This window comes from Typha latifolia, chromosome 6 (genome assembly GCF_019914945.1).
Source record: "Typha latifolia isolate L0001 chromosome 6, TyphaL0001v2, whole genome shotgun sequence".
NCBI lineage: Eukaryota > Viridiplantae > Streptophyta > Magnoliopsida > Poales > Typhaceae > Typha > Typha latifolia.
Genome location: NC_133091.1, coordinates 7,599,446 through 7,671,534, shown reverse-complemented (window position 1 = coordinate 7,671,534; position 72,089 = coordinate 7,599,446). Strand labels below are relative to the sequence as shown.

The window sequence follows — 72,089 nt, the reverse complement described above, 5'->3', positions numbered from 1 at the left end:
CGACCCCTCCAGCAGCTACAAACGATATGCAACCGGACTGATATGCTCTAACACCCGAAAAGGACCAAAGTAGTGATGTGCTAACTTTTGGTTATGCATCGGACACAATGTCACCTGTCGATATAGTTTTGTACCCTCACAATGTCGAACTCCTGCTCCCAATGGCTACTGCAATCATAAACTTCTTCATGCATTTTTGAGCAAGTTTAAGATCGGCACACAACCTCCTCAATGTGGCGTCTCTATCCATCAAAGCTAAATCCATCTCTATCCGATCGGCAGATGCCACTGGGTTATAGGCGCATAATGTCACAGTCGTGCACCCATATACCACCTCAAATGGAGTCATGCCAATGCTGTTGTGGTGGGCAGTATTGTAAGACCACTCCACCCATGGTAAGAACTCCAACGATTCTCTCGACATCTCTCCAACAAAGCACTGCAGGTACTGCTCAATGGCTCGATTGACCACCTCAGTTTGGCCATCCGTTTGTGGATGGTAGGCCAAACTGAAGTTCAATCGAGTCCTCTTCAATCTTAAAAACTCCATCCAAAAGTTGCTCATAAAATATACAATCACGATTGAAGGCAATCGTGCGTGGCATGCCATGCAACCGAGCAACATCTCTAACAAAAATTTCATGCCGTCGGATCATCGCCTTGGAATTTTGGAAAGTCCAAGCGTACAGTTCTTTAACACTCCCGCCCGGCATAGGCACAAGCACGCCCACGTGCCCACACGGCACGTGCAACTCACACGATAGGATAGGCGGGGCCCGTCACGCACAGATACACTCCTGTGCACATATAATCATGATATCATCAAATACTACCTACTAACATATCCATGATCATATAATCTAACATGAAATAAATCATATTATCACATAAATAAACCTGTTAATATATGAATATCCAAGTCCACAATAATATATACTAGACCACTTCATAATCTATCAGGACCCACACAGGCCATGACAAACCATCAAGATACAACTAAATAACTGATACACAAGTACACTATAATCAGACATATATTATACAAATCATCGTCTGTTGTAATAAAGTATAAATATAACAAACAACGATACAACTCAATTTCTATACAAATTACTATCTATACCGCCTCGCATCTATAGCTCACCTCATCAATCTAAAATATCTTCTCGGGATATGTCAAGTCACTATCACATACCATATATTTGAGGGGGTTAGAAAATAAGTAAAGAGAGTCATGAGCAAAAGGCTGAGTGAATAGATCTTACCCCGAATCAATGATGCCAAATAGAGAGTAAATCATGTACTGGATAATATGAATCAAAAAGAGCATCATGTCATGAATGAGTATATATTCATATTCAATAATATATAAATAAAAAGTAGATTACATATCATAACTGATAAAAGTATATAATCCTCGACAATGAATAAACAGATTACAATATCATACTATCATCATAACTCTCTCTCAAATATAACACATGATGCATGCCGACCATGACCATGCAATTATACCAAATGCAGCCATATATGATGTATATTGACCACTCGATAATTAGATAATCAGATAATAATGAAATCATATGCATTTCTCAACATCTCAGTCATCAATATCACCTTTATATGTCATTATCATACTAGACTACTATGCATAGTCAACACTCGGTACCTGATCTCAACATCATGTTCAAAGGATCAGAGCATACTCTGCCACCCGCAAAGAGTATCACAAATATAACCATACCCTACCACCCGCTAGGGTATCAACATCCATCCAAACCGAGCACCCTCATAGCTGATAGAAACCTCGTGAGGATAACTCACCACATATGCCCTGGCAAATGACATGTGTCCGAATGTCTACTGTGCATACGAACTAACGATCTCAGACGTAAGGCCAATAGGATCGTGACTATATCGAGGAATCAATCATCCACCAAGCGCGTCCTAACCCTCATGCCCACTGAGGTATCTTCACGCTTTCTATCAACTATTCTAAATGACAGATCACATGCATATATTCAGTATGATAACAAGTCAATGTATAAGAAAAATTTAGGTGGAACGAGAATCAAGAGAAAAATGATGCAATATAGTTTCCAACCATGTAGTCAACACATGCATACCCCGTGCTAATCTATTACATGCATACTCATGCTATAGATCAACTGGACATAAAATTATAACAGTATAATCAGCTCTCATCATCTATTTATCATTATCATACTTATATCCAAAATTAGGCTAATTATATGCATGATAAAAATACACCCGACCCTAATCATCTCTAGATAAAGTCATATAATCATGCTAGAGGTCAAAATATGCATATACATAATTATATAATATATCATAATTTGATAAAGGCACCGAGTGACAACTCATCACTAGCAAGGTCCATAGGGTCTCAAATAAGGGGGTTCCGGATCTAAAAATATTTAAGTAGCATAAAGTTAATAGTTTATCTAATTAGAATTAATTCAAGTAAAATATAAATGTTTATTAGGTTTAGAATCACTTCTTTTTATTTTTGATTACATAACTAGATCTATATTATAGATAAGATTCTGATACTATATTTATAATATTATCATAAAATGCTAATTATAGAATAAGGAGAAGAGGTCTGTTTCCTTTTATATAAGAATATTTCTAAATATATAATTATAAAATAAATGGCTAAATAACTATAAGTATAGACAAGATCTAGTTATAATTAATTTATAATTCATACTCTATCTTGATTAATAAGGGACTATGTAGTCTTTACTCGATAAAATAATAAATAAATAACTAAATAAGCCTTGTATTTTATTTGTTATAGAATAATAATATATGATAAATTAATAGAATACTTAAAATGTATATCATAAGAATATTAGAATGTAAATCTAAAAATTATAATTTACAAATCTATCTATTAATCTAATAGACATATAAGTTAATAAATAAATAAATATAAGTATTACCTATATTTATGTGTAATAGTTTATAAACTAATTAATCATTAATTAATTATAATTAATAATAATCATATTGATGAATATATATTATTATTAAAATAATTAATGTCTAAATCTATTTGTACTAATTAAGAAAGAAATACCTAAATAAATAATAAAATAAAAATAAGGAGTATTGGCACTAGTGCTAGGCTTGGCCCAGCACTAGCCTGCTATAGTGCTGGGCCGAGCCTAGCACTATTGTAGGTAAGAAAAAAAAGGAGAAGCAGCTGACGAAGAAGAAGAAGAAGAAGAAAGGAAGAAGAAAGAAGAAAGAAGAAGAGGAAGAGAAGAGAAGAAGAAACGAGAGAGAGGAGGGGAGGGAAGGGAGGGGACTAGGCCGGCTCGGAAGGGCTTGACCGCTGCTGCCCAGCCAGCGGCCAGCCTCTCACCGGCGACTCTATTCTGACGAACCCGAGAGAGAAAGAGTGAGGAGGAGAAAAGAGACTCACCGGCGTTAGTGGAGGTGGCGGTGGCGACGGCGACGGCGAGCTGCGGAGTGGCGGTGATAGTATAGAGAGAGAGAAAGAGTGTTTGAGAGAGAGAGCGGAGAGTGAGAGAGAGACTAAGAGAGAGAGAGAGAGAGAGAGAGAGAGAGAGATAGACAGAGAGAAGTAAAAGAGAGAGAGGCGGTGCGGAGGAGAGGTCATGGCGGTGGTGGGGCCCACTGCGCTAGCTGCCACGGCTAGGTTGGTAGGCCGACAGTTGGGGCACGTGGCGTCCTCCCCTCCTGCCACTACATGGCACAAGGTCGGCCACGCTGTGGCCGGCCATGTCGTGCTATGCAATAATTTTTATTTTATTTTTTTTAACGTTGGGTTGTTACAGTTCTCCCCTGATAGCATTGTCGGGTTCACAAAAGATCTTTAGTTTCGGTCTGAACCTTTGTGCTTGTTGATCTATTTCTCTGAATCCTCGAGCACCTCCATCACCATCTCCGAAGGGATCAACTTCATCCTCATAGTGCCAATCCTCTTCATCGACGAAGCGCACCAATGCCGCACGCCTCTCGGGTTCCACCACTATCGGTTTTAGGTTTTGTATTGGAGGTGGGGAATGATGTGTAGCCATAGGTAAAAGACGATCATTGACATTAACATGTCGTACTACGACCTGTGGGGTATCAGTTCGGTGTGTCCCATTGTTGTTCCTTCTCGAGGCACCGATCTTCGTCGAGGAGATAATGAAGCCGATCGGTTTATGACATATTTCTTTAAAGCATTATGATCATTTTGCATTGTGTCAGCCCTATGCAGCAATGTTTGGAATATTCCGCCAAGCCCATGTTCACACCCATAAATGTTGCTTGACTCAGTCCTACCGTGGCCGCCTCAAAGGAATCGGCCTCACGGTTAGGGTTATCCTGGATTGAGTCTTCCCTTGTCGGTGTGATCTCCATTAATCTCCTTGTTGATACCATCTTCCTTGTTTCCACCATTAATGAAGGTCTGAGGTTCGCTTGACTCTAATACTATATGATAGGGTCTATAGTACCAAAAGATAGGCTCTAATGCCAAATGATAGCTATAAAATGACCCCTTTAAGATTTGGATTAATTGTAGGAGCAGTCTGCACAATTGAGGGAAAATATTTGTCAAATATTATATCTTAGTTAGAAAATTAAAAAACAAAGTTGGTCGATTCATAACTTCCTAATCTACGTTTTGCATATTTATGCCCTTCATAGATTCAAATTACAACTAGGACGAAAATATGATAGAGTGCAGATGATAGTGGTGGTGACAGGTAGAGTGGATGTCAGAGTTATGGATGATAATGGAGATGAGGGTGGACGGTTGATGTAGTTTAAGGGATAAAGACGAAGGGGAAGAAGTGGTTAAGATCCCAATGAAGAGGGAGATTAGAAGTTATGAGAGACCTTGCCAACGGTAGAAGTGGTAGGTTGGTGAAGAGGGAGGAGGGGGATTAGGGTAGAGAGACTAGAGAGAAGATAGAGAGGCAAGAAACTAATATTCTAATAGCATAATGATTTTGACTGCTATCCACACCTTTATAGAGGCTAGCCAACAAGCCAAAATAATAATTTTTAGGTTTTTAATTCTTGGCAATTGTGTACAAAATATTCTAAGCGTATTTTTACATGTATATGAGCTTTATACAAGTCTAGAATATCTCTGGTTTGAAGAATTGCAAAATTATTCGAGAAAAGCTGTTGAGTTCACACTGCGTTCACAAACGCGTTCAAACGCCGGTACTGTGTTCACATAGACCGAGAGTTGCGTTCACAAACGCGTTCGAACGCGGGTACTGCGTTCACACAGACCAAGAGCTGCGTTCACAAACGCGTTCAAACGCAACATGAAGAATTCAAGTTGTCGCGTTCAAATTCACTCGGGCCCGTTCGAACGCACCTGAGATCAAGTCATGCCGTTCGAACACACCCGGGCCACGTTCGAACGCACCAATGAAGTTTGATAAAATTGGACTTTCGTGAGTACGGATAAGACTTGGATTTGGCTCTATCTTGGAGATTATATATAAGGATTGTGATGCCCTATCTCTAGGGTGGTTGAAGAAGCATTATTGAAGGAGACTTCTTGAGGCTATATTGGTTCTTCAACTAAAAAGGTTCCACTCATCATTAAAAGTTTTCGTCTTAAGGGCTATCTAGACGAAAGATCAATCTCGAGCGTTACGGAGGTTGGACTTCAATCACGAGAAGCAGTGAATCATGGGTTCTAGCGAGCAAGACTGAGAGGAACAAAGTCGTTTGGATCGACGGGTTGTTTTGTGAGTCAGTCTTGTAACTGCTACTATTCTAGTGATTGGTTTTGATCCGAGTTTGGATTCGTGATTTTTTCTCGTTTGGGTTTTTCCACGTTAAAATCTTGACGTTCATCTCTACTTTCGTTCTTAATATTTTTACGGACTTTTACTTAAGCGAACGAGTGATATCATTGCCTAGTATTTAGATACATACTTGTGTCTAGAGGTTTTTTAATTGGTATCAAAGCAGGTTCTCTCACCCCTTGAGAGAGATCAAATAGGCATTTAAAAATTACGGCATTTAAAAAGATACTATAGTGCTTTATTGTGACAACATGAGTGCTATTAATATATCGAAAAATCCTGTTCAACACTCGCGTACAAAACATATTGATATCCGACATCATTTTATACGCGAGTTAGTTGAAGACAAAACAATATCACTAGAACGTGTTGAGACGGAGAAATAGTTGGGTGATCTATTTACAAAACCTTTAGATTTACAGAGATTTGAGTATCTTTGTACTTCTTTAGGGATTTGTGCTTTGGATTGATTTTTTTTGTTTGGTTTGCGTGTTTTTTATTATTATTTCTTTTTGTTTCTTTTTAGGTTTTCTTTACTCTGAACTTTTCTTTGGTGTTAGTTTCATATTTGTCAAGAGTTTTTGTCATAAAAGAAAATTCATGCACTCCTAGATTCAATAATATACTCTTGACATATTGATTATGAGTTATTATAGTCGATTTTGTCATCGCAATATATTGTATCATTTCTGATTTGTTCACTCTCTCAACTTCTATGATAATTAAACTAAATTTAATACACTCATAACGTGTGTATATTCTTGAGTGAGCATGACATCATGAATTTTTTTTTAAATAGCTCACTATTGACGTTGATTTGCACAGTTTGACCTCATGCTTAGTCATCACAAATGTGTTCATAAAAGATCAATGAAAAGGGTTACAATGAGTTGGTGTGAAAGCTATCTTGTTTAAAGTCCAGTTTGACTCAGTACATTGCTTGCAAATTAAATAAAATTTTTTTTGATGTTTGTGAATATCTTCTTACACATTGTTTGATATGTACTACAGGAAAATGGCTACCTACTCATGTGTGAAAGCTATCATTGCACATATATGATTTCAGTATAAAAAATTACAAAAAAAATTCCTATTCTGTTATGGAGAATAAGTCGAAAAGTGCAAATTTAAATTAAGTCGGTTTGACTACTGTGTTGTATCATTGTTTAAATAGGAAAGTTTATTTAAGAAGAATGTTTCATGTTATCTATGCTCACCTTGCATATGCATATTGTTATGATCAATCAAGATTAATTTAATTTTGAGTGATGTATTAGAATTGATTATAATATGCTTTTGATGATTTGATTGATCTATGTATGACTTATTTCATTCGATTGTCATATTCTATGTCTTGAATCTATTTTGAATTTCTAGAGGTGCATCTCCAAAAAGATTTTTTGATTTTTTCTTAGATTTTTTACTTAAAAAAAGGGGGCGTTCGAACGCAAATTTTTGAGTTCGAACGCGGTGACTGGCGCGTTCGAATGCCCAGACTGGTGCGTTCGAACGCAGTCGAGGATTCTTTATATATTGCGTCCAAACCCAAGGGTTTTCATCTTCCATCTTTCAAACCCTAGAAACACTTCATTTTCTCCCTCTCAAATCTTCAAGATCTTGGTATTTTTCATCAACTTTCTCACTACAAACCCTTTTAAATGTCGTTCTCCTACTAAATTTTTTTATTTCTTGCTATCTTTTTGTTTGCTTTGGACATGTATTGAATCTTGCATCTTGTTTCTTTCTCAAGAATGCCTAGAAAAGCTGTAGTTTCCAAAAAACCTAGGCTGCCTTCCTCACCTATTTCAGCTCCCAAGTTTTCGACATCTACAGCTGCGGGGCTTTGGCACTCGACCTGTTATTTGTGAAAGGCCCATGGTCAATTCTGATTTTTCTGCCTTGGGGATCGAACAGATCTTTATTGAGCGAGGGTGGTTATCCGTGTGTCAGATGAGCGGGACTGCATATGTGGAAGTGGTTAGGGAATTCTTCAGTAATGCCACGGTTTTAGAACGTTGTATACGTTCTACTGTCTGTGGGGTTTCAATCTACTTGGTATCCGATGTTATTCGTGCAGAACTCCAACTTCCTGATGGTGAGTTCCAGTATCCGTCGTCTGCTCCACTCCCTGATGTCAATGAATTTGCTGGTACTGTGTTAATTAAAAGGGAATGTTGGAAGGGCAATATGATGCCTCATGCGAAACTGACATCAGTGGCTCGCATGCTTTACCAGCTTTGTCTGTACAATGTCACCCCCAAGACTCGCCATTCCAGTATTAGTCCTGATCGTGCCTTCCTCCTTCATGTGATGTTGTCGGGAGTTTCTGTTGATTTGGCTGCGGTGATCTACGATTCCATTCTAACAGCTGCACAGAAAGAAGCGCCCCGTGAAGGGTTGCCGTTTGGCATATTTATTACAAATTTGTGCACTTAGAGTTGGGTGCGTGTGGATGCCATGGAACCTTCTCTTACTTCGCAGGGGACCGTTCTCGACTCTGTCTTGTCGATTCTTCATCGTCAGCTCCCTCCGAGTTCCTAGGCTTTGGCATTTGTCCCAAAAAGGGGGAGAGTGTGTGTGAGTTTAGACGTGGGAGTTTAGGAGTTTACTAGTGTAGGGGGAGTTTACTAGATTCTGTTTACTGCTTAAATACCTTTGCGTGGATACCTGTGAACTTTGTTTGCTTGAGTACTTGGGAACTGCTTATTTGATAATTTGTTTTTGGATTGTTATTCATTTCAAGTTATTTTCACTTGATCTTGGTTTGGTATATTTTTATTTGCAGGGATTGATGTGCTAAAAGTACTAGACTTGTTGAATGCTCATTTTTGAATTCTTTGTAATATCTTGTAAACTAGATGTTTTGTCACAAATTGCCAAAGGGGGAGATTGTTAGGTTTTTAATTATTGACAATTATGTACAAAATATTCTAAGTGTATTTTTACATGTATATGAGCTTTATACAAGTCTAGAATATCTCTGGTTTGAAGAATTGCAAAATTATTCCAGAAAAGCTATTGAGTTCACACCGCGTTCACAAACGCGTTCGAACGCAATCTGAAGAATTCGAGTTGTCGCATTCGAACGCACTCGGGCCCGTTCAAACGCACCCGGGCCGCGTTCAAATGCACCAACGAAGTTTGATAAAATTGGAATTTTGTGAGTACGGATAAGACTTGGATTTGGCTCTATCTTGGAGATTATATATAAGGATTGTGATGCCATATCTCTAGGGTGGTTGAAGAAGCATTATTGAAGGAGACTTTTGAGGCTACATTGGTTCTTCAACTAACAAGGTTCCACTCATCATTAAAAGTTAATCTTTCGTCCTAAGGGCTATATAGAAGAAAGATCAATCTCGAGGGTTACTGAGGATGGATTTCAATCACGAGAAGCAGTGAATCGTGGGTTCTAGCGAGCAAGACTGAGAGGAACAAAGTCCTTTGGATCGACGAGTTATTTTGTGAGTCAGTCTTGTAACTGCTACTATTCTAGTGATTGGTTTTGACCCGAGTTTGGATCCGTGGCTTTTTCCCGTTTGGGTTTTTCCACGTTAAAATTTTGGCATTCATCTCTGCTTTCGTTCTTAATATTTCTACGGACTTTTACTTAAGCAAACGAGTGATATCATTGCCTAGTATTTAGATACATACTTGTGTCTAGGGATTTTTCAATTATTATTAATCCTAATTCTATTAGACTCTCACCGATCACGTTCGAACACGCCCGACCGCATTTGAATGCACAAAAGGCGTTCATTATCGATGCAAACCTGATGTAGACGTTCGAACGTGCTCGACCACGTTCGAACGCACATTCCGTGTTCTCTGTTTTTGTGAACCTTATGCAGGTATTTGCAAAGGCGTTCGAACGCGGCCCCCTTTCGCGTTCAAACGCGACCTACAAAAAATTTATTTTAATAAAAATAAATAACTAATGCAATAAGAAAAGACTCTAACAAAGTGTATCATGGTCCAAGCTTATCAAGAGAAGTTTGAGAGGATTAGTAACCGAGTCCACGAATGAACAAAGTTGACCCTCAAAAGCACCTTCTTCGACCTTCGATCAAATCATAGGGACATTAGGCTTAATAGGTTTGTTAGGTTTTTATTTGTTGGCAATTGTGTACAAAATATACTAAGTATATTTTTTCATGTATATGAGCTTTACACAAATCTAGAATATCACTGGTGTGAAGAATTTCAAGATCATTGGAGAAAAGCCGTCGCGTTCTCAGCCGCGTTCACAAACGCGTTCGAACGCGGGCACTGCGTTCACACAGACAGAGAGCCGCGTTCACAAACGCGTTCGAACGCGGTGCGTTCACAAACGAGTTCGAACGCGAAATCTGCGTTCACACAGACCGAGAGCTGCGTTCACAAACGCGTTCGAACGCAACCTGAAGAATTCAAGCTGTCGCGTTCGAACGCACTCGAGCCCGTTCGAACGCACAACAAAGTTTAAGAATATTGGACTTTCGTGAGTACGGATAAGACTCGGATTTGGCTCTATCTTGAAGATCGTGAGTACGGATAAGATTTGGATTTGGCTTTATCTTGAAGATCGTGAGTATAGATAAGATTTGGATTTGGCTATATCTTGAAGATCATGAGTGCGGATAAGATTTGGATTTGGCTCTATCTTGTACTTTCATGAGTACGGATAAGATTTGGATTTGGCTCTATCTTGGAGATGATATATAAGGATTGTGAAACCCTATCTCTAGGGTGGTTGAAGAAGCATTATTGAAAGAGACTTCTTGAGGCTACATCGGTTCTTCAACTAACAAGGCTCTTCTCATCTACAAATCTTAATATTTCGCCTTAAGGGCTATCTAGACAAAAGATCAATCTCGAGGGTTACTGAGATTGGACTTCAATCACGAGAAGTGGTGAATCGTGGGTTCTAGCGAGCAAGACTAAGAGGAACAAAGTCGTTTGGATCGACGGGTTGTTTTGAGAGTCAGTCTTGTAACTGCTACTATTCTAGTGATTGGTTTTGATCCGAGTTTGGATCTGTGGTTTTTTCCCATTTGGGTTTTTCCACGTTAAAATCTTGGCGTTCATCTCTACTTTCGTTTTTAATGTTTCTTCCGACTTTTACTTAAGCGAACGAGTGAGATCATTGCCTAGTGTTTAGATACATACTTGTGTCTAAAGGTTTTTTCAAGGTTGAGTCTATTTATCTTATCTACTTACATTGTTTAGTGAGCCCTGGTAGATTAGAAATTATTTAGTTTGATAAATTCAGGTTTGTACAGTTTTGGGAGAATATTCATAAGATATTCATTTGACATCCAAATATTACAAAACTAGCTGAAAAAAGATTGGTGACGTCATGATCTACAACTTTTATATTCAACATTCCTTCAAATTCAGACGCTAACTATGGCAGAACAATGAACACTTTAATATGGCTGGGCTAGCCTATAAATATGTATCTAGGCAATCCCTTTTGATTAAGCATTGAATATTTTGTTTAATCTTATCTCTTCAAATTTTATTTTCCTCCAACCCTCTAAAGACTCTTTCTCCCTCAATTATCTGGTCTCCTTTGTAGATCTCTCTTCTAGTTGTTCGCCTAAATCTTAAGGCCAACCCACTTCTCTCTCTTGGTCCTTTCACCCTCAACAACACCCGTAAGTATCCAACACATCCATTAACCCACTTTTACAATTTTGCCCTAAAGTACCACGTAACCTTTACCCAAGGTTTTCATCCATCAAACCATGTCCTTTACCCAAGTCACCACCACATAAAATGAGTTGGTTTAGATTGATCTTAACCTGATGATTTATGATTATGAATCGTTTCCATTCGATATCAAATCACAAAAAATTTGAATTATTATGGTTTGAAATAGATTTACACCAAATCCTCAGTATTTTAGTTTTCATCCACTACAAGATCAATAATGCCATGAGCTTAGGCTGCCTACTCACATATCCAAATCATATTTTTACGACTTCCATAGTTATCAACTCTAAATTTTAAAGTTGACATTTTCTTGATTCAAACCCTTAAAACAGTTTGTAACAACTTAGTTTTAGAGCTCGAGTACCCCTAAGCCTGATCGTATTAGGCACTACCTTGGGCAAAGATGTCGCAATGGTAGATGCCACCCCGATCGGTGGCTCCTCCCAAAGACCATTTACATGGTTCTCACTTTAGAGACAAAGTGAACGAAAATGTGGTGGATTGGTGTGAACCGAGTTAGGTCGGATCACATTAATGGGACATTGGACTCGGTGAAACTAGTATATTTATCTTTTAATTCAAATTTATATCTTATATAAGCCCTTAAAATAAGTATAATTAAGTCATGTAAGGATTTAATGTAAGTCCAATTAAGTTATATGAGTTTTTAAGACAAATCTTAGTTCAAGTTTTATAAGCTTATAAAATTAGTCATAGTAGGACTTATTGTACCCGACCTCTATATATAAGAGGGGTCGGTCTCCTTTGTTTTAATCATCCATCAAATTTAAGCATTGAGAATTATATTTCAGGCTTAGACTATCTTCTCTCGCTCTATCATGCTCCACCACCTTTCACCTTCATTACCACCATCGACCACCTCTATCCGACACCTAGACCTCTTTATTGCGAGCCAACTCTAACCAATCCATAACTTGTATAATATATTTTTAATATATTATAGTCACCCATATGGCATAAGAAATTTCAATCATAGATATCATTATAAAATACCTTAGAACTACCCTTATAATATCGTTTTGTTTTCTCATTCTATCCTTCTATTAATCTTCACTATAAGAAAATCAACAATAAAATAAAATTGGTTTTAACTAAATTATACCCAAGTCATCTTAGAACTTCTGACAGAACTAACGATATCTTATCTTTTTTCAAATTCTTGCACTCTATTTCCTCCATAACAAATCCAGGATAGATAATATTGGTTAAGTCTGACGACGCATAGTCGAAGGAATGCATTAACAAATCCTGGTTCCTGCTTGAATGAGGATGACCATGAATGGCTTAAAATCTCATCTAAACACGCAGGCAGGCCAAAAGCAAAGGGATTCATCCCACCATCTTATATTAACCCTCCGCATTCCTAGGAAGAGCCAAACAGAACAAAGCAAAGAAGAAGAGTAACGGATAGCCAGAAATTAAGGACGCACTCACATAGGAAGCTATTTAATTATACACAAAGTCACTCATCAGTCATCACTATGTTGAGCTCCTCTCTCAGCTACCACAGACTCAAATGGGCCCACACAGGTAGTAGTTTCCTTTTCTTTGTGGGCCCACCAAATTCTAACTCAAACTGTGGCTCCCACTGCAGTAACAGTTGCTCTGCCATTGCTGCTGCTAAAATTCACTGTTGCAGTTGCAGTCGCAGTCGGAGTCGCAGTCGCAGTCGCAGTCGCAGTCGCAGCCGCCGCCAAAGCCACATTGGCTATGTCGTTACAATCAGCCTCACCTTTCCCATCCTTTTGCTCCTCAAGATGATCATTAACCTTCTTCTCCTCCACCTCCTCCTCTAACTCGTTCTTCTCTATTATTCCACTAATAAAATTATTACTCTTACGGTTCAAGAACTCTCCAACTATCATGGTACTGGGTATCCCCACCACCTTCTCCCAAACCTCCTCCTCCTCTTCCAACCCGTCCCTTTTATTCAAGAAGAATCTGGTCGCATCGACCCTGTGGACCTCCCATCTGTCCATAGAGCAGAAGCGATGGATCTTCTGCAGCTGGCAGCAGGTGAGCTTGCATGTGTTCACCTTTATCTCCTCGATCGCCTCGACGAATAGCCTCGAGAGTTCCTCCTCCTCCACCTTCCCTTCGGCCCGAAAGTAGCGGTCCATCTCCGGCACCCCGATCGACCTCCGCACACCCTTAGAGTAGTCGCCGTCGGGGTCGAACACCCCCCTCGCCTCCTCCACTAGCCCTTGCTGCACCATCTTGTCCACGCGCGCCGACACGAAGTCATGCAGCACTTGCAGATCGACGTCCACCCATACGAAGCAGCAGTCGTACAGGTGGCGGAATTCTCCATCCTCGCCGTCGACCAGCACCTCGACGTAGGAGTTGGAGCCGCCCGCGATGATGGGGAGGCAGCCACGGCTCAGGATAGACTCGACGGCCAGCATGGCCTCTCGACGGAAGTCGGTGGCGGTGAAGTCCGCGTCCGGGTGGACGCCGCCAAGGAGGTGGTGCGGAACGTCGGCGCACTCCGCCTCCGTGACCTTGTTGGTTATGACGTCTAGGCCGTTGTAGATCTGCATCTTGTCAGAGTTGATGACCTCGCCGTTGAAGCGGGTCGCCAGGTTGATGGACAGCTTCGATTTGCCAGCGCCGGTCGCTCCCAGGATGAACACCACTTTGCCTTTGCGGCGGAGGAGGTTTGACGAGCACTCCATGGGAAGCGGTTCCAATCGATGAAATTTGTCGAAGCTTGCAAAACGAAGCTGTATAGGGGGAGCAGGCACGGTTAAAGAATTTGAGGATAAACTAGTAAAGATAGGAAAGTTCGAGAAATCGACTGCAATAAATTCCATTTATAGAGATACAAGAATAGATAGTGAACCAGTTGTGCAAAATTTAATGCCGTGGTAGAAACTTGGTGTCAAACACTATCTTGTAACTTACTTTTCTTCTGTCTTGTAACTTGAGAAACATAGCAACTTTCTAACTACAATGATTAATAGGACTGGATACTATATTGATACGAAGTTGTAGAGAGAAAGCAATCTTAATTTAAAATAAAGAATATATTCTGAATTTCTCTCTCACCACTGCCAACTGAAAAATATCTCCTTATAGGAAAAGTAAAGAGAAAAAAAAACCTGTATATAAGTATAAGGATATTTTTGTCAGTTTCAGAAAGTATTTATGAGCATCAATGTTGCTTGGTTAAAATCTTTTCTATAAAATAGGTACCCAAATATTTAGCACAATTAAAACCAACAAATTAAATACTTTCAATCTCACAATCTGAAGCAAAGTGGTGTACTCCAGCCATAATATAGAACCGCATATGATATATGCTTTAATCTTTGAAAAAAAAACCTAGTAAGGGACATACAAAATACCAATCTCGACACTAGGTAAGTTCGACCTTAAACAAACAACTATGAGAAAGATGATCAGAAAGATTATAACACTAACCTAATGACCGCTTTCTCAAGCAAAATTTTTCTGGAGAGAACTTTACCAGAAGAGTAGCCCAGTAGAATTCAGTAGCATTTGGTCTTTGAGGGTTGGAAAACAAATTTATAACCCCCGGCTCTTACCAAATTAAGCATTTTATTTAAAAACAATTCAGCATTTTGTCTGATTTGTTATCTTTAATTATATGCATATCTCATCCCTCCCATAGGATGTAGGACTACGTGAGGCCAGGTGTATGAACAACAAACAACAATTAAGGTAATATGGATATGAAAAGATACACTATCCTCTATCTGCATTAATGCTTGCCATCTTATCTGGAAGTAAATATTTCGTTGATCTAGTAATCTTCTTTTATGAAATGGTGCAGTACGTAATTTATGGTAAAGGCCTACGGGGACAAATTTCTCTCGCTTCAACTCAAATTCAGAAGCTCTTTAAGTTTAAGATTTGCACCCATTCAATAGGATCGATCTGCATTGAACTTCATATTTGTGTTTCATTGGAAGAAAGGGGAGCTGTGCACGCAGCATATCATGCTTAACCGATTGATTAATTAAAATCTTAAATAATAGTGGATTAATGTAGCTACCAATTTTTTAAAAGTAAATCGCCATAATGTTTGCTGTTATCCCTTTAGAGCGTAGCTAAGGTGATAACGGGTATAACAAGACAAGTAAATTTACCGATTGATAGAATTCAAACCTAGCCCAATTTGAGCTTAAATCAAGCTCGAGCTTTGAAAGAAGCCGATTTATTGAAAGTTCAATTTGAACCTAATTAGCCAAGCCGGTCGACTCAAGCTTGATTTAACCTCGAATTGGATTAAGCTATGATTAAAGCTTGAAACTTAAAGTGTAAGTGTAACCTATAAAGTGGTGAAAATTAATAATTAAGTGAATTTAAAAATTAAATGTTACAAGAATTTTTATGGATTTGTAACGGTCATAATGATATCTTTAATGGCTAATAGGTTGAATAAATTTAGGGGTTATAAGTTTTTCGAGAAATTTAAAAGTTTTTAAAACACCTACATATATATACCTCCCTTTGCCTCATGAAAAATATTACAAAAGCAACATCAAAGTTTTTTTGCTTCTGTCAAATTTTCTCTTTTACTATATATTATTTTGCTTCTCTCCTTTTTTTTTATTTTCATAAAGAAGCATCGAAAGACTGTGGTAAACAAAAAGACATAAATGAGTTTCTGAATTATACCTTAGAGGAATGAAAGGCGAGTAATCCTCCACAAATGCATCACTTTCTTTTAAGGCAATTTTGCATTAGCGTGCCTCACATGCCAAAGTTCTTAACCTATTATTTTTTTTATACTAAGTTCCTTTCTAAAATAGAACGTAATTTATAAGCCTTTTCGATTTAAAAATCAGCATGAAATTATTTCTGTTTTAATTGTCATTGCATTTGCATTTAATTTCACAATAGTCCTTAGAATTTCAAGAAATAAAAAGTACACCATTCTGCTAATTAGAAATTTATAACTTTCTATTCTTGCATGGACACATGAAATTATTATTGTTATTATGTTACGATCACCCTCAGGGAGGTTGTAACACCCATGACAATATATATATATTATTAGATTAATAAAATAATTTTGTTATAAACCTATTTATGTAATGACAGGTACTATGATATTATTTTCTCATACCGCTAAGATTCTATTTGATCCTGGGGTTACACATTTTTTCATTTCTACCTCATTTTTTAGGCATGCTGATATGACCCCAGAGCCTCTTGATGGATCTCTACTCATAGCTACACAAATGGGTGATTCTTTGGAGATTCGCCAAATTTATAGTCATTGCACTCTAATTTTTGACGAATGGGATTTTAGGGCAGACCTTTTACCCCTTGAGATGCATAATTTTGACTTGATTTTGGGTATGGACTAGTTAGCCGCTTATCATGCCAGCATTAACTACTACAGCAAAGAAGTTATTTTGCAGCTTAAAGATGGCATAGAGTGTCGATTGTTTAAGGATCAACAGGTGGACCACCCGTAGTTGGTGTCAATCATGTCTGATGAGTCTAGTGGGGCCCAAGTCTTAACTAATTTGCTGGTGGTTCAGGAGTTTTCAGATGTTTTTCCTGAGGACATTTGAGGGCTTCCACCAGAAAAGGGAGTTGAGTTCACCATTGACCTAATTCCAGGAGCAGGACTAGTCTCCAAGGCTCCTTATCACGTGGCTCCAAAGGAAATGTAGGAACTTCGAGGATAGATTAATGATTTGTTGGATCGAGGATTCATCAGGCCTAGCTCATCACCTTGGGGAGCTCTAGTCCACTTTGTTAAGAAGAAAGATGTCACTCTTCGTCTTTGCATTGATTATCGGCAACTGAACCAGCTGACTGTGAAGAACAAATATCCCCTACCTCATATTGAGGATCTTTTTGATCAGTTGCGTGGAGCTCGAGTCTTTTCGAAGATCGATATGAGGTCTGGATATCATCAGCTGAGGATTAGGGAAGCAGATGTCTCCAAAACTACTTTATGGTTTGTATGAGTTCTTGATTATGCCTTTTAGGCTAACTAATGCTCCAGCTGTTTTCATGGACCTAATGAACCGAGTCTTTCGTCCATTCTTAGATCGGTTTGTTGTAGTCTTCATTGATGAGATTTTGATATATTTAGCCTCAGAGCAAGAGCATGAGGAGCATCTTCGGTTAGTACTAGAGACCATGAGGAGGGAAAAGTTGTTTGCCAAGTTTTCAAAGTGTGAGTTTTGGCTGAACGAGGTGGTGTTCCTAAGACATGTGGTGTTAGGAGAGGGCATCCAAGTTGACCAATCCAAGATCACAGCAGTCTTGGGTTAGAAGCAGCCGAGCACCGTGGCAGAGGTGCACAATTTTCTTGGGCTAGCTAGATATTATCAATGCTTTGTGGAAGGATTTTAAAAAATTTCAAGCCCTCTTACTAGGTTGACTAGGAAGGATCAGCGTTTTGTGTGAACGGATGATTGTGAGGAAAGCTTCTAGGAGCTAAAGAGGAGACTTACTCCTACACCTATTCTTATAGTGCCTTGTAGTGGAGTGGGCAATCAGGTCTATTGTGATGCCTCACACATGCGCCTGGGCTACGTTTTGATGTAGGAGGGCAGAGTTGTCACTTATGCTTCACGGCAATTCAAGGATTATGAGCGTAATTATCCCACTCATGACTTGGAACTAGCAACATAGTCTTTGCATTGACAATTTGGAGGCACTACCTTTATGGGAGAGGTGTGAGATTTTCACCGATCACAAAAGCTTGAAGTATCTTTTCACCCAGGAGTTGAACTTGAGGCAGCGCAGATGGCTTGAGCTGGTAAATGATTATGATTACAATATTAGCTATCACCTAGGAAAGACAAATGTGGTAGCTGATGCCTTAAGTCGGAAGTCTATGGGTAACTTGGCTTATTTGATCACCCAGCAGGAGGCCATCTTAAAAGATCTGTAGAGGATTGATATTCCTATTATTTCTAGTAGAGTGAGCTCAAAACTTTTTGCTCATTTGGTGGTGAGACCGACTGTAGCTCAGAGGATCAAAAATGCACAGGCGAAAGATCCTCGCTTTCTACAGATACTCCAGTAAGTCCAAAGTTCGGGCAAAAAGGGTTTTCGTATTGATGATACGAGAACCTTGACGTTTGGAGATAGATTTGGTGTGTCAGATGTGGGCGAACTCCGAAAGGAAATTTTGGAAGAAGTCCATCAGACCTCTTACAGCATCCACTCTAGGGAGATGAAGATGTATCATGATGTTCGCAGGTCTTTCTGGTTTTTAGGATTAAAGAGGAGCATAGTAGAGTTTGTATCCCAGTGCTTGACTTGTCAGTAAGTAAAAATTGAGCACCAAATGCCTATAGGGACCCTCAGACCACTACACATTCCTAAGTGGAAGTGGGAGCATATCACTATGGATTTTGTGGTTGGGTTGCCGAAGACTATGAAGAAGAAAGATTCCATATGGGTAGTCGTCAATTAGTTGATCAACTCTGCTCATTTTCTTCCAGTTAGCACCACAGATTCCATGGAGCAGCGGGCTACTAATAAGCAACGGAACAATTCCTTCAAGATCTAGATTTATTTTAGAAAGCAGTCCGCGCAATAGAGAGAAAATATTCACCAAATATTTTCTCGTAGTCAGAAAATTATGAAACCAAGTGGAAAATTATGGGTGGAGTCGATGTTAGGGTTATGGATGATAATGGAGATGAGGGTGGATTGTCGATGTAGTTTAAGGGATAAAGACAAAGGGTGGTCGCGTTTGAATAGCATAATAATTTTTTGCTGCTATCCACACCTTTATAAAGGCTAGCCAACAAGCCAAAATAACAATTATTAACCCTAATTCTAGAAGATTCCTGTCGATCGTGTTTGAATGCACAAAAGACATTCTCTGTCGACGCGAATGCGATGCAGGCATTCGAATGTCGCGTTCGAACACGCCCAACCGTGGTCGAACGCACCTGGCCACGTTCGAATGCGCATTTCACGTTCTTTGTATTTGTGAACCTAATGCAGGCGTTCGCAAATGCGTTCGAACGCGTCCCCAACCGCGTTCGAATGCGACCTACAGAAAATTTATTTAAATAAAAATAAATAACTAATGCAATAATAAAAGACCCTAAGTATATCAGCCCACCATGCTTCTCCTACCTTGTCCTCAAGGTGAAAAGTCAGGAAAATGCTCCAAAATATCCATCTCCAACTCCTATGTCGCCTCATCGGATGGCTTGCCAAGCCACTCGACTAGAATCTCCATCTCTAATCTAGTACCATGACGTCGTTGGCACCAAACAAGTACATGAACTGACTTTACGATCTCTGTCTCCTCCAATGGCTTTGGTAGAACTGATCTAACGACCTCATGATATCCAATCTGCTCCCTCAATAATAAAACATGAAAGATAGGATGCACTCTCGATCCCTCCGACAGCTCCAAACGATATGCAATCAGACCGATACACTCTACGGTTGTACTCTCACAAACATCCAACTATCGATGTCAAACTCATGCTCCCAATGGCTATGATCATAAACTTGTTTCATGCGGTTTTGAGTAAGTTTAAGATGGGCACGCAACCTCCTCAATGTGGCGTCTCTATCCATCACCTCCATCCGATCTGCAGATGCCACTAGATCATAATTTATAGAAAAACTGGCATTATTTGTTATAAATAATTTCAAATCCCGACCCCCTAGTTCAAGACCCCATGGACTTAGCTATCGAGACTTGATCCTTGTCATAACAGCATGAACGAGTGGTTGTTTGGTATTTGCAGTGATGGTGAGTAGTCTTATCCCCTAGACGCCATTCTCAAATTAGGATATATTTTGTTAGGTTTTTATTTGTTGGCAATTGTGTACAAAATATTCTAAGTGTATTTTTTCATGTATATGAGCTTTACACAAGTCTAGAATATCTCTGGTTTGAAGAATTGCAAGATTATTAGAGAAAAGCCGTTGAGTTCACACCGCGTTCACAAACGTGTTCGAAGAGAAATCTGCGTTCACACAAACAAATAGCCGCGTTCACAAACTTTTTGATTCATATTATCCATTACATGATTTACTCTCTATTTAGCATCACTAATTCATGGTAAGGTCTATTCACTGAGCCTTTTGCTTATGACTCTCTCTTTGTTTTCTCCTTTCCAAAAACCCAAGTGAATGAGTGGAGCAGGATACTCTCTTAGAGATCTTGCGAGTAGGTGAAGAGTAGAGTGTGGTTAGTGTTATATGCTAAATGAGTTATTTTATCTGATGTGTGAGTGGACATCCCCCAAAGTGTGTCTTTATCCTTGTCCTATATTTTAGTAGGTGACTTTGTACTTGTATAATTATGTATATACCACCGTTGTGTATATGTTATAGTGAAAAGCTCTTGATGATGTGTTGTGGCCTGTGTGGGGCCCAAGTAGGGTTATCCGTGTGCTGTTGGCAGTTAGACTTGTCTTAGTCTTAGTTTAAGTGTTGTAGATAAATTTATGATGTCGATACAGGTTTATTTGATTGTTAGTAACTAATCAAATAGTCAGGTGCTACGCACGTGCCATGTGGGCTTGTGCCATGCACGTGTTTATGGTTGTGGGTGTTACAGGTTTCACTAGGCTTGGGTCCTTCAAGGTGGCATCCCTGATCCGGTCCAACAAGGGGAGGGCTGGAATCGAAAGGGTGGCTAGCTCGGCGGCATCAGGTTGGCACTAGAATGCATCGGCTGCGCCATTATTTCAACCATTTTTGTAAACGAAGTCATAGTCATACCCGAGCAACTTGGAGAGCCACCTTTGTTGCGCTGGACTGTGGATCCTTTGCTCGAGTAAGTACGACAGACTTCTTTGATTGGTGCACACTATGAACTGCCTTCCGATTTGGTATGGGTTCCACTTGCTAATAGCATGGACCATAGCTAACATCTCTTGCTCGTACGTCAACAATTGGCACAACCGTTGCGAGAGGGCCTTGCTCATGTAGGCTATGGGTCGCCCTTCTTGCATCAAAATTATGCCGATCCCTGACCCAAATGCATCACACTCGACAACAAAGATCGTGGTGAAATCTGGTAGGGCTAACACGGGAACTTTGGTCATGGCTTGCTTGAGTTCTTCAAATGCGCTGCTTTGTCATCCCACTCGAACCCGCCTTTGTAGTGTAGGGCACTCAGCAAGGCTGCCATCATCCCATAGCCCTGGATGAATTGACAGTAGTAGCCGGTGAGGCCAAGGAAGCCTCAGAGATCCTTGGGCCTCTTCGGTCGTGTTCAGCGCATCATGGTAGCCAACTTTGCGTGATCGGGCTCCACACCTACAGAAGAGATAAAGTGCCAAAGGTACTCAACTCGTGGCTGCCCCCAAAGGCACTTGCTTTTCTTCACCTTTACCCCGTACGCCTGTAATATCTCCATTACTCTCTATAGGAGGTGTAGGTGCTCTTCTCTTGATCGACTATAAATAAGGATGTCACCAAAAAACACCAAAACATACCGTCGAAGGAGTGGGCGATATACATTGTTCATCTACCCATGAAAAGTTGTCAGGGTATTGGTTAGCCAAAGGGCATTACAAGGAACTCATAATGCCCGCCGTCATGGGTTTGAAAGGCTGCCTTGTGAACGTTGGTTGCCCGGACCCTGATCTGGTAACAGCCGACTTGCAAATCTAGCTTGGTGAAGATGCTGGCACCGGCTAACTCGTCTAATGATTCCTTGATAACCGGTATCGAATATCGGTCCTTGACGGTGATTGCATTTAGTGCTTAGTAATCCAAGTAGAATCGCCATGAGTTGTCCTTCCGCACTAGGAGCACTGACAAAGAATCGCTATGGCTTGGCTGGATGATGCCTTGGTCTAAGATCTCTCGTACCAGCCATGTGATCTCATCCTTTTATGCATGTGGATACCGGTAAGGCATCACGTTCGTTGGTCCATTTCCCTGTGTGATCTCGATTCGATGATCGTGGTCTCAAATCGGCGGTAGTCCATGCGGCTCTTTGAAGACTTGATCAAACCCTCGGAGAAGTAAGTCCAAATCAGTGGCTATTGTGTTACCTGGGTTCGGTTCCTCCGTGGTTGAGACCAACTGCATCAACAAGCCATGGCAGCCAGCTTGTGGTAACCCGGTTAGGGCTTGAAGGCTAGCCGCCCTTGGGTTCGGCCGGAATCCTTTTAGTCGAATTGGTCTCCCCTCATACTCGAAGTCCATTCTCATCATGCCAAAATCAACTAGGAGTGGGCCTAAGCCCTAAAGCTTTTGAACTCCTAGGACCAAGTCGGCCCCCTTTTGCGCCAAAGGGTGAAGGTCCAACTAGAACATCTCACCTTGGATCTGCACCTCAACTCCATCACACCAACTATCGGTTCGCAAGATTGTGCCATCTATGATGGCTACATCGAATACGATGGTTGGAGTCACCCCTAACCCAATTTGTCGCACCAACTTCTCATCCATGAAATTATGTGTGCTGCCCGAGTCAATTAGTATCTCAACTCGGTGCTTCTTGATCGAACCTTCTACTTGTAGGGTTCAGGGTTCTCGCGATCCTGAATAGGCATGTAAGCTCAATTAGGCATGCACCTCATCCTCGTGGTTCGTGGCTTGTATATCCGCTACCTCCTCTTCATCAGCCCACGGTTCCATTTTGCCTTCCTCATCTCCTACGAAGAACATGATTTTCACAGGTTGTTTTCCACACTTGTGTCCAGGAGCAAACTTCTCATCGCAGTAGAAGCACAAATCCTTGGCCCTCCTTTCCTCGATTTGTATTGGGGTTAGTCGTCTAGAGAAGCTCTTCCGTTGCCCTCCGAAGTCAGTGAGAGGAGCACTAGATTGTAGGGACTTCCCCCTTGCGGTCGAGTAGGAGGACCAATTCCAACATTGCTCATATATTTGGGAGCTACAACACTCCTATCTTTTTGTGCTCGTCGAGTCTGCTCATCACGGAATTCGCGAATAGCGAACATTATCTATGAATGCTTGTATTGATCGCAAGGATTGAAGCACCTCCGATTGAGCTGTCGAGGGCGGTGGGGTCGGCGGTTTCGGTGGTGGACTTGTGTTCTCAGGTAGTCATCGCCGGTGGTGGATCCTTGACCGTAGAAATATCCCCGGTTACTCTTGCTGCCATCCCTCATGTGATTGTCAGCTGGTCCAAGGATATCGAGGGCTCTGATACCAAATTGTTATGGACCGACTAGAGATGATCCGCAACAAGGGAGTGTAGGCTTTGATTAGATCAATGATGGCGGTGATGATGGTGAGGAAGATGATGGGCAGCGATGGCAGTGATGAAGGGAGATTAATTTATTTCTACTCCTAGGTTATCTTACTCTTACTTCTAAGATAAACTCAAGACTAGAATACTTTCTTAATGCTTGCATCCTTAACAAGGAGCCCAACCCCTTTATATATAGAGGTCGGTTACAATAAGTCCCACTAGGACCCCTGAAGGCTGACACAACACAAAGTAGGATTTGCCTTAAAGACTTAAATGACTTAATTAGACTTATTTTAAAGGCTTACTTAATTTAACTAGACATGCCTTAAGGGTTGTCATGACTTATTTCAACTTGTCTTAATGGCTCACATGACTAAACTAAACTTTCCTAAAAGACTTACATCATAAAATAATAAAAAGGTAAATAAACTCGATCAATCTAGCCCAATGTCCCCGTAAATGATCTGTAACGTCACCCAACCACGCTTCTGACCATCTTGTCCTCTATGTGAGAAGTCTGAGAAGCGCTGCATCAACTCGAACTTAGACTCGCATGTCGGATCTCCTGTTGATCCGTTGGACCACTCCACTTGTATTTGTGTGATAAATCTTCCATCTAACTAAATCCTTCTCTTGGCTAGAACCTGAAGTGGCATGGGCTCTTGGTCATGTGTGGCTAGATTGGGTATGTTGGCCGCAATAGCTGTCTCGGTTGCAACTCGAGGTCACAAAGTTGAAACATGGAATACTGGGTGCACCTGCGAGTCATTTAGAAGATCAAATCGGTAGGCCACCCTAGTTACCCGTTCAATCACTTGGTATGGCCCAAAGTACTTATGTGCCAGCTTTTGGTTCATAATGGGTTGAACCGAGGTCTAGTGTAGCCCAATCTCCTACTGCAAACATCTGATCCTATTATTGTCGATTGTAGATTTGCTTCATCCCTGTTCGTGCAACTACCAAGTTGGCCTTCAGCCATCGAATCTGAGCAACCCTCTACACAAGTATTTCCTCAAATGGCATTATGTCTATGGCTGAGTGGTGGACAGTGTTGTAACCTCACTTTGCCCATGGTAAGAATTTGAGACACTACCTTGGCTACTCTCTAGCGTAGCACCATAGGTATTGCACCAAACACCGGTTCAAGACCTCTACTACCCATCCGTCTGTGGATGTATGCCGAGCTCCGAAACATCATGCCCTCTCGATGAAAGAACTCTTGCTAGAATTTACTAATGAACACCTGATCTCGGTCGGATACAATAGATCATGGTATCCCATGAAGTTTAGGCATGTCGCGAAAGACCTCCGTGACCTTTTGTGCGATGTGGGTATGTGCGAGCACTGAGAAGTGCTCATACTTGGAGAGGTGGTTGACCACCACCATGAGCCCCTACAAATGGCCCAACTTCATGGATGGCCTGTCGTCTTTCCCCTAGTGGGTCCGTTCTGCCACGTGGAGGGGGCTCGACTATGGCATCTGCTCCATGACCCATTAGTTTGGACCATTGCCTGCCTTAGCCATAGGTGGCTCAGGCCAATCTCTAAAAGTGGGGCACTCAAGCCCTAGTCTTGGTACAGGCGGTTCTCACCAGGGTCTACCCTGCCCTGTTTCAAGCCAAACCATAGCTGTAGGTAGCTCGGTCCAAGCCCTAGGCACAGGTGGTTCGGGTAAAGTCCTAAGCATCGTTGGGTTAGACCAAACCCTAGCCATCGAATGGGGTGGAGTTTCAGTGCGTCGAATTCCATCTCTTGCACCTAACCCTAGTGGGTTCATCCATTGGTGTGCACGCCCAAGGGATGGGTCCACCCCAAACCCTACGACATCCTCCTCTTCAACCGGTTCATCACTCATAGATTTGGGAGCCGCAACACTCCTCTCTATTTGTGCTCGTGGAGTCTATTCATCACGGAGTTTGCGAATAGCGAACACCATCTCAGCCATGAATGCTTGTATTGATTTGCAAGGATTGAAGCACCTCCGACTAAGCTATCGAGGGTGGTGGGATCGACAGTTTGGGTGGTGGACTTGTGTTCTCAGGTAGTCGTTGCTTGTGGTGGATCCCTAACCATAGAAGTCGCTTCGGTTACTATTGCTGCCATCCCTTGTGTGTTTGTTGTCTAGTCTGATGATAATGATGGCTCTGATACTAACTTATTACGAACCGACTAGAGATGATCCGCAACAAGGGAGTGTAGGCTTTCATTAGGGTCAATGATGATAAATGGAGAGGGTGGAAGGAGGGATGATGTTGGTGGTGATGTTAAGGCAGATGATGGGCAGCAATAGCGGTGATGAAGGGAGATTAATTTACTTCTACTCTTAGGTTATCTTACTCTTACTTCTAAGATAAACTCAAGGCTATAATTCTTTTTCAATGCTTTAATGCTTAACAAGGAGCTTAGCCCCTATATATATAGAGGTCGGTTACGACGAGTTCCACTAGGACTAGCCCTAAAGGCTGACATGACTCGAATTAGGATTTACCGTAAAGGCTACATGACTTAATTGGACTTGCATTAAAGGCTTACTTGACTTAACTAGACTTGCTTTAAGGCCTATCATAACTTATTTCGACTTGCCTTAATGGCTCACATGACTAAACTAGACTTGCCCAATAGACTTACATCATGAAATAATTAAAAGATAAGAAGACTCGATCGATTGATCCCAATGTCTCGATGAATTGATCCGATCAGACCCGAATCACATCAAACCCGGGTTCTGGCTGGTTGAATTTCATGCCTGGTTCGAGTCTGCTTTTGGGCTGCACTTCCTTGGCTCGGTTCAGCCTCGTTGCTAGCGAGCTCACCACAGTTTTGGGTTCTCTCAATGTAAGCATGCGTCTAGTAGTATTGGCTCGATGTAGTTCGGCAAACTTGGTCCATTCAGCCTCGGATTTGAATTCTTGGAACTCGGTCTTAGGGATCCATCTCAAAGGAGCCAATTGATTTTTCTCCCTAGTCTGATCACCTTGGATAGGCCTTCTAATTGATTAGCCATTCAGTCTGAAGCATAGAATGATTTGGGTGCGCCCTTTTAGTCACCTTGCATGGCTTAGTTGGGTGTGGGTCTGTCTTGAGTTCCCATGAAACTTTCTCTAGCATGAGCTCAAATGAGTCTCCTTGTGACCCGAGTAGCCCTGACATAGAGTGTAGGTTGGGGCTCGTCCTTGTCTCCGCACCTCCAGGTAGCCTCACTCGCCTTTTCCTCCTAAACATCATCCACATGCTTGTGAAGTCAAACTTTACCAAGCCCAAACTATGCAGCCATTGGACTCCTAGGATGACGTTTACTCCTCCAAGAATGAGCTGGTACAGTTCAAGCTAAAGGTGAAATCTTGCACCAGCATCAGCACATCCTGGCACAGCCCGTTGGTCTTGAGCCGAGTTGTCACCTAGCATCACCATCAATGTAACAACCCAATCCCACAAAAAAAAAAAATTCATGGGCACGACGCGACCGGCCACACTGTGGCCAGCCTCGTGCCCATGCCAGCTGCTAATGCAGCTTGGTGGGGCGCCACGCGCCTGCGGCCAGCTGGCCGCGGTGGGCCCCGGCGTCGCCACTACTCATCCTCCACCGCCTTCTCTCTCTCTCTTTAAATCTCTCTCTCTCTCTCTCTCTCTCTCTATCTCTCTCTCTCTCTCTCTCTCTCTCTCTCTCTCGGCCACCCTCTCACTCTACTCTCTCTCTCTATACCGGCACCTTCCCTGGAGCCGCCGCCGCCGTCGGTGAGATCTCTCACTCCCCCTCTCTTTCCTTCTCTCTCTCTCTCCCTCTCTCTCTCTCTCTTGCCCGAGGTTGGGATCGTCGGAGCCGAGCCGCCGGCAAGAGGCCGGCCGCTGGCTGGCCAGCAGCGGCCGGTGCCCTCCCCGCCGGCCTGGGTCCGCAACCTCCTCCCTCACCTCCTCTCTTTCTTCTCTTCCTCTTCTCTTCTTCTTCTTCTTCTTTCTTTCTTTCTTTCTTTCTTTCTTTCTTCCTCAGCTCCTTCTCTCTCCTTCTGCACAGTGTTGGGCTCGGCCCAGCACTGATGGCAGATGTAATTAATTTATTAATTAATTAGTTTATTTATGTTATTTATTTAGGTATTTTTCTTCTTAATTAATGCAAATAGATTATTTAGACATTAACTATTTTAATAATATTATATATCCTTCGATATAATTTTATTAATGATAATTTTTATAATTAATGATTAATTAGGTATAAATATAGGTAATACTTATATTTATTTATTTATTTACATATCTATTAGATTAATAGATAGATTTGTAAATTATAATTATTAGATTTATATTCTAATACCCTCATCATATATATTTTAGGTATTTCTATTAATTTTATGACTATTCTGCAACAAATAAAATACTAAGTTTATTTAGTTATTTATTTATTATTTTATTGAGTAAAGACTGCGTTGTCCCTAATTAATCAAGATAGTGTATGAATTATAAAATTAATTAAAATTAGACCACCTCTATACTTATTTAGCCTTTTATTTTATTTTATAATTATATATTTAGAAATACTCTTATATAAAAGGAAACAGGCCTCTTCTCCTTATATTATAACTAACATTTTATAATAATAAAGAATTATAATATTTGAATCGTATCTATATTATAGACCTAGTTATGTAATCAAAAATAAAGAAAAGTGATTCTAAATCTAATAAACCTTTATATTTTAACTGAATTAATTCTAATTAGATAAACGGCTAACATCATACTACTTAAATATTTCATATCCCGAACCCCCTTATTTGAGACCCTGTGGACCTTGCTAGCGATGAGTATCACTTGGTTACCTGACGGACGTGAGAGATGCGTGGTCTGTATTTTCTGATCAGACGGTGAGCAGTCTTATCCCTTAGACGTCTTTCTCAAATTAGGTTATATTATATATTTGTGTATATGCATGTTTTGGCCTCCAGCATGATTATATGATTTTATCTAGAGATGATTATAGTCGAGCATATTTTATCATGCATTCGATTATGCTGATTTGGAATATGAGTACATTGGTGATATATATAGAGATGATCAGAGATGATTCTACTGTTATGATTGTTTACCGAGTTGATCTGTAGCATGAGTATGCATGTAATAGATTAGTACGAGTATGCATGTAATAGATTAGCATGAGTATGCATGTGTTGACGATACAGTTGGAGACTACATTGCATTATTTTCTCTTAATTCCTATTCCACCTAAATTCCTGTTATGCATTGACTTGTTATCGTACTGGATATATGCATATGATTTGTCATTTAGAAGGAAAGCATGAAATGTGATTGATAGGATAGTTGATAGAAAGCGTGAGGATACCCGAGTGGGCGCGAGGGTTAGGACGCGCTTGGTGGATGATTGATCGCTCGACATGGTCGCGATCCTGTTGGACTTACGTCCGAGGTCATTAGTCTGTGTGCGCAGCAGACATTCGGACACATGTCGTTCGCTAGGGCATATGTGGCGAGTTATCCTCACGAGATTTCTATCAACTAGAAGGGTGCCCGGTCTGGATGGATGTTGATACCCTTAGCGGATGGCAGGGTATGGTTATATTTGAGGTACTCCTTGCGGATGACAGAGTATGCTCTGAGCCTTCGGGCATGATGTTGAGATCGGGTACCGGGTGTTTACTGTGTACAGTGGTCTAGTATGTCGATATTATACTAAGATGTCGGTGATGATTATGATGTTGAGAAATGCATATGATTTCATTATCATTTGATTACCTGATTATCGAGTGGTCAATATTCATCATATATGATTGCATTTAATATCATAACGTGGTCATGGTCGGCATGCATCATGTGTCATATTTGAGAGAGAGTTATGATGATAGTATGATACAGAGATTTGTTTACTCATGGTCGAGGATTATATACTTTTATTAGTTATGACATGTTATCTACTTTTTATTTATATATTATTGAGGATACATTCATATACTCATTTATGGCATGATACTCTTTCTGATTCATATTATCCAGTATATGATTTACTCTCTATTTGGCATCACTAATTCGGGGTAAGGTCTATTCACTGAGCCTTTTGCTCATGACTCTCTTTATTTCTTTTTTAACCCCTCAGATTTGTGGTACGTGATAGCGACCTGAGATATCTTAAGAAGATATTTTAGAGTGATGATGAGGTGAGCTATTGATGCGAGACGGTATAGAAGATAGTTTAACCAGACATTGAGTTGTATCGTTGTTTGTTATATTTGTGCCTTATTGTATCGAATGATGATTTATATAGTATATATCAGAATTTATAGCACTCGTGTATCAGTTGTTTAGTTGTATCTTGATGGTTTGTTGTGGCCTGTGTGGGCCCTGCCAGATTATGTAGTGGTCTAGTGTATATTATTATGAACTTGGATATTCATATGTTAACAAGTTTATTTGGTTGATAGTATGATGTATTTGGTGATGGATTATGTGATCATGGATAGGTTAACAGGTTTTATTTGATGATGTCATGATTATATGTGCACAGGAGAGTATCTGTGTGGGACGGGCCCTGCCCGACCTATCGCGTGCACCGCGCGTGCCGTGTGGGCGTGTGGGCGTGCACGTGCCGTGCCGGGCGGGGGCGTTACAATCAAGTCCTCCCTCAATTCCACTTTGAGTCTGACCTTCTCTAGGAGCCTTTTATCTTGGAAGTTGTGGGTACTCCCATGTCTATCAAGATTTGAATCGTGGCTCGCTTAATCATTCCATACCCATAATGCCCTTGGTGCAACCTTGCTCAAGTACATGTGTAATGAAGCTCTTGTTGTTATCTATTCTTCCATTTCTCTCTATACACCTCCGCTAGACTCTCCACCACAGTCGTGTCATCTCCTTCTTCCTTTGGGTTGTCAAGTAGCAAGATGGTGCACCCTCGGTTGTGAGCAGCGGTGTTCGGGCACATACTTCTCATCACAACGAAAGCATAGCCCCTTGGAGCATCAATCCTCCACCTGAGTAGGTGTGAGAGCATCCAGGGGATCTAAGTGGATGATTTACGTCATTAGAGAACTTTACAATACGAACCGGCTTGACCTAATTCAAATTAGTTTCTGGATAGAAATTTATAACGATAGTTGGACCAATATAAAATTTTGATAAGTTGTAGCCCTAGAAAAGGTCTTTCCAATGAATCTAATTTTCGACAGATTGGATGGCTAGACTAGAAGATATCTTAAAAAAGTGGATGAAGATCGGAGGGTCAGCTCTGATACCAATGTTACGAATAAGATCTCGACCGATTCAGATCTAATAAAATTATGAAAATTTAAATGGTGGTAGCCTCATGAGTTAGAGTTCTAATGACCCTAGTTTTACATTAATCGGATGCCTGGATGAAAAGATATAATTAAAATAGTGGAGAAATGTTAGAATACGGTAGAATGGTATATATCTGATATTGCGGCGATCGTTGGAGGGTGGCAGACAGCCAAGAGTGGTGGTGGACAGCCGTAGGGTAGGGTGGCTATTGGAGGTGATGGAGGCTATGGGTTGGAGGTAGAATTTAAGTTTCTAACTAAGATCTACTCCTAAATAAACAGTTATGATTAACTTACTTCTACTCCTAAATTATTTTACTCTTACTCCTAAGATAAACTCGAGAATAAAATAATTTCTCAATGCTTGGATGCTTGGATGCTTGGATGCTTGGATGCTTGGATGCTTGGATGAATAAAGTCCAGCCCTTCTATATATAGAGGTCGGGTACAATGAGTCCTACTCGAACTTAGCCCTTAATGCTTATACGACTCGATCTAGGACTTTTCTTAGAGGCTTACATGACTTAATTAAACTTACCTTAGAGGCTTACATGGGTTAATTGAACTTACCTTGGTGGCTTATATGACTTAACTAGACTTTTCATAAGGGCTTACATATGAGATAAACATAAATTAGTTAAAAGATAAATAAATTTGATCCATTGAGCCCAATGTCTTCATGATTTGATCTGATTAGTCCTGGATCATATCACTTCAATAAAGCCCTCGGTCCAGTAGTAGTCATCGGTATTCTCCACTCAGTTGCGGCATTCTCGGCAGTTGCGCTCAATTGATTGGCTTGGGGCTTGTCTCACTCGGTCCATGATGCTCACTGGTGCAACCTTAACTCGTGGTGGTTTTCCTCCATAAGTAGCGCGTTGTCCACCGTAGGGCCTTAACGTCGACTTGGATATCGCCACAAAGAACCGAGAGGAAGGCGCTTCATTGGTGGAGATCGGACCATGGTGTATCACAGTTGTAGATGCGCTCAAACTCTTCCATGTACGCCTTCAACAATGTCTTTTGGCATACTTTGTTGAGAATGGCATGGAACTGTCGTACTCGATTTGTAACAACCTTGCCCTAAAAAAAATGTTGCATGGCACGATGTGGCCATATTGTGCCATGTTCTCATGGCATGTGCTGGGGTACCATGCACTCTCAACCGCTCGTTCGGCTAACTAGGCCAGGCCATCTAGTTCCGATGGGCCTATCGCCAACGCTATCGCAACTGTAGCGCCTTTGTCTCTCTTTCTCTCTCTCTAAATTTCTCTATTCTACTCTCTCTCTCTCTCTTTCTCTCTCCTTGGCCCCTAGATCCGTCACTATCGATGAGGCCTCTTACTTCCCTTTTCTTTTGATTTCTCTCTCTATCCCTCTCTCTCTCTCTCTTCTCTTCTATTGGGCTTGTGCTCACCGGAGCCGAGTCGTCAACAAGTGGCTGGCCATTAGCTGGTACCCTATAACAACCTATCTTTAAAAAAACTTTTTGGGCACGACGCGACTGGCCACATTGTGGCTGGCCTCGTGCCCAAGCTAAGCCCAACAGGTGAGAACTTTTCTCACTCGCCGTGGCTAGCTTTGGGCGCGCCACGAGCACCCAGCTACTGGGCCGGCCAAACAGGTCGGGCCAGTTGGGTACTACGGGGCCCGCAACCGTCACCAACAGCCCCCCACTGCCTCTCTCTCTCTCTCTATTTTTCTTCTCTTCCCTCTCTCTTACTTTCAGTCTCTCTCTCACTCTCCTCTCTCTCTCTCTCTCTCGATGTTACCGCAACTACTGATGTCGTTGCCACAATGGCCAAGGTGAGCTTCTTTCCTCTCTCCTCTCCTCCCTTCTCTTTCTCTCTCTCTCTCTCTCTCTCTCTCTCTCACTCTCTCAAGTTCACGGGAACTGAGCCGCCAATAAGAGACCGGCCGCTGGCTTGCCAGCAGTGATCGAGTCCCCTCCCCGCCAGCCCGGTCGCCTCCACTCTTTCTCCTCTTCTTCTCCTCCTCTTCTTATTTCTTCTTTCTTCTTTCTTCTTCATTTCTTCTTCTTCTTCTTCCCCCAGCATTGTAGCAGACTGTGCTGGGCCCAGCACTGGTGGTAGTGTTTTATTTATTCTATTTTATTTGTGTTATTTATTTAGGTATTTCTTTCTTAATTAATGTAAATAGATTATTTAGGCATTAATTATTTTAATAATAATATATATTCTTCAATATGATTATTATTAATTATAATTAGTATAATTAATGATTAATTAAGTATAAATATAGGTAATACTTATATTTATTTATTTATATCTCTATTAGATTAATAGATAGATTTGTAAATTATAATTATCAGATTTATATACTAATATTCTTATAAGATACATTTTAAGTAATTCTAATAATTTATTATATATTGTTATTTTGTAACAAAGAAAATATTAGGATTATTTATTTATTATTTTATAAAGTAATGACTACATAGTTCCTAATTAAATAAGATAGAATGAGAACCACATTTTAATTATAATTAGGATTTTATCTATATTTATATTTTTATTTATAATTAAAAATCTAGCTAGTTATAAAGATAAGTAGAAATTCTAAATCTTAATAAATAATCATATTTTACATGAACATATTTTAATTAGCTGAACAGCTAATTTCATGCTACTTAAATATTTTCAGATCCCGAACGTCTTATGTGAGACCCCGTGGATCCTATTAGGACGATTTGTCCCTCAGTTGTCGGATGTGAGTGATGCGTGGTTTGTATCTTCTGATCAGATGTGAGTAGTCTTTTTCCCTATATGATTTTCTCAAATTATGTTATATTATATATTATGTACATGCATGTTTTGGCCTCTGGCATAATTATATGACTTTATCTAGAGATAATTACAATCGAGCATATTTTATCATGCATGTAATTAGGATGATCTTGGATATGAGTATGATGATGATATATAGAGATGATTAGAGATGACTATACTATTATAATTTTATGTTCAGTTAATCTGTAGCATGAGTACGCATGTAATAGATTAGCATGGGTAGCATGAGTATGCATGTGATAGATTGCATCATTTTTCTCTTGATTCCTGTTCCATCTAAATTCTTGTTAAGCATTGACTTATTATCATACTGGATATATGCATATGATCTGTCATTTAGAAAGAAAACATGAAATGTGATTGATACGATGGTTGATAGAAAGCGTGAGGATACCCGAGTGGGCGTGAGGATACCCGAGTGGGCGCGAGGGTTAGGTTGCGCTTGGTGGATGATTGATCGCTCAACATAGTTGCGATTCTAAGGCCTTACGTCCGAGGTCGTTTTTCTATGTGCGCAGCAGACATTCGGACACATGCCGTTCGCTAGCTAAAAGAGCATAGTCTGGATGGATATTGATACCCTAGCGGGTGATAGGGTATAGTTATATTTGAGATACTCTTTGCGGGTGGCAGAGTATGCTCTGAGCCTTCGAGCATGATATTGAGACTAGGTATTGGGTGTTGACTGTGTACAATGGTTTAGTGTGATAAAGTACAAAGATGACACTAATGACTGAGATGTTGAGAAATGCATATGATTTCATTATCATCGATTAACCTGGTTATCAAGTGGTCAATATACATCATATATGGTTGCATTTGATACAATAGCATGGTCATGGTCAGTATGCGTCATGTGTTATATTTGAGAGAGAGTTATGATGATAGTATGACATAGTGATTTATTTATTTATTATCGAGGATTATATACTTTTATCAGTTATGACATGTTGTCTACATTTCATTTATGTATTATTGAGGACACATTCATATACTCATTCATGACATGATACTCTTTCTAATTCATATTATCTAATACATAATTTACTCTTTGTTTGACATTACTGATTCGAGGTAAGGTCTATTCACTGAGCCTTTTGCTCATGACTCTATTTATTATATTATTATTTATTTGATCCTTATAGTATGCCTAATATATAATTAGTGAGTAGAGTCTTTAGTACATAAATATAATTTATAGTGACAACATGTAAAGGTTATCATAACTATATATTTATAATATAAACTCAATTAATTAATAAAGTCTAATAAACCATCATATTTTATATGAATGGATTCTAATTGGATAAACGACTAACTTCATGCTACTTATTTGAGACCCTGTGAAGTTCACTAGCAATGAGTTGACGCTTGGTCGATAGACGTGAGGGATACATATGTTGCATCTTCTATTAAACATTGAGTAGTCTTTCCTCCTAGAGAGCTTTCCCATATTATGATATATTATACTTATATCTATATGCATTCCGCTTTGGCTTCTAGCATGATTTAATGATCTTAAATAGAGTTGATTTTAGTTGAACTTATTTTGTCATTCATGTGATTAGACTGATCTTGGATATGAATATGTTGTTAATACATAAAGATGATTAGAGATGACTATACTGTTATGACTTTATGTCAAGATAATCTCTAACATGAGTATACATGTGATAGACGATGTGTATATGTGATACATGTATGATTAGAGATTGCATCACATCATATATTTCTTTTGATTTCTTTACCACATAAATTTTGGATATGCATGATTTATTATAGTACTAGATAAAATGCATATAATCTGTTATTTAGAAGGAAAGCATGAAATCTGTTTTATGGGATAGTTGACAGAAAGCGTGAGGATACTCGAGTGGGTACAAGGGTTAGGATGCGTTTGGTAGATGATTTTATCACTTGTATATTCACGATCCTATGGCCTTACATTTGAGGTTGTTAGTCTGTGTGCGTAGTAAAGATTTAGACACATGTCGTTCGTTACGGCATATGCTGCGAGTTATCCTCACGTGGTTTCTATAAGCTAGAGGGTGCCAAGTCTAGATAGATGTTAATACATTTAGCAACTATATTGATGATTGAGATACACTTTGTGGATGATTATACTTTAATCTTTACAGAGTATTCGAACGGCCTTGTGCTCATTCGAATGCCCTACGATGAGGACGAATTGTATTAGGATTATTTCTTGTTTGTTTTAGTTGGTAGGTTAACCTATAAATATGTGGAAGACTACCTCATTGAATATATTGAAGATTATTGACGTTTTTCTTCCTATCTCTTTCTTCTCTTTTTCTCCTCCTAATATCTCATTTCTTCAACCGTAGTCATTATTGGGCATCGTTTTCTTCCTCCCTTAATCTAACCGTGCCCCCTTGCTTATCAAGGATTAGTCCACCCTCTTCTCCATTGTCTAGCCTTTTGTTCGTCCCCACTATTGCTACCACCTTCCAAAACCCTAACCCTAGCCATTATTCCACTATACACTATCCATGTCCATCCCGTCACCTTCTGACCTTCGATAATTATTTCTACCATAATTTTTGGTCTACACCTCCTATCATTGTGATTCTGATTGTGTTGAAATCCTGACTTCCATCATAAAAACAACCTACTAGAGTTTTAGGTCTTTTGGATGGTTAGATCGGTCCACATTGCCCTCTAAAATTCCAGTTCCAAATCTGTCCTGAGCACCAACTGCAGTACCAAAGTGATCGTATCACATTCACCAAGCCACAACCTTCACTATTACCGTCACAGGCACCACCACCAGTCCTAACCACGATAGTGGACGATATGAATGTAGGGTGTAGGTAGTAGAGAAAGGGATATATAGAAGGATCAGCCATCTCTTAGAGTTGAGAGGTGTCAGTCAAATGAGGAGGTAGGCAGCAATGATCTGCCCTCAGTGGTGCTAGGTCGACTATGATATGGAGGTAATTGAATAAGGAGGAAGAAATTGATCTCAAAATTATTTCATTAATCCAAGATGATCTCTATTAAGGGCGCACCATATCTCTTATAGTGGCTCCCTAATCAACTTGATCAACCTAGCTAATCATAGCTTAGGTCTAATCAATTTAAACCAACATCCTAATACATCAAATCTAAAGATTAGGTGCACATCACAAGTGAATTTGGTGGCTATCTAATTTGACTCAGCTAGTCGACTCAAATAGGCTTGAGTCCGACTCGTACACGTAAGCAAAATGGGCTAAATAACAATTGCACCTATCATAGGGTCTAATAACAAAAGCAAATAAAAAACAAATGGAATCATAAAATAATTAGCCCTTCTCATGCGCCAAATCTAAGTTAGTGGTTAATTGATTAGAACCCATCCTGACCGATTCATAACATTAAATCTAATATATTGAGTCTATGTCTTAGTAATATTTTATGGTGTGATGGCTTATTAGGATTAAAAATGCTAACAAGATTGGTGACTTAACCTATAAGAAAAACACTAAATTTATCAACAATTTATCTGTTATATAAAAGGCTGATCAATTTAGTGTTCTATTGACATGGACGTGCAAAACAAGACCTTTTTTTTATATTAAATTTGAAATGGGTCTATTTCGGTATATGAAACTTAGAAAAACTCCCTTACTAGGTGCCTGACCCCGGACGCAAACCCAAAACAATCGGGCTAAATCTCCTTTTCAAGTTATCCGTTCTATGCATCCATCCAACCTGGACTCCGGTATCCTTGCCGGATCCAAACTCGAGAAACGATCGGATATTCTGATGCAACGTATTATCGCTATTGGTTGACTTGATCGTGAATTCGTGATACCGCAGTAAGACGATTCTGTCGCGGCGAAAGAGGCTAAAATATCAGATCTTGCCTTGGTGGGAGGAGAGAGTAATGGGGGCGACGCAATCCTCCCCCGCTGAGACTTCCATCCATCAATTCGCCGTGAAAGTAAAGCAATTCTTCCCCGGATTTCTTAATTCTTTTTCCAGATTCATATGAGTCTCTTTTAGGTCTTCTCCTTTTGTTTTTGAGATTTTACTATTGCTTTTGGTGTCCTGTGGCAGGATACAAGCGGTAAGGAAGTTGATCTGGGAATATACAAGGGAAAGGTTCTTCTGGTTGTTAATGTTGCTTCTAAATGGTATTATTCCTTCTGTCTTGCTATTGTCTTTTCCTCCCTTTATAGATTTACCTTATACTATTGTAAATTGTCTAATATTGTCTGCGATGATTATTGTCTTTTGGTTTCCTGCTTAATTTCCCGTAGATTCCTTCGAGTTCTTTGCGCTTAAATTTACGTAATTGGCAGTAAAAGCTTTCGACTATCGTAAAAAATATGCTTAGGGACCTAGATTAGATATCAGTGAAGAGATGAAGAATAACATTTATCATCTTTCCTCTTAGAAACTCAGTTGGTCTATCAAGATATGCCACACAGAAACTAAAATTTGACGACCTAATAAATGACAAGATATCTTGTGGAACTAACGTGAAGACTAGCTAAATAATAAGGTGACATTTTGTTTCTTTTTCTCTGACAATCTTGACTGCCTAATATTTTAAGAGACAATTATGAACAATACAAGGTAGATGTGGTGTTTAGTGTCTTTTCAGTTCACCTTAGATAAGTTTTCCAAGGATAAATGATATTCAAAAGATTGTAGTGTTAATGTTACTTGTGATATTCTGAAACTTTATGAAAGGCAGAAATTTAAGTATCTCTTCTTTCCTAACATTTCTTTTTCTTCTTCTGTGGAATTTTGTAACAGTGGGTTTACAGATAGAAACTACACTGAACTGACAGAACTCTACAACAAGTACAAGGGCAAAGGTTAGCAATATGTTCTTCTCTGGCTTCCTCTATGATTCCAATATATGGATATGCCAATGTCGTTTGTGTTTACTGTTTGATAGTTTCTTTCTAATGATGGTAACTATTTGAGATGCACATAGCATTATCACAATGACATAGAGGTACTGTGAGCATGATGTTTATGAGTCAGATTGTTATCAACTTATCACCAAGTTTTCATAAGAGCAACAGAACAATAAGTTGTCTCCTTTTTCAATCTGTGAAATTACATAAATGCGGCATATCTTCATAAATGGGGATATCTACCTTATTTCTAAATATGACGCAATATACTACTTGCTATTGAATTAATTAACATTAAATAAGCAATTGCCAACTAATTCTTTCACTCTTCCCTTATCTTGGTCTATCAAAGAAGATGCTTGCAATGTCTACTTATGTTGGAAGAAAACGAGGATAAATGATTAGGCGATTAATGACTCAAATTAGTGTGGAAGATTATTTTTTCAAGGTATAATACCAATCATCTTAGGCATGAATAATTGGTTGACTTTTAAAGAAGCACCTTCCTTTTTGCTTGTGTTTATCAAGTGATTCTTCCATAAGGGTCACTTACAATGATATACAACTTGTAAAGGAAAACAAGAGGAATCCCCTAGAAAGGATATGTGGAATATCTAGGGAAAGGGATAATGATTTAAGCTATGATTACAAACCATACATCAAAGATTTAAAGGTAAAATACTTATTTATTGATTGAGTTCTATGAAGCACCGACACCTTTGTTTGGGTGAGCTGTCCGTGTCAGACACATGATAATGATTTAAGCTATGATTACAAACCATACATCCAAGATTTAAAGGTAAAATACTTATTTATTGATTGAGTTCTATGAAGCACCGACCCCTTTGTTTGGGTGAGCTGTCCGTGTTAGACACGTGTCGGACACTGACATGTTGGCGACATGGCTCCAAAACTTATTGGACACATCGCGAAGTATCCGTTGTCAAAAAAATAAAATAAAATCTATTTTAGACACATCGGGACATGCCGATAAGACATGCCACATCATTTTTTTTCTAAAATTTTAAAATACCCGATCCAATAGCCCGTTAAAATAAAACCTAAAAACCCTACCTACGTATTCTTCTCTTCCGAGTTCTTGCCTTTGATGACTCGATGACACAGTGTGATTGGCAACGGAGAGCTACGCTAGCCGACGATGCATGACTGGAGATGAGTCAATGACGTGTGATCTCCCCCTTCCGGTACCTCTATATGTCTATGTAGAAGATGATGAGTCTTCTCTGTTGGCCTATGAATTGAATGATCCTTCAACCTTCATTTGATGGAGATGGCCACTTAGTTTTGTTGGAAAGGGAATGCTTCTTCCCCTCTAGTCTGCGGGTGCTAAGACACAAGCCTTGTATGTGGCCAATGGTTTTTTTCCCCTATATTGTGTGGGTGCTAAGATAGGTCTCACTGAGTTTTTTTTTTTTTTTTCGTTTTCTTCCCCAATTTCTTTGATCATTTTCTTTTACTATTGACATGTGGCCAATGGGTTTTTTCTTGTCTTGATGAATGGATTTTGGTCTTCTACCACTTGTATTAGGACACCTGTTTAAAACAGTGATAGGAATTTGAAAAATAGCGACACTTGTTAGTCTAAACCAGTGAAAGAAATTTAAAAAATTGACACTTATTAGTATAAAACAGTGACACTTGTTAATTGATATATGTGTATTTTACACCATTAGATTACAAAATTTTGTTTTAGATTTATCAATAATTATATTTATATAGTATTTACTTATTTATTTATTTTAGAGATTATTCTCTTTTCATCTCCTGAACTATCACCTATTTTCACAATGACCCATTGAATTTATTTTGATACACACTGACCCTCTAAACTATAAAAAATACCTCAGCCCCCTAACGTCGTTGACAAAATTAATAAATTGACCAAATTACCACTCCACTTATAATAATGGAATAATTAAGTGGCTTAACTAATATTAAATATTTTATTTTTTTTAAATTTCTTCATTGTCTTCGGCCCTAATCCCATTTCTAAACACATTCCTCTCCTCTCCAAGCACATCCATCTCGTCGACAACCCACGATAGCAAGGCTTGAAGCACGATAGGGGGCAGCCAGCCGCGGCCTGTTGGTGAAGGGGGTCCCTGTGGGGGATGAGGTCGAGCTCGGTGCTGTGGGCCTCACTGTGCATGAACTCAAAGTGGACGCAGACGCGGCCTCGATGTTGGTAGAGGTGGAGGTGATTTGGGGGCCGATGGCGGAGGTTAGGAGAAGGTAACAAGGAGACCCTTGGCCTTCTCCTTGTTTCCTCAGCAAAGGGTGTATCGTCACCGTCGCTCATGTTCTTCCCTTCTCTGCCTTCTCATGCGGGAGCCGATGAGGTTGGTGGAGATGGGACTTGGAGGTTGACAACGACAAGGAGGAGGTCTTGCCTTTAGCCTGGTGGCAGATCAGGTCAGCGAAGGCTGGGGGCCTGCGGCTAATGAGGTCGAGCCTGGTGAGGAGGATAAGGGGCCTCCGGGTGGTGATGTTGGCCTTCATGGTTTTGCTTGCGATGGCCATCGGGTCTTAGAGAAGTGGGTGGATCTATCTCGCCTTAATCGGCTGAAGACGGCGGCGGAGTTGCCAAAGCTGTGCCGATCCAAGATCCAACTCCAGTGAGGTCCTCGACGGAGTTGAAGTCAAAGAGGATGCAGATCTTGCTTATGATCTTGGAGCTATGGAAGATGAGCACGGTGGATCCAAGCTCGAGCACGTCGCTCCCAACCGACAGTGGGCTGCGGAGGAGGCGACGGTGGTCGATGCCGTGAAGGCGGTAGCTCTGGCAGTGGACTGTGGAGGAGGCGACGACGGCGTTGGGCTATGTCAGTGGGTTAGGTAAGAATAAGTGATAGCAGCTATGGAGGGAAAGGATGAGGAGGGGTATTTTTGTCGACCTAAAATTTTCTCATGACTTACATGTGACTTGCACATGTATGAGGGGTAAAATTGTCACGTGATTACCACATGACATCTTTTGGATGTTTTTAATAATTTAAGGGGGTTATTATGTACCCAAAAAAATTTTAGGGGGTCATTGTGTAAATGTGTGATAGTTCAGAGGGTGAAAAGGAAATTATCTCTTTATTCTATCATGTTCTATGTCGTGTTCATGTCTTATTTTTTAAAAAATTGCCATGTCATCGTGTCTGTATTGTGTCATGTCCGTGTTTGTGCTTCACCGATTGAGTTGCATCTTAATCTTTGAATGACCACAAAAACAAAAGAATGACTTTGCCATGAAATGGACTCAGGTAGCAGCATTATCAGAGCTACTAAAATTTGAACTGCTTATGCAAACAATATCTAAAAACACTATATGGGCAAGAATGTCACCTTGACTCTATATACAGTAAGGTTTTGACTAATTAAAGAAATGTGCCTATTGTTGTGATTGCTAACACCTTGCCTAGATGTGGTCAAACAGCAGGACCATTTATGGAAAGATTCTTTAGAATCAAATGTCAATCAAACATTCTAGACCTCATTGAGGAAAGAATCATGATGATACTCTAGGAATGAGTAGAAAAATGAAGAGTAAATCAATATACTATACAACCAATCCTAGAAAAATATACATGAAATTAGAACACTTAATAAAAAAGACATGGGTGAAACATAGCTAAAACAAGACATGCTCTTTATTAGCGAGACAAATGAAATGGCTTTTCTAAGTGTGTTGGGAAATGGTTCTCCTCTCATATAAGTAGTAGATTGTGTGATAGAATGTTACTTGCATGAAAGTTATTGGCAAGAACTGAACGCTCACATGGTAATTATTGACCACTTCCGACAACTTGGTACTCATGACTCCGTAACAATGTTCACCATTGCAAGATAAAGTCCATTTCTCCATTGGGATCTCGTCAAGCCATTTCATCACATTTTGATGCAACATCCCGTGACATCTGAAAGTCAAAACCTTTAAACTTGATTTCCAAAACATAAAGTAAACAAAATTTTTAAAAGTAGTATTGCCAAAGTTCTTTTTGAAGTTACTAACATATAGTGCACACAATGCGGTGACAACAACCATTGGCTTCTTCTAAACAATCCTTTCGTCATTGATAGTTGCTATGATCTTGTTATGGCAATTTATCATGCCAAAACCTTTTCTTTCGCACGATAAGAATTTGCAAACTTGCAAAGTTCCTTTGTAATAATTAAAGTCCCCTTATATTTATCTTATATATGTATGCTATCGATACTTATTATAGCCTTATAGGACTATTGTGTTCGATGCCATGAATTGATGCTCCCAATGATGAAAGAATATGCTTGAACTACTTTATACCTATGACATTTATTTGAATTTTTGTTCTTCACTTCCATTAGAATTCAATAGTTACTGGTGCAACCACCAAATAGCTCTGCAATAGTTTCTTGTTTTGTCTCTTGTCCTTCGGAATGCTAGCTAAAAATGCTACAAGTTGGTAATCTGCTCTTGCAAAGTAATTTTTATGGCTAGATTAGTTTCCACTATCTCCTTTATATCGATAATAATATCCAATTGACTATCCGATACTTTCCATACTCACCATTTCAATATCAGATACTGTATCGAATAGGATACATACACATCAAATACTTTGGGATATGTATTGGATACTTCCTTAAAGTGTCTATCATTTTAAAAATAAAATTACTGTTTGGATACTTCTCAGATATTTAATAGATACATGTTGGATGCTTTTGAGATTATATCAGTATGACTTTCTTGCTATTGTGTTGCTAGCAACCATGATTACCAAGATCGGCCTATCCTGAGCTCGATCCAAACTCTCTCTTTCACTCTTTCATTTTGCTCTCTTTCTCTCTTTCACTTTTTTCTTTATCTTTTTCTCTCTGGTGAACTCCGGCGACACAGATCTAACTCCGATGAACTTCGGTATATAAATTTTTAATTTATTTCTTTGATTCTCTTTTAGTTTTTTTTTCATTTTTTCCACTCTTTTTTTTTTCCTTCTTTACTGTACCAAAGTTTTTCTTTCTTTTGTTTGGTTTTCTTTCATTCGCTCTCTCTTTCTAATATCTTCTTTTCTGTTTTCATTGCACCATACTTTTTCTTTCTTTATTTTCTTATTTTTTGTCATTTCTTTCTAAATATTTAGAAATTTTCTATATTTTTAAACAATGAAGCACGGACACGGACACGGACACGGACACGGACACGGACACGGACACGGACATGGACACGACACGATACGGACACGGCGACACGGCAAATTTTGAAAATATAGGACACGGGCACGGCATAGGACACGGCGAAATAAATAAATAAATAAATAAAATAAAAAATTGATACATCTAAAGTAAAAATTTGCAATCTAATAGTGTTAAATACATACATCAAACTATAAGAACTAAAAAGTATCATTCAAAGAACTAAGAAGTACACATCAAGCTGTAAGAACTAATTTAAAGATAATAACAAAATTGAAAGACATTCAAAAGCGTACAAAATTCTAAAAAGATATCAGATTATTATTACAAGCCCCAAAAGTGTAAAACATGTCCTACTGTTCATGTAACTGAGTTCCACAAAAGTTTAAAAATTAGCAATCGTTACAAAATAACAACATAAGGTAGATCATTCATCTTCAACTGCCTCATTGCCTTCATCAACAAACATTATAGTCTCCAAATCCGGTTCATCAATTGAGAGATCAGCAAACTCTAACATTCCTACACCATTAAAGGAATCATAAGAATCTCCTCCAACATCCCACATCTTGGTCTCCTCTCTCAAATAATCTGGAGACCTCCTTGATAGAAGGCGAAGATTAGTATGCACATATACTAAATCTTCAGCTCTTTGTGGAGTTATCTTGTTCCTTTTCAATGAATGGATGAAAGAATAAGTGCTCTAGTTCCTCTCACAATCTGAAGAAGAGCAAGGTTGCCCAAGTAACTTAAGTGCTAAATTCTGAAGAATAGGAGCAGAAGCACCATGAGCAACCCACCACATGTTTGGATCAAACTCATTTTTATCTGCTATTGAATCATACTTAGCAAAACTTTTGGTTGATGTAGAGAAACTAGTATACTCTTGGTATGCCATTTTTCGTTCTTCTGCATTTGGAAATAACCTTTTTAAGCATTTGTTTCTCATATTAGAAATTTCCAAATCCTTATGCGGTGGTACATGATTTGGATCCTCTTGAATCCATGATGAGCTATAATACCTATTAACATAATCATATAATTAGTAAACAATAGTAAACAATAGCAATGAAAGAACAGTAAAATTTTTAATCATAAGAAAGAGGACTATAGAAATTAAATTAACATTGGATTTAAAGAATGTGCTAAGCAATGTAATAGTGTATTGCTTTTGTCCCATCTATCCACTAGGATCTTGTGCACTACTGAATAAAAAATAGATTCCTCGCCTTCTTTCTTATTTTCATGCATAAATATGACTGTCTTCACCTTTTCAATCATTGTATCCCACATTTCATATATCAAATGTAAGCATGATTTATCTGTGTCTGCAACCCGTAGCATATTGTATATAGGCTCTGTGAAAGCAAGTATATATTCAATTTTATCCCACCAAATGTCATCAAGGACTTTATCTTTGACAAACTGTGCTTTGCCAATATCATCTTCCTTATAAGAACTCCATTTATACTGATTACCATTGATTGAAGACCCTTCTTGATCTTTCTAATTCTTTTCAACATTATAATCACTGAAGCAAAGCGAGTCTCCGCAATAGCAAGCAATTTTAAGTTGACAAATTCATTAAAAATAGGCAACCTCATTGAATGCTGCATGATGAAATTTTTTATGCACATTACATCCCCTGCAATTACTGAAATCCAGCTACACTCATCAAACACAATCTCATTTGCCTCAGTGTTTTTTGCTGCACATATGTTCTTCAAAGCTAGGTTGAGAGTGTGAACTACACATGAAGTCCAAAAAATATGAGAAAACCTTGCTTCAAGAAGCATCCCTGCTGCCTTACAAACAGGTGCATTATCTGTAACCACTTGGACTACATTATGAGGTCCAACCTCTTCAATGATTTTAATGATCAAATTAGAGATAAAAAATTTGTCTTTATATTCTCCTTCACAATTCACAGCTCTCAAGAACATAGGCCCCACTCTCAGTCACCGCTAAAAAATTTATAAGCGGTCTCCTCTGTGCATCAGTCCAACCATCACATACAATACTCAGCCTTTCTCTCCCCATGTGCTTCTAATAGGGTTTAACAACATTTCAATATTTGCTCGCTCTTGTTGAAGTAGTGTAGTTCTCAACATATTGTAGCCAGGGGGCACAAATCCAGAAATATTATTATTTGCTGCAAATTGAAAGGCTCTAAAATAGTAAGGGTTTCTTACCAGATGAAAAGGCAACCCAGCTGAATAAAACATTCTTGCAATCTCACAATATAATTGATTGCGAGCACCATAATTAAATGACTTCTCAATAGGTGTCATTCCTGTTGCTCTTTTTTTTCTTGATGTTCCTCCCATATCAAAACCTACACCCCCAACTGAGCTACTAGAAGATGCCGCTTGTCCAAATTTTGGCAAAGGAATTTGTTTAGGCATCGAATTTTTAATTCTCAACTCGGCAATATCAACAACCCTTTTCATTTCCATAACATGTTCACTACTCACTTTTGGACAACCTCTAATTCCATGCCCACTAATTTTCAGCAAATGAGCCTTTACTCTATAATATGATCCCTTGTAGACTTGTTGACAATAATTGCATCTAAAATTATGATTTCCTCCACCTTCTCCCAATTTCTCCATCTTAGTAACATATCTCCACAAGGGAGCATTATCATCCACAGAAATGCAGTATTTTGACTAGAATCAGAATTATTTTCAGTATTCATTTTTCTTCAACCGTAATAAAACTACATTAGTAAAGAGATATGTATTAGCAGATTAACAATTTAATAGACAGAGATTAAAGAAGCTTTAATATAATTTAATAATTTAATAACAGAGACATCGAGAGAGAATGAGAGAGAGAGAGACAGTGAGACAGAGAGAGAATGAGAGAAAGAGAGGGAGGAAGAGAGAGACGGAGAGAGATAATAAGAGAGAGGGAGGGAGGAAGAGACAGAGAGAGAGAGATAGTGTGAGAGTGAGACAGCGAGAGAGAAAGAGACGGAGAGAGAGTGAGACGGCGAGAGAGAGAGAGAGAGAGAGGAAGAGACAGAGAATGAGAGGGAGGGAGGGAGGAAGATACAGGGAGAGAGACAGGGAGGGAGGGAGAGATAGAGAGATAGAGAGAGAGAGAGAGAGAGAGAGAGAGAGAGAGAGAATGTGAGAGAGAGAGGGAGGGAGGAAGATATAGGGAGAGAGAGACAGAGACAGGGAGGGCATGGAAGGAGGGAGGGAGGAAGAGACGGAGAGAGAGAGAGACAGAGATAGAGACAGGGAGAGAGAAGAACTTGCGTCCTCGCCGTGCTCAGCTCGCCGCACTCACTCTGTCGGCCGTCGCACTCGCTTAGCAGCCCGTCGCGCCTCGGATCGTCGCTCGGCAGCTGCTCAAGGGTTTTAGGGCTTCGATCGAATCGAATGATTCCGTCGCTCAATAGTGAAGGTAAGGTTTTATTATCGGGTTTGGATGCGGGTTAATAACATTTAATCGAACCCGACCCGACCCGTTAAACAATACCTAAAATACCGCCCGTGTCCCAACCGTGTCCGATTTTTTTTTTTTCTTTTTGGGAAACTCTCCACACGTGTTCGACGCGTGTCCGTGCTTCAGAGTTTTTAAATAATATTTAGAATCTACATAAATAAAAAATGTCTGATCCAGTCTAGACGATCGATATGGCTGATCTGGTTGATATGTAACATTTTTTTGAAATGCCGATTCCGATCCTGATCTCATTTTTTGAACCTTGTTAGCAACAACATAAGTGACTAATGCATGTTACACCACTATGGTACATCATCAGTATCGTCTCATCTTGATTAGCCTCTAGTTGCTTGTTCGATATCCCCATCAAACATGGAAACCTACTCGTAAAGTTCTCTCATAGCATGTATTAGATTCTTGTTCTTGCTTTGCTACTACTTGTGCATATCAACTCTATCAAAATGATTATCTCCTTTTCCTTGTAGCATCCAAAACATCTTTCTCTTGATGGAGATCTAAAAGAAGACTTACACTTTATCTTTCAATGAGGTTTTAATTGTTAGCAGTTCCAGGAATATAATATATATGAGGAGACAACAATACTAGATAGAATAGTGTTGTGACAAATTAAATAACACTCGCAAATGCACAAATTTATGAAGTAGATCAGCAAGCAAGGTATCGATCCCACGAGGACTTGTTTGAAAATCTTATTTTAACCTAGTTGGAAAATGGGTTTAGGAAATTTATAGAAACAGAAATTTTTTTGTAAATTTTTTTTTAATTAAGTGTGAGAGAAATAAGGTCTTAAAATCCATTTGTACATAATACATTTCTATAGATAACATAAATCTCTTCTTTTTCTACGATTCACCAAGAAATCAATCACCGGTGGATTTAAAGATTATATTTGAATGAACAATTCAATTTTCATAAAAATTAAGTTCTTTCATTTTTGGAAAATATAGAGTAAGAATTTTAGATCATTAGATGTATCCTTTTTAAGAAAAACAATTAATATCTAAATTCTAAACAACAAATTTAAAGTAGAAAAAAGAAGAACCTATTTAGTAATTAAGAACACATAAAAGATTTAAAATAAAAGAAATATGTTTTCAATAAGCTTCATCCTCAACCTTAAGAAAATTAGAAATTCATTTTAGTAGTTGATAACACAATTTGAATAAAAATAAACATGAGATTTAGCACTAAAGAGTTGTAGAATATATTTTTTTAAAAACCATCAAAATCCAAATCCAAAAACAAGAAAATTAGAATAGGAACTTTGCTAACTTACAAAGATTGAAATTTCTTCGAATGTGAGCACTTTATTGTTGCCAATTGAATTGAAATAGTTGTAAGTTTAAATGCTGAAATTTAAACTATAAATCGTCAAAAGAAAAACTTAACAGAAAGTACACCAAAAAAGATATTTTTCTCTAGCTCTTAACCTCTATATTTATAGACTTCTTGGAGCATGAAAATCTGCTCCTAATTTGCTGGAAGTGTACTGTGATTATACTTGAAATCTGCTAGAAATATGCATGCAATATGGTGAAAATTTGTATGAAATATATTAGAAATCTGCTGCATTAGGTGGGTAATTTACTTGGCTGAAATTGTTGCTCAAATAGGAATTTGAAATTTATTTACTGCTGCAATTATTGCTGAAATTTTTGCTGAATTGGAACTAAAAATTTGCTGCATTAGGTGAAGATTCCTTGCTAAAATTATGCAACTTGATAAGGAATTTATAGTTTTGACTTATTGCTGAAAATCTGTTGCTCGATAAAAAAAAGAAGGAATTTTGACTTATTTTGATTTAGATAAGGAAGATAGTGATTAGTGGATCTTGGTTTGACTTAAGCATGACTTGAAAGTTGACCATTTTTAATAATTAAATTAGATTCAATTGATCAAAGGTCTACATATAACTAAAATAAATTTATTAGTTAAAATAAAATATTAACGTTTAATAATTTGGGCATAACAAATATGATAATTATGAATTTAGCAAATACCCCCAAACCTAGATTTTTGCTAGTCCTCGAGCAAAACAGAAGAATGAAGAATTTGGGAAGAAAAAAATAATTCTAACTCACTTTTGCAGGCATCGCGATTGCATTTAGCATATGCAACAAGCCTTTAAGTCCCTAGCTTCCACTAGTGGACGAGTTGTGTCTCGTATGGGTTTGCAGTGAATTTACCCACAAAATTTATTGAGTCAATTAAACAAAACAAAAGAAAGAAAATACAAGACTCAAGTAATTAAAAAAAAAATTGAAAAGAAAACAACAAAATCACCTAAAATTTGCTCCTCATTGATTATATAACAACATTTAGCAAAACCAACCCAGAAATATTGACAATTACATCCACTCAGATCAACAAATCTCAAACTTTGCAGTTACCCTCAAGACCTCATATAAAGAATATACACCAGTAAATATTAGTAAATTTTCACAAAGAGGACATAGCTACAGTTAATCAATCTAAAAAATTTAGGCAAGGTATCCAATTATCTTCTCATTTAGCATTAGTATACACTCTAACCTTATTGAAACTATTCATTCTCCCAAAGTCATAATAGAAAAGCATGCTGCAATTAAACACAAGGAGATAAATCTAGATCTAAATCACACTAGAACACTAGGGTATATATGTATAATATGCTTTATTACGATCTTAATTTTCTCATTAACATAATTTGGAATTTCATGGTTGAGCAATGCTAGTGTTATCTTGCTTTTTAGATGGTTCTTGTAGCGAGGATTCTACTGGTGGATTTAGCCACTAGGTGAGATGAGGCACCCCTCGAACCAAAAAGGCGGTATGCAACTAGCAGCCATGAATTAGAGATGATAACTCTGCCTTTTGGCGCAAACATTTCCTGATCTGAAAATTTATCAGTAGCATATTATACATTTTTGCATTTCAATCAACAACTTGATATATTTATCAGTAGCATATTATACATTCAACCTACATGTGATATGAAAATTTCTCCTGAATAATTAGCATGAAACTCTATGATGATAGATCAAGAATTACTAAGAATACAAGATATTTTATACTGATCCTCGCATTTATTTCATAAACATAATGGTAGGTAACAAGACTACATTCTGAGGATTGCATCACTAAAACACATGTCCCATTAGTTTTTTTTAAAATAAGTGTCTAAAAATAGAATGAAGAAAATAAGATTTATGCTTCGCTTAATCAAAACATCACTTCGTGTTTGATCCTCGCTTTCTAACCAAATTGACTCTGCCAAATACCACTACATATTCTAAGGAGCAAAAACACAAAAAATAGTGAAAAATAAAACATAACTATAAGTAACTGAAAATTAAAGACCAAAAAATAAAAATTAAATAAATAAATAAAATTCCACCCCCAAACTAATTCTCATTGTCCTCAATGTAAGAAAATAAAGCACAAAGAAAAAGATAGAATTTACTTGAGAAGGATAATTTATAATATAAGCTTCCTCCTGTCAAATGCTATACATATAATAATAAAAAGTCAAATAACAATGTACAAAAACAATCTTTAGCAGATATAGAGATTAACCTTGATAATTAGGATCTTCTAGAAGTGCTTCTTCTACTTCTAGGTTGTATAAGCCTTTGACTATTCACTTTATATACCTCATCATTTTTAGGGTTTTCAATCTCTACAGCTCTATAAGGATAGACAGTGCATATAGTAAAAGGGCCTATCGACGTCTCAATTTCCTAGGAAAAAGATCGAATTATAAAGTAGGACTTTCTGACTAAGACTAAATGATTTTCTCAAAATGTGTTTATCATGATATTGTTTCATTTTATCCTTATAGCTTTTAGCACAGTCATAAGCATCATTTCTAATTTCTTCTAACTCATTCAATTGTAATTTCCTATGAGCACTTGCCTTATCAAGATCAAAATTGAGTTGCTTAATCGCCCAATAAGCTCGATGTTCTAACTCTACAGGAAGGTGACAAGCCTTACCAAACACAATTCGATATGGGAACATTCCAATAGGAGTTCTAAATGCAGTCCGATATGCCCACAGTGCATCACTAAGCCTTAACGACCAATCTTTCCTAGTGGGGTCAACCGTCTTCTCCAAAATTCTTTTGATCTCTTTATTAGATATCTCGACCTGGCAGCTAGTTTGGGGGTGATAGGGTGTGACAACCTTATGCAAGGCAGAATATTTAACTGTATGTCTTTTAAAAACTTGATTGCAAAACTGTTTCCCCCCATAGCTTATAATGGCACGCGGCATACCAAAACAAGCAAAAACATTGTCTTTCAAAAACTTGATTACTACTTTGTAATCATTCATTCTACAAGCTATGACTTCAACCTATTTTGAAACATAATCTACAGCAATAAGAATATATTCATAACCAAAAGAATTTGGAAATGGTCCTATGAAATCTATACGCCAGACATCAAAAATTTCAACAATTTAAACCGAATTGAGCAGCATCATGTTTCTCTTTGAAATACTTCCTAGCTTTTGATATCTCTCACAAACTTTGCAATACTCATATACATCACGAAAGATGGAGGGCCAATAAAACACACATTGCAAAATTTTTGCAGCAATCTTTTTAGAGCTAAAATGACCCCTACAGGCTTGATCATGACAAAAGGAGATGATTTTATGAAAATCATCATCAAACACACATCTCCTAATGATTTGATCTGAGCAATTCTTAAACAGGTACTGGTCATCCCAGAAAAAGAACTTGACCTCAGCTAAAAATTTGGACTTATCTTACTTGGTCCAATGCGGAGGCATTTGACCAGTAGCAAGATAGTTGACAATATCAGCATACCATGGTAGCCGAGAAGCACAAATTAGCTGCTCGTCAGGAAAAGATTTAGATATTGGTTTGGATTCATAAGATGATTCTAGGATAAGCGTAGATAAGTGATCTGCGATAATATTTTTAGAATCTTTATTGTCCATAATTTCAAGATCAAGTTCTTGTAGCAACAGAATCTAACGAATTAAATGGGCTTTAGCATCATTTTTAGAGAGAAAATACTTAAGTGCTACATGATCAGAATAGATGTTCTGCTGCGATTATGCTTGAAATCTGCTGAAAATGTGTATGCAATTTAGTGAAAATCTGTGTGAAATATGCTAGAAATCTGTTGCATTAGGTGGGTAATTTGTTTGGCTGGAATTGCTGCTCAAATAGGAATTTGAAATTTATTTATTGCTGCAATTATTGATGAATTGGAGCTGAAAATCTGCTGCATTAATGAAGATTCCTTGTTGAAATTATGCAATTAGATAGAGATTTGATTGCTGAAAATTTATTGCTCGATAAAAAAAAAGAAATTTAACTCATTCTGATTTGGATAAGGAAGTAAGTGATTAGTGGATCTTAGTTTAACTTAAGCATGACTTGAAAATGACACGTAGATTGAGTTGGTTAGTAGTGGCTAAGCTTATATCTAGTTTGAGCCCAAATTTGACCATTTTTAATGATTAAGTGAGATTTAATTGATCAAAGGTCTACATATAACTAAAATACATTAATTAGTTAAAATAAAATATTAACATTTAATAATTTGGGCATAACAAATATGATAATTATGAATTTAACAAATAGCAGCTAGGAATCTATCCAAATTAAAGATGTGGAAGTCAACAAATCAACAATCAGTAATGAGGCTTATCTAACAATGCTTATACTAGGCAATTCATAATAGGAGCTCAACCTCCTTGAGTGCTGTTAATTTGGTATCAGAGGAAAATCATAAGAGAACATAACATTAAAAGTATGTTCCATTTTGTGTGTCCTATAATGGGAGCTATCTTTTGTTTCTTTGTGGCTGTAAGCACCTTCACTATGCATTAAAGAATTACTGAAGTCCATTCTATATAATGAACAGTTGTCTATGGCACAAGTTATTTGAGTGTTTGACACTTCGATGCTTTCCTAATTGCTTTAATCTGAAAGAAGAATAGACTACTGAAATTTTCTCCAAAATTATTGAAGGATAAACTCATTTATTAGTATTTATATGCATGGGAACTATATGAAGGCAAAAGTTTGATGGTCATTCTTGTTATGCGCATTATAGAATTACAATGCAGGCTTGTTAATTGTCAATGTATTGTTGGGAAAATTATTAAACAAGAATTTTTGAACTTTATGATAGTATTTTTCTCTGCTAATTACTGGGAGTCTGGGATTATCTTCTTTTTTTCATTTGAAAGCTAATTAATTTACTTTCTGAAATAACCAGATTTTGAAATTCTAGCATTTCCATGCAATCAGTTCTTGCGACAAGAGCCTGGGACAGACCAGGAGATAAAAGAGTTTGCTTGTACAAGATTCAAGGCTGAGTATCCAATTTTCCAAAAGGTAAAGTCTTGGTAAATGAGGTACTATTGAAGCATGGTAGGATAAGTACATAATTCTTTTAGGATAGCTCTTTGTTCAAATGGAAGTACGACATACGACATCTCCTATCTCAGTCAAAATGTTGTTCGATGAACTCTTAAAATTGAGGAGGTATTATTTTCTTGTTACTAGGGATGAAAAGGGGCAGGGTAATATCTGATCCAACCTGGATCCATATTCGAAAATATAAGATATGGGTTACAAAATTTACATCCAACCTGGATTCTAATAAATTTTGGATTTGGATTTGGATTTGGATGCGGATATATGAATTTCATTTGGATACGGATTCATATGTGGATTCGGATTCAGGTATCTGTTTATCCACAAACATATAACTTGAAGAGTTGAAGTCATTAGTATTTAATACATTTTAAAACTTTCTAGCTCTTCTTACTGTGTTTAGTTTAAATTTATTTTTCTTTTTCATCTTCCATAATTCACATTCTACTATTATATATGGAATATCAAATATTTTTCAGTAGTATATATATAAATCCTCAAATTTCGGATATATTTAAATTCAATTATTGTTCAAATCTATTAAATCCCCATTTTACTTGTCTTTTTATTTATATGTTTTCACTCTTATAACAGTGTTTTTTCTTGTAGCATGAGTAGGATTATATATTTTTTTAAGCGGAAGGTTGATAATTGTGGGAACAAATGACTCGGAATCTATAATAATGGTCATAGAAGTTTGTACTCCTTTTGTTTATCACTTGAGTTTGACATGATGTGAAGAAGCCATTGTATCCCTTATCATTCATAAATTATTCAGTTCTTACTTACCTCATTGGCTAACTTCTCACCCATGTATATCCCTATAAAATAATTTTACTTCATTTGCATAGAACAATTTTCTCCAGGAATGAGCTTCTTCATTGCTCATATGGTGGCTCTAACGAAAAACAAACACTTTATGAAGCGAGCCAAGACCATTCTATCCGTCTATATAATTGAGGTTACTTGGAGTTAATTAGGTATAAGGGTATGTCCTAGAAATTTAGTGTTTCCTTATTATTTTGCTCTTCTTTGGGATTGCAAAGACAATTGTTTGCCAGAGAGCAAGGATTGTTGTTTTTGTGGCATCAGCTTGTTGACAATAGCTCGCAGTTGCACGGACACATGCCTACACCTTATCATGTCGTTGACACACTAGCACGGCCTTGGGATGCCCTAAATTAGATATGTAAGTCTTTTTGGAGTTAATGGCTAAATGGAATTCCTTTGTCCCTAGATATTGGTGTTACATACACAATTTTGTGTAGAAATAGAAATATGAGTCATCGTGAAGGCACAAATGTTTCATGAAGCTAAAGTTACATATATATATATATATATAGTTAAATCAAATTAGGGGAAAATTTTATTGAAATTTGAATCAGATTCAATAACTAGAAGGTAAATCTACTTTAAATATATAACAGCTAGAATCCAATTTGACTAGTCTCTCCAATATCTTTTTTCAGATGTGTTTTTAGGACAAGTATGAGAAATCCTAGATTTGTATTTACATTTTTCCAGTTGCAGTTTTAACCAAGACATTAAAACTTTTGGTTGAAAATAATCATACATCTACTCTAATAAGACTGAATAGTTGATTAAATTCCTGGGAAAACTCTAATTTTGTATTTGTAGGTAAAATTTCAATCACAAATTGCACTGGGGTTAAAATAAACCTATTTGTAACAATGTTCTAAAAAAGCACACCGCAGCCACCTAGCAGTTAAGTGGTTTCATGGTGCTCGGCGGATGGTGGGTGACATGTGCCCAAGGCAAGCATCAAAAATAAATTAGCAAATTGCCTTTCCTAAACTAATATATATAATCCAAGGAGATGGACATAAAAACTAATAAATTGGTGATTTAACTTACAAAGTTTGTGTATCTAAGCAACAGTATGACATAATAACATAATAAAGGACTGTAGTCCAAGGTTTGTCGGATCGGCCGATCCAGATCCATGGCCGATCCCGATCGGGATCGGTCGATTTTGATCAAATCGGGCCAGATCCATTATGGATCTGACTCGGAGACATTAATTGTTGATGTTCATAATCTCTTTCCCTTTCTCTCTTTACTCTTTTCTTCTTACTCTCTCTTTCACTTCTTTCTCCTTTTATTCTCACTCTCACTTTCTAATGAAGAGATCTAGCTCCAACGAACTCCGGCGATGCAAATTTTACTCCAGCGAACTTCAACGAACTATGGTTCATTAAGTATTTATTGTTTGGAACAATCACATAATCTATATGTTGATTATTATCCTCTTTAATATCCATCTCAGTATCCTCAAACACAAGATCCACATTGATTATTATCCTCCTCAGATTCAACAAGATCCATTTGATATGAAATATATGATACAATCACTCTTTGGAGCATTAGACCCTAGGAGCATTATTATTTTGGTGATTATGACGACAATCATAAGGATTTATGATAGCCAACTCGGTATTCGTCGGATTTTGACTTTTGAGTAAGTTAGTACTTTTTTTTAATTTGTCATGTTTTCTAAATTTTTAGATTTTTTTTGCATTTTTAAATAATATTTAGAATTTTATGTAAATAAAAAAATTCGATCCTATCTGGTTGATACGTATTGTTTTTTTGGAAGGCTGATCTCGATCCCGATCCTGATTTTTCGAACTTTGCTATAGTCATTTGAATGACTATAGGAAATTCTAATAATAAGGGCTGCAGATAACTGTAGGAAAGTCCTGCATCAGGGTTGAATATGGATTGGGCTACTAACTACAAGAAAGTTTCTAATTGAAGGCCAGTCCATAAATTATAAGAAATGCAAGGAGACGAAGAAAAGTCAAGAAAGAAAACAAATAAGAACAAATAGGATGTAAAGATGGCAGCGGTCGTGAGTGTAGATGGTGGCGTTGGTGAGTGCACATGGCAATAATAGACTCCTTTCCTTTCTTCCTTCTCTCCTCTTCATTCTCGTTCTCCCCTTTCCTCTGTCTTTTTGCCTCACACTAACCTATGGCTTCCTAGTTCAACTAGGCCTTTTTAGGTTATCTAACCAGGCAGGTATAACATAGTCTGTTGTGAACCAACTTTGATTTGGTTGGTCTAGTTGAGTCATGTACCCACTTGTGCGTTGGGTCACCTAAGCTTGGGTAGCCACTATATATGGGATGTGGTGAGCACCCAAAAGGAGGAATGAACATTTACCCTAATTCCCCCCTCTCTAAGCCCTTTCCATAGCTACAACACTCCTATTGACCACCAGTTGAACCCCTTCCCTCTAATCACTTCTCTCTTCTATCTAACTCTTCTTCCCCCCCACCTAAGCTCTCATCACTTCCCCTTCTCTTAGCTTCATCAACTCCTTTAACCACAGCCCACCGAGCTAATCACAACCGATCCACAGCTACTCCACTACCAGTTGCAACTACCACTAATCACCCACTGGGTCATCTCAGCCACAACCGCGCCACTCCCAAGCAAGCCAACTCCAGTGAACCGAGCTTCACCTCCACAGAACACGATAGTGGTATCAGAGCCCCTCCTTGGGCCATGACCACCATGTGAGCTACGACGAGTAGGAGAGCTGTCACGGAGCTGCCGACAAGGGGAGAAACCCCAATTGCCACCAATGCTGTTGTTTTGACGAAGGCCGAGGCCTTTTCTAGTGCGCCGAGCACACCATCGGCGGGAGGACTCCGATAGCACGAACCCATTGCAACACTCCTCCATCGGCTACTTGAGCTATAGGAAAGATCTCAAGTAGAAATGAAGGGGTTGAGGGTGGATATGAAGTTCTTGGTGCTCGGCGGCCACCTGCAAGAATCTCCTCGGCTGCTGTCACCTGTAATGGATTGGATGGATTCCCTTTTACTGGTCCTCTCCTCCCTCACTCATCTAGCATGAGGGGCCAGCAACCATTCAGTCCAATTGCCCACGACTTGGAGGGGGGATCAAGTCGAGGAGCCGGTAGGCCGCTGGGCTGCAGTTTGCCACTTGCTACGACGAACCCCTACTATCGCAGCCCCTTGGCTTGAGGATCTCTTTAATGACCTCCCTAGTGGGGGAAGGCGTCGGGCCGACCCACGGCTCCCTTTGCGAGCTATCACATGTAGTAGTAATTGCCACCGGTCTACCATGTCAGGCCAATTTTCCTTGGACTGCTCTCGTGAGGCCGAGGGGGCCACCTCCACCGGATCCTAGGATTCCTCTGCAAGTTACATATGGATCGAATGGAAGAGTGCGTTATAGATGCGGCCGGAATCAAGAATGGGAAGATGTCGCGGCACTAGCCCCTTAGTTGAACTAAGAGGACTTAGGGCTCTGTCGTGATAGGGATGATCGGATGTGGCGTGACCTAGAGTTGGAGATCTTTCACCCACCCATGATTAGACCGGAAGTGGCGTATGACCCCAGCCGCGACAATAGGGGTTCTTTGGCAAGCCCTACTAAAGAAGCTAAGTGACTTTCGTCACCCGCCCCCATCGCTGGTGTTGGTGCTGGGTCTCGATCTCCCTTCGCTCAAACACTTGACTCGTTTTCAAAGTTCCAAGGAGGTAATTCGTTAGATTAAAATTTTTAAGTTGAGTAGTTTTTTTAGTACCAAGGCACAATGGAAGACGTCAAGGTGTTGTTGGCGAGCTTCCATTTAGAGGGGGCTGCCCTCCATTGGTACTAGTCAGTGAGTGCCCACTGGCTGTTCGAGTCATGGATTGAGTTCATTAAGGGGCTTTTAAGGTTGTTTGGGACCACGGGCTTCGAGGATTATCATGCTACAATCTCGAAATTAATTTGGGGACATTTGTAACCGCGTACCGAGAGGAGTTTGAGCGTGTGAGTAGTCGATGCCGATCTCTTTGACCACAGCAGCTACTAATCAGCACATTCATCCCCGTGCTGCACAAGGAGGTCAAGGCCGACGTCCTTTCCCTAAGGTCTTGGACCTTGAGCGAGGCCTTCGAGGAGGCCACGCGAATGGAGCAGAAGCACACGTCCGTGAGGAGTGCCTTGAGAACTTCATGTACTAGCCAAGACAGCAGGTTTACCTTATGTGCATCTAGTGTGGTTGGCGGGTTGATAGCTGCTTCGAGGGCTACTCCCCCTTTGGCATGAGGATGATATGAACCGAGCATCCGTTACCTGATCAAGCTTGGATGCAGGGAAGTAGTCTGCGCAGTCGGAGGAGAATATTCTCTAAATATTCTTCCATAGTCAGAAAATTACGAATCCAATTGGGATTGTTCTGTATCTTCTTGACCTACATTTTTTATATTCACGCCCTTCGCAGATTCTAGCTGCACCTAGGGCGAAAATAAGCAATATTACCATGGAGGTGGAGATGACAGGTGGTGGTGATGAGAGTAGTGATAATGGTGATGGATTTGGTGGCATGAGGTGCTGATAGGAGAAGGATGAGGGGGGAGAAGATGGTCGAGATCCCTAGGAGGAGGGAGGATTCGACAATCGAGGGGGATTAGGAGTAACCGGCGTCAAGATAGCACAAACTAGGGTTTGAGAGAGGAGGTAGAGGAGTTAAGAGTAGAGGAAGAAGGAAGGAAAACACAATGTTCATTGATAATCCCAATAGGTTGCCTTCCACATATTAAGAGGCTAATCTAACAAGCAAAACTAACAAATGATAAACTTGGAAACAAAGCATTCTCGTCGAGCGCGTTCGAATGTGCAATTCGCATCCTCTGTATGTGCGAATGTATGCAGGCCTTTGAACAGGAGCGTTCGAACATGCAATTTGCGTTCTCTGTATGTGCAGACGTATGCAGGCGTCGAACGGAGCGTTCGAACGCGACAGCCAAAATTTTTATCTTTTGAAGAAAACTAAAAACAAAACAAGTAAATGGTCCATAAGTCGTATCGATGTATGAGATGACTTAGTGTGGTCCGAATCACATCACTCCACCCACACTCGCCCTCGGTCTAGCAGTAGACCATCCTTCACTTCTAAACATGCAGCTCTAATCTCTAAAAGAAAAGGAAAAACCGGGGTCAAAATTATGGCTAGATCAGCCAGTTCAAGTTGCCGTGATATCGTATTGGCGACTTGATTCTCAATTGCCCTCTTGTACACTAATTCCTAGTCGTAGCCCAACAACTTTGTCATCCATCGCTGCTGTGCCGGAGTGGAATCCGTTGTCTAAGAAAGTAGGGAAGACTTCACTGGTTAGTACGCACCACGAATTGCCGCCCTATAAGATATGGTCTCCATTTGGTTACAACATGAATAATGGCTAGCATCTCTCGCTCATATGTAGACATCATCTGATTCTTCATTGACAATGCATTGCTTATGTATGCAATTGGCCTCCTTTCTTGCATGAGGACAGCCCCAATTCCAGCCTTTGATGCGTCGCATTCCACTACAAAAGGTTTGGTGAAATTGGGTAGCGTCAAGACCGGCATCGTGGTCATTGCCTTCTTCAATTTTTCAAATGCTTTTGTTGCTGTCTTGGTCCACTAGAACTCCCCCTTCTTCAGTAATGATATCAAGAGGGCGGCGATCTTGCCATATTTGGTAACAAATCGGTAGTGAAAGCCCATCAATCCAAAGAAGCCTCGCAATTCTTTCGGTGTCTTTGGAACCTGCCATTGCACCATATTCTGCACCTTAGAGGGATCGGCTTTCACCCCCGCCGCTGATATGATGTGACCGAGATACTCCACTCTCAGCTGGCCCCATAAAAATTTGGACTCCCTCACCTTCAAACTATTATCTTTCAAAATCTACAACACTTTGCGGAGGTGGACAAGATGCTCCTTTCATGAGCGGCTGTACACAAGGATGTCATCAAAGAAGACAAGTACATACCGCCTTAATAACGTCATCAAGATGTCGTTCATCAACCCTTGGATGTTCGGGGGATGTCCGCATTGAGTTATTATCTAAATTGAATTAGTCAATTTAGGTAAGACATAATCAATTAGGATCCTATTAGGAAATGAATTCCTATTAGAATCTCAATTGATAGTTATAGTAAGCTTATATATGGGGGATGTCCACATTGATTTATTACTTAAATTAGGTTAGTCAATTTAGGTAAGATGATCAATTAAAGTCCTATTAGGAAATAAGTTCCTATTAGAATCAACTAGAATCAAAGTTGTTAATCTATTTAAGGGTTATTGCATGAGAAACATGGGACGATTGAATAAGATTTATTTGAAATCTCTCATTTTCTCTCCTGCGGTTTTCTTCTTCTCTCTCCCTCTCTCCTTTTCTCCTACTCCATCTTAAGATTCTTCTCTAATCTCTTCTACTTTCTCTCTAAACATCTCTCCTTCAATCTATACTTTTCATTGGTTACTGTTGCTGTCCAGAAGATTCTAGTAGTGAAAGAGAATCTTCAGATGCCCGAACGTGAAGAGGAAGACATGGTTTCAAAGTAAAAGCACTACTATTTTATTTATTTGTAAACTTAAACTCTAAATTCTTTCTTTACACCATAGTTTAAGCCTTTCTACTATCAATATACTTATTTGAGAGTTGAAGAAGTTACTGTCTTATCTGAGTGGTTTTCTTTCATTCCATCTAGTAGTAATCCTTTTAATCGATTAACTTATTATCAATTATTGTTTACTATATTTTATTTTAGTTACTTGTTTTGGTCAATTGTTCTCCAGAACATTGCATTTATACTAGATTTGCATCAATTGGTATCAGAGCAAGTTTTCTTTTCCTTAGGTTTGCTTGCATATAGATATAGTTCAGCATCTCTTCTATTAAAAAGAAGAAGGTTCTTTATATCTGTCTAGTTTATTTTGGGAATCATGTCAAATGCAAATTTTAACACAACTGATATTAGAGAAGATGTCACACAACTACAACATCAAAGTTTTGCAATTACAACAAGGAATGGATCAAATTTTACAACGCTTAGGTAACATCCAAGTCAATCCACAACCAGAGAATATCCCTAGAGCACCTAGACAAGGCAACACTTCTGTCCAAGATATAGAGAGTGATGATGATAGGGATTATCCTGCACATCACATGAGACATAGGTCTGTTGATAGGTGGGATCAGGCTTAAAATTGATGTTAGCCAATTTGAAGGGCGATTATTACCTAATGAATTTTGGATTGGATTGACTGGATAGACCAATTTTTTGAATGGAAAGAAATCCTAGAGGGAAAAAAAGTAAAATTTGTTAGCCTCAAATTGAAAGGTTATGCGTTAATTTGGTGGAAACAAATCTAGAATGATCGAATTAGAAAAGGAAAAGAGAAAATCAATTCTTGGACTCGTATGAAAGAAAAGTTTAGGGGAAAGTTTTTACCTATTAATTATACACAAACACTTTTCCAAAAGCTTCAAAATTTGCATCAAGGATTTAAAACTGTACAAGAATACATTGAAGAATTTTATTCTTTACATGCACGAAATGAACTACAAGAAAGAAAGTGAAGAGCAAACGGTTGCCCGTTACACCAACGGGTTGCGACCTTAAATCCAAGATGAGTTAACCATGTGTGATGCCTTGCGCCTTGACATAGCCTATAGCAAAGCCACAAAGGCTGAAGCTAAACTTAGAAGACAAGGGTTTCATAGAATTGATTCAGATGAAGGCAACACTAGGATGCAAGTTGTTGGGAATGAACCACCAAAATCAACACAAACAGTCCTTCCTCAGTCTAAATCTGATGTATTTGCTAAGAGTAAAGGTATATTAGGACCTACACACCAATCTAGTCATCATTCTTCTGATTGTCCTCTAAGAAAGTTCACACACCAATCTAATTTGATTGAGCAAGAAGAAAATGAGTTAACTGATGATGAAGGTCAGAATGAATATGAGAATGAATTAGAAGATGACATCTCTAAAGATGAAGTAATTGGTGATACTGAGGGCCAATTACTTGTCATGCATCGCGTAATGCTAACGCCAAGGGCTCCACATGAGGATATGTGGCTCAGGTGAAGTCTCTTTCGCACGACTTGCAAATCGAATGGAAAATTACGTTTAGTCATCATAGATAGTGGAAGCACAGAAATTTTTTTTGCTCAGGAAATAGTTGATAAGCTTAATCTGAAAACTGATAAGTTGCATAAACCTTTAAGATTGCTTGGTTTAAAGGTGGGGGTGAAGTTCTTGTTACAACTAGATGCCTAATTAAATTTTCAATCGGTAAATCATATAAGGATGAAGTTTGATGTGACGTAGTACCTATGGATGTATGTCATGTCTTGTTAGGTCGACCTTGGCAATATGATAGGAAAATAATGCATAATGGGGAGAAAAATACATACACTTTTATTAAAGACAATGTACAGGTTACTTTACATCCACAAAGGAATGCGCCATATCCTAGGAAACAAGAGACAAAAAGCCATGTAAGCCTTGACAATAAAACCATGATGATTCTTGAAAAGAATAAATTCCAGCATGACATAATTGAATCATCCATAGTGTATTCTTTCATGAGTAAAGTTGATTCAATTTTTGTAGTTGTTGACAGATTCATAAAATGGCACATTTTATTGCATGTCAAAAGTCATCTGATGCATCTCATATAGCAAATTTGTTTTTCAAAGACATAGTTCGTCTGCATGGTTTTCTGAAATCATTTACTTCAGATAGGGATATACATTTTTTGAGTCATATTTAGAGAGCTTTATGGTCTAAACTGGGTACTAAATTACAATATAGTAGTGCATATCATCCTCAAACAGATGGTCAAACTAAAGTAGTTAATTGATCATTGGGTAATCTATTGAGGTGTTTAGCTAGAGAGAAACCCTCTCAGTGGGATCTAGTTCTTTCTCAAGCTAAATTTGCTTACAATAGTTCCATCAATAGATCCACCGGAAAATCACCCTTTAAGAGTATATATGGCCATTCTATTTCCCACTATCTTAATAGAACTCCTATATCATATAATGGAAAAAATAATGCTAATGCTGAGACCTATTTTCAAAGAATTCACCAAGTGCACCAAGAGATTCTTTAAAAGCTACAGGTATTTACAAACAAGTATAAGGAAGCAGCAAACCAACACCGCAGGGAGAAAGATTTTGCCAAGTTGGGAAGTAATGCTTATTTATCGGAACTTCCACCTGAGATGTCTACTTCACCGGTCTTAAATGTTGCTGATTTGTTCACATATCATGGAGGCCTAATGCAACCAACAGATGTTAGCTCACTACCTTTTGAGCAGTCAACAACTACTGACCAAAACACGACAGGGTACACACTAACAGTATTTGGTTCGATGGAAAGATCGCTCCATTTCTAACGCTAGCTGGATCGAGGAAGATGTATTAAGGAGACTACGAGAAGATCTATACCAAAAGTATATGGAGGCTATCTCGTCAGAGTCGAGATTTTCCCACCCACAAGGAATTGATGTGGGCATCATCTTCAATTTGACCGAATTAAAGTTGCTTGAGTTCAATTTTAGTCTAATTGAGCTAATTAGGCTAACTTATTTTCAGATTTAATTTGTTGAGTCGATTTTTAATTCAAATGATCACTTGAATTAGTCAATTGATAGATATAGTAAATCTATATGCGGGGGATGTCCACATTGAGTTATTACCTAAATTGGATTAGTCAATTTAGGTAAACCTAATCAATTTGGATCCTATTAGAAAATGAATTCCTATTAGAATCTCAATTGATAGTTATGGTAAGCTTATATGTGGGGAATGTTCACATTAATTTATTACCTAAATTGGGTTAATCAATTTAGGTTAGATGATCAATTAAAATCCTATTAGGAAATAAGTTCTTATTAGAATCAGCTAGAATCAAAGTTGTTAACCTATTTAAGGGTTATTGCATGAGAAATAAGGGACGATTGAATAAGATTTATTTGAAATCTCTCAGTTTCTTTTCTGCGGTCTTCTTCTTTCTCCCTCTCTCTCCTTTTCTCCTACTCCATCTTAAGATTCTTCTCTAATCTTTTCTACTTCCTCTCTAAATCTCTCTCCTTCTTTAATCTTTACTTTTCATTGTTTACTGTTGCTATCCGGAAGATTCCAGTAGTGAAAGAGAATCTTTGGGTTCCCGAACGTGAAGAGAAAGATGTGGTTTCAAAGTAAAAGCACTATTATTTCATTTATTGGTAAATCTAAACTCTAAAATCTTTTCTTACACCATATTCTAGGCTTTTCTACTGTCAACATACCTATTTAGTAGTGGTCCTTTCAATCGATTAACTTATTGTCAGTTATTGTTTACTATATTTTATTTTAGTTATTTTTTTGGGTCGATTGTTCTCCAAAACATTGCAATCATACTAGATTTGTATTAATCGACTAAAGTTGGGCTTCGAGTCGCGGTCGAATTCTGTCTAACTGCACTTGCTTGCTACTTCGCTTGAAATCTATCCACATTTCTAAAAAGTCAATGGCCACCGGTCCTAAATTTTGCATCCATTGGGTCCCCAATATAATGTTAGCCCCTCGTAAGGCTAAGGGGTGAAGATCTAAGGTGAAGGAATTGCCTTGAATCTTCAGAAAAACCCCTCGGCGTACGCCGTTCGCTTGGGACATCGTGCTGTCTCTAAGTGCTACATCGAATCCAGAGGTAGCATTTGTAGCGATTCCTATCTTCTTGACCATATGTTCATTCATGAAGTTATGGGTGCTCTAGGTATCGATAAGATTCTTACTGTTTGATTCTTCGCAGTGCCATCGACCTGAAGCGTCCTTGGTGCATTGGCGCAGGTGTAGGCATGCATGAAGATCTTGGCGTGGACCTCCTCGCTGCTCTCCAACGCCTCCTGGTCTTCCACCAAGTCCTCTAATTCATCTTCCACCACTTCATCTTCCTCCACATCCTCCACTTCGTCCAACACCGTTACTGTGGCCATCGGTCGGGCACATTTGTGCCCGGGAGTGAATCATTCATCACAATAAAAGCACAACCTTTTAGCTCTTCTTTCTTCAATTTGGGCTCGGGTAAGTTTTCTCATGGTAGCTCAGGGAGGTCCCCTCACCTTTGGTTGTGGCTATGGGAGCAATCTTGCACCTGTTGTCCATGGTGAAGCCACCGACACATGATGTGTGGCTGCGGTTTGCCGAGGCACTCCTCTAAACTCCCTCGATCTAGCAATAGACCGTCCTTTCATGGTTGTCGTTGTCGCCTTTATCTTCTCCTCTACCATGACAGCGAGGGTGAATGCTTCGTCCAACGATTGAGACCTCAAAGTCTTGATCTCTCAAAGTCCTCTTGATATCCTCGTATGGAGGTCTTTTAAGTAACGTTGGTTAGCAACTCTTGAAAATCGTCATATTCGGTTGGACCGAAATGATGACACAATGACTGCAAAATCAGCCCAACCGATGAAAGGACTGGCGCGGTTGACCGATTGGTACCATCGTAAGGCCGTCTCCTTGAGGTGGAAAGATAATAAGAGTATCTTTTGGTCCTCACGTGTTCTAAAGTAGTCAAAGAATTGCTCTACTTGATAAATCTAATCCAAATGATCCCCGCCATGATATTTGGGAAACTTTAGACAAATCGTGTGTCCGTGGTTTCCACCTTGATATTGACCTCTATTATGGTGATATTCGTGATGTTGACCTCTATTATGGTGATGGCATGGGGCTTAACAATTTGTTGAGGTCTGAACCTTGGCCCAGTTCTCAAGTCCAACTCGTCGTTGGACTCGAAGTTGTCTAAGGGAAGAGACGTCCCTCTTGCCCTATGGCGCCCTTCGGTCTGGTCCAGATCAGGCTGAGGTCTTGATCTGACCCTTGGCTGGTCTGGACATGCATCTAGAGGTCTAGAAAAGAGGGGCTCCCGTAGTGGACGAGCCCTTCGTTCCTGCTGCTCATAATATGAGACTGGCGAGTGGGTCCTGGCTTGCTGCTATGCATCGTTGTTTGGTGTCTCAGGGCGTTGGTTAAGGAGTTGTATGAGCTCCTCGATGAAGATTGGGGAATAGAGATTGAGGAGGAGATTAAGAAGGGAAGAAGGGGTTTAGAAGCTGGTCGAGAACCTTGCCAACAGAAGAAGGTTACTCAATTGGAGGTGGGGAGAGTTATGCCGACAGCCAAGAGAAGAATAGAGGAGGTAGGGAGCGACAAGTCTTAGCCAAATAATCCTTGCTTAATGATAATTAGGGCTACTCTCCACACTTATTTATAGAGGCTAACCCTTGACTGAGTTAAATTCGCACTCTTACAACAAAGGTGGCTTGGCGAGTCCAAGTTGTACTAGGACTCTTAATACGTGTCCTAACACGACTAAAACAATTAATTGACTTATCTAAATCTAATTAAAGAATTAACAAGTTGAGTCCATATTTAGTAGGTACTTGAGTTTATGGCTTAAACCAAAATAGCAGGTGCTAAAAAATGTAAATGACTAAACTAGATAACTAGACTTGACTCAAGCGAGCCCAATGTGCTAAGAATGAATCCGATCCAACCAAGTTCGTATCATAAAAGTATTTTTTGAGCATCTCTAAGGTCTTCTTTTCTTCAAAATGCCCAGCTAGTTCACTTCAAAATGCCAAGCTAGTCCACTGCCATATGCCTCCCTTACTAAGAGCTCCCGAGTTGAACCCCTTGGAATGCATAACCTTCCAGATTTAATGAGGAATTCTTCATGTTTATAGAACCCCTTCACAGCCCCCTTTCCGCAAGCTGCATAAATAACACCAAAGTCAGGATCCTCCGAGTATTGTCTTTTGATTATTTCTAGCCCCATCAATTTAACATTAAACATAAAATTCAAAGCATACTTCCTTGAAAGAGCATCAGCCACTATGTTTACTTCGCCCTTCTTGTACTTGATGATGTAAGGAAAGGACTCTAAGAACCCAACCCACTTAGCATGCCTCCAATTTAACTTGCTTTGCCCCTTTAAATGTTTCAAAGCTTCATGATCTACATGTATAACAAACTCCCTTGGAAGTAAGTAATATTGTCAAGTCTCCAATGCTCGGATTAGTACATAAATTTTTTTATCATAAATGAATAGTTTAAGTGAGCACCATTTAACTTCTCAGTGAAGTAAGCTATTGATCTCTTCTCTTGAATAGTTCAAGTGAGCACCATTTAACTTTGCAGAAATTGCATTTCTTCTGATTACCATACAGTTTCTCTTGCCGGAGGACCCCCAAAAACTTCATGAAGGTACTTCACATGCTCAAATATTCGGCTAAAGATTAAATATCATCAAAATACATTAATAGTTGGCCAATGAATTTACATAGCACATGGTCCATCAACCTCATAAAAGTACTCAATGTATTTGATAGACCAAATGACATTACCAACCTCTCATACAGCCCATATTGTGTTCTGAAGGTAGTCTTCCATTCATCTTCTTCCTTCATGCGGGTTTGATGGTAATCACCTCTTAAATCGATCTTTTAGAAAACCTTCAAACCATGCAACTCATCAAGCATATCATCCGAATGAGGAATAGGGTAGTGGTACTTTAATGTGATCTTGTTGATGGCTCTGCTGTCCACACATATCCTCAAGTTGCCATCTTTCTTTGGTACTACAAGGGTTGGTACTGAACAAGAGTTGATTGATTCACGAACATAGACTTTCTCCAACAACTCAGTGACGTGTCGTTGAAGCTCTTTAGCACCCTCGGGATGGCTCCTATAGGCTAGTTGGTTTGGAAGGACAGCTCCTAGAATAAGGTCAATTTAGTGCTTAGTTCCTCTAATTGGTGGTAGCCTTTTTAGTATTTTGCAGGAAACACATCAACAAATTGTGATAGGAGTACTATTTCTAGGGGAAGAGTATGGCTTTCTTCAAGAGATGAGACTTCCTTGGCATATGTTAGATAGACTGGTTCTAAAGAATTCAAGGCTTGCTCAACTTTTTTCTTGTCTACAAAGAAACTGTCTTTCCTTTCCTCTTTCTCCTTGATTTTTTGTACTTGCTGTGGGTTGAGGGGAGCCAAAGTTATCTTCTTACCATCAAGGAAAATGAATAAGTATTTTTGGAGCCATCATGAATCGTCTTTCGATCATATTGCCATGGCCTTCCCAAGAGAAGATGGCTTGTATTCATTGGAACAATATCACAAAGAACCTGATCCTTGTAAAACTTCCTAATAGAAAAAGGAACTGAAATTTTTTTTATAACTTTTACCTCTCCACTATCGTTCAACCATTGAAGTTTGTTTATACGAACCGGATCATATCAGAACACATCAAAGGGAGATTAGGCTCAATGGATTGAGTCTAATTATCTTATCTGGTTATTTGGTTTAGTTAGAGTCTTAGTAGGTTAGGATTTTTTTAATTAGCTAAATCCAGTTTCGATCGCGTTCGAATGCACCAAAACACGTTCTCTGTAAGTGCGAACGCGATGTAGGTGTTCGAACGCACAATATGCGTTCTCTATATTTGCGAAGGCGTTCGAACGCACAATATGTGTTTTCTGTATTTGCGAACCTGATGCAGGCGTTCGCAAGAGCGTTCGAACGCGACCCCTCCTGTGTTCGAATGCGACCCCTCCTTCATTCGAACGCGACCTACAGGAATTTTATTCTAATGAAAATAAACACCTAATGCAATAAGAAAAAGATCCTATTTGTTTGGTTGAGGGTGTTTAGTTGTAGCTAGACCAAGTTTCTCCAGCATTATGCTAGAAGCAACATTTGCACAATTGCCAAATCAATGATAACTCCAGACACCTTGTTGCTAATAGTGTAACGAGTGTGAAATATGTTCTCTTGTTGCTCATCTTCAGCTATAGCTTGTAAATTCAAAGAACGACGAATTACAAGTAATTCATCTTTGTCGGGATATTCAATATTGACTTCATTGGGGTCTTGGATTCGATATGGCTGTGACCAAGGCACTTGAAACATTTAACGTCACGACTTCTTATGGAATGTTCTGCTTCGGTCACCTTCTCTCTCCCTCAAAGGTTCCACTAGGGGTTTACTTGGAGACCCCTTTTCTGCTGGCTTGGTACTCTAGCTATTGGAATTCCATGAAAATGGTTGTTTACTCCCGGTTGGATGAGATGCAACAGTTCTGATTGGACCCCGTTTTCTTTGTCTCTCCACCTTCATGGCTAGCTTGATGATATCTTCAAGGAACACAAAATACTTAAATTCAACTGCGTCTGCAATTTCTTTGTTTAATCCTTCTAAGAATCTAGCAATTGTTTGCTCATGGTTCTTGCACTTTGCACCTTATTATCAAAGTTTCAAACTTTTTAACATAGTCTTCTATGCACATTCCATCTTGTCTAAGATTGCAAACGAATATAGAGGTCTTGACAATAATATTCTGGTATAAAATGCCATTGCATTAATCTCTTAATAAGTCTCCAACTTTTGACCTCTTCTTCTCCATCTCTTCGTCTTTGAGCCTTTAGACTTTCCCACTACAAATTCGCATAATCAATGAACGCAAGGGGAGCAAGTTTACATTTTCGAACCTCTAAATAGTCTTGGTAGTCAAACATCTTTTCTACTCATTGCACCCACTCCAAATATTCTTCAGGAGAACTAGTGCCTTTGAATGGAAGAATCTTCATCTTGATGTTGTTTCCTAGATCCTTTGGCTGCCTTTGTGGTCTTGGTTGCTCCATTGTGTCATTCCCCACGAGAAGCTCCTCATCTTCCTCTTGTTCAGCTGCTGTTGGTACTTGATAAGGTTGGTGTTGCGCCGTCAACCTCTCCACAATTTGTGCCAAACGATTCACTAGCTCCTCTCGGATTGCTAGATTGATGTTCTCCTTCCATGAGCCACAAATTTTTGATGAAAAAAAGATCACCAAAACGAACCTAGATGCTCTAATACCAAATGATGGGCCTTCATAAGCGTCCTGCTCTAGCTGGCTGGATTGGTTTTGGCCGGCTAAAGCTTTTGGCTATCTCATGCTCTTTTGATGCTAGACATGCCACTCAACCGGAGAATGAGTCAGGGTCTTAGTAAAACTTGGCTGTATAGAGGTCTTGAGGTTTATGCCTGGACGCAAGTCAAAAGTGAGAATGTTCCAGACTGGCCGGGCTGCCCTGGGTCTAGCTGGATTGGGAGCTTTGGGCTGGTCAGGCCCTTACTAGTAGTTCTTGAGGTTGAATTTGGTATAAAGGTGGGCTAGGCTCTTATGAGAGATGGGCTAGGGTTTCGATAGGGTTTAAGCTCTTATAGGCATCACCACACTTATAATGACAGTATATGTCGTAACTATATTTTAAGTGTCCAGGTTGTATCCATTTTTATATACAATGTTCATTTACAGATTACGACTCCTCATCTTAGGCCATTTGATTCCACGGCTATTATTGTACAGCTTTGGCACTATTACCTGTATAACTTGTCTTATTTGAAGGATCATCCAGGCAGTATGCATTGGCATACTGTGCATACATTTGACACTTGACTTTTACTGGACTATGTAAATCTCATGGCCTACCAATAGTAGTATTCTTCTAAGCAAAAGCCTAATACTCCTTTAGATACTTAGACATGTCCCACTATGATAGTATACAATTAGACTAGAACTAATTCTTTGTGGAATGTAGTGAATATCACTTAGATAAAGTTGAAATAATGCATAATGATGCATGTGGTAGTTTTAGTGCTACTTCATTGCGCTTTATCTCTCTTTTAATGCCATGCTAACTATTATGATATTACACTTCAATTTCTGCTTTTCTTTAGGTTCGCGTAAATGGGCCAAACACTGCACCGGTTTATAAGTTCCTGAAGACAAGCAAATCTGGCTTCCTGGGATCTCGAATAAAGTGGAATTTTACAAAATTTCTTGTGGGCAAGGAAGGAGAAGTCATTGCCAGATATGGGACATCTACAGCCCCATTGTCTATTGAGGTCTCTCTCCTACTTGTAATTCATCTTAATTCATACAATATTCCTTTTTCTTATTCAACTCAATTTTTTCAGAAAGACATTAAGAAAGCACTCGGGGAAGTATAGAAGTCTTCAGATCGGCATACTGCCCTTGCTTAGTGATATACAAACACCTGAGTGCCGTTTTATAGGCTTTTTTTAGCTTACATGTGCTTATGTTGCTTTTCTGGGGTTAAGTTGTGCAATATTTGTCTTATATTTGCTTTCTTTTAGCATCATTGCCGACTTAAATTATCTTGGTGTCTAATCATTTTTCTTTGCTGTGAGCATTTTGAAGTTTGAGCTTGTAAATTACCAGTTTGTATCCTGCTAAACTTGTGTCACGGATTGTAGCATGGAGATTCTTGTTTGATGGATAGAGAAGTGCCGTATAAAATACCTTCCACTTTCCTGTAGTCTTAAATAGTAAATTTGCTTGTTCAATGTACATATAATTATATTATTTCATGTCTCGAGCTAATTTGATTGAACTTCGAAGCATCTTTTTGCTCACCTAATGGTTATCTTTTACTAATAATGCAATTAGAGTAGCGCGCTTGCTGTATTGATGGTTTATTGGAAGTGATGCAAGATAAATAGCTCTCTCTATGGACCA

General features: G+C 38.9%; 2 protein-coding genes and 1 pseudogene across 2 annotated transcripts; 1 reads left to right on the top strand and 2 right to left on the bottom strand.

The window, feature by feature from the left end:
- Nucleotides 1–12,871: 12,871 nt before the first annotated feature.
- LOC140791102 (adenylate isopentenyltransferase 5, chloroplastic-like) lies at nucleotides 12,872–14,220 on the bottom strand. Its single transcript, XM_073141501.1, has one exon. The coding sequence runs from the start codon at nucleotides 14,204–14,206 to the stop codon at nucleotides 13,103–13,105; it is 1,104 nt and encodes a 367-aa protein (XP_072997602.1). The 5' UTR covers nucleotides 14,207–14,220; the 3' UTR covers nucleotides 12,872–13,102.
- A 23,187-nt stretch (nucleotides 14,221–37,407) lies between these two features.
- On the top strand, nucleotides 37,408–71,889 carry LOC140791067 (probable glutathione peroxidase 5). Its single transcript, XM_073141446.1, has 6 exons — nucleotides 37,408–37,712; nucleotides 37,829–37,905; nucleotides 38,534–38,595; nucleotides 53,538–53,656; nucleotides 71,288–71,455; nucleotides 71,528–71,889. Exons 1-6 carry the CDS (start codon nucleotides 37,656–37,658, stop codon nucleotides 71,558–71,560), a joined length of 516 nt encoding a protein of 171 aa, XP_072997547.1. The 5' UTR covers nucleotides 37,408–37,655; the 3' UTR covers nucleotides 71,561–71,889.
- Nucleotides 44,249–46,433, bottom strand: LOC140790442 (uncharacterized; annotated as a pseudogene).
- Nucleotides 71,890–72,089: the final 200 nt, after the last annotated feature.

Coding starts and splice junctions, on each gene's coding strand:
- LOC140791102 (XM_073141501.1), bottom strand. CDS start 14,206: ATGGAGTGCTCGTCAAACCTCCTCCGCCGCAAAGGCAAAGTGGTGTTC.
- LOC140791067 (XM_073141446.1), top strand. CDS start 37,656: ATGGGGGCGACGCAATCCTCCCCCGCTGAGACTTCCATCCATCAATTC. Junction 37,713..37,828: donor TCCATCAATTCGCCGTGAAA/GTAAAGCAATTC, acceptor GTCCTGTGGCAG/GATACAAGCGGTAAGGAAGT. Junction 53,657..71,287: donor AGTATCCAATTTTCCAAAAG/GTAAAGTCTTGG, acceptor GCTTTTCTTTAG/GTTCGCGTAAATGGGCCAAA.